Source organism: Schistocerca gregaria, chromosome X, assembly GCF_023897955.1.
Source record: "Schistocerca gregaria isolate iqSchGreg1 chromosome X, iqSchGreg1.2, whole genome shotgun sequence".
Taxonomy (NCBI): domain Eukaryota; kingdom Metazoa; phylum Arthropoda; class Insecta; order Orthoptera; family Acrididae; genus Schistocerca; species Schistocerca gregaria.
In genome coordinates, this window is record NC_064931.1 from 261,726,778 (window position 1) to 261,798,866 (window position 72,089).

Below are 72,089 nucleotides of genomic sequence, written 5' to 3' on the forward strand. Positions count from 1 at the left end.
TAGTAGTCGAGATGACAGGCAACCTATCCGAATAGCTGTAACGGATTGTGCAGCCACGTCTCGATCCCCGAGTCAACAAATGCGGACGTTTGCAAGACAACAACCATCTGCACAAACAGTTCGACGACGTTTGCAGCAGCATGGACTATCAGTTCAGAGACCATGTCTGCGGTTACCCTTGACGCTGCGTCACAGACAGGAGAGGCTGCGATGGTGTTCTCAACGACAAACCTGTGTGCACGAATGGCAAATCGTCATTTTCTCGGATGAATCCAGGTTCTGTTTACAGCATCATGATGGTCTCATCCGTGGTTGGTGACATCGCGGTAACGAACATTGGAAGCGTGTATTTGTCATCGCCATACTGGCGTATCACTCAGCGTGATGGTATGGGGTGCCATAGGTTACACGTCTCGGTCACCTCTTGTTCGCATTGACGGCACTTTGAACAGTGGACGTTACATTTAAGATGTGTTACGACCCGTGGCTCTACCCTTCATTCGATCCCTGCGAAACCCTACATTTGAGCAGGATAATGCACGACCGCGTGTTGCAGGTCCTGTACGGGCGTTTCTGGATACAGAAAATGTTCGACTGCTGCCCTGCCCAGCACATTCTCCAAATCTCTCACCAATTAAAAACGTGTGGTCAGTGGTGGCCGAGTAACTGGCTCGTCACAATACGCCAGTCACTACTCTTGAACTGTGGTATCGTGTTGAAGCTGCATGGGCAGCTGTACCTGTACACGCCATCCAAGCTCTGTTTGACTCAATGCCCAGGCGTATCAAGGTCGTTGTTACGGCCAGAGGTGGTTGTTCTGGGTACTTATTTCTCGGGATCTATGCACCCAAATTGCGTGAAAATGTAATCACATGTCAGTTCTAGTAAAATATATTAGTAGTGCAGCAATTAATCGAAGACCTTCTGCACAACAAGTCTCTTCGTTAATATAGTTGCTCTTGACAATGTCTGTATATGCAAAAGACCTCACAGTCGTGTGACTCTTTTTCGCCTTCCATCAAGCGAGTTCAGCAGCAAATATGTGTCTTCATACGAAATGAAACAGCTGAATAACGTTCTCAAATATCAACAACATCGAGATGAATATACATAGAACATTCAGCTGTTTTGTTATTCTCACTCTTCTGATGTTAACTAATGTTTAAGTCACTCAATGTAAAAATCGATTCTAGAGTTTTGAGTCTGCTTTATGTGATGATGTTTGTTTTGTGGGGCACTAAACTGCGCGGTCATCAGCACGCGTACAAAGTCCAATTCTTCATCAGATATCTGTTCTTTTCTAAGTATTAATAGATTTTTTCAAACTAACATTTATACATTTCGAAATCGATTGTATGTACGTGGTTTATGTATAATAATGTTTAGAAGTGTGGTCTCACTTGTTATGAGATACAATGCTCTGTTCCTGAAGAAGTTTCATGAAACAATGTTGCAACAAACTGTGTCTCAGAACTGCTCCTACATCGATAATCACTTGTAGGTGCTTACCTGCTTTCACTAAATTTGACATTCAGTTTTTGTATACGTAACATTATTACATAATTTATATCTAATTTTTGATAATGAAATAATTAACTGTTATTTTCTGTTCACAGGTCTCCGTCCAGATGTCTACAGCGGGTGAAAATAGTGAGTAAAACTCGTCTGTTAAACTGTACGTTAATAATGAAAATGTTTATTATTTAGTGGTCTTCCTCATCGAGAAACTTTCAGAAAATGTATAGAAGGTGTTCGATATCTTTCAACGAATAGAAAACTGAAAATCCCGACCGATTATCGAGCTATGTTTTGAATATCGCATACGCTATGTGTTCCTAAGTATTCATCTTTCACAGAAAAAGACATAAATTGATAATAGTTGGTAGGCATACCATATACCTGTGACGAATAAATATTGTTACCCATTGGAACTTAATCAGACTTAAATAATGTCGACAAATTCCGCTGGTCAGCCAGCGAAGAGTCATCCAAAGATGTCAGGCTTGTAACAACTGATGTCTAGCCTCTAGATGGTAAGTCAGGCGCTAACTTTCGAGAGAAACATTCCGAGCTCAAACTAATAACCGCCAGACAATATAACTGGTGCCTCAGACAATATTTTACTATTTCTGTAGTAGTAATTACTGTTTGGTTTGAATATGGCAGGTCCACACACAACAGTCGTGATTAACATCACATTTAGTTGCTCGTCCGTACGTAACGACTTCCGCTGTTCAACAACCTATGAAGGCATCATCAGTTAACATCACATTTAGTGTTTCGTGCCATCGTAGAATCCCCCATTGTTCAACGAACTATGAAGGCATTGTAAGCAACATGTAACGCATTCGTTCTAATGCTAAACTGCATCTGGGCAGCAACACTACTCTGAAAACTCGCTTTGCGATATTGACGGAGTTTTTTTTATGGGAAGCTTAGCCTGATATCACACACACAGGAATGCCATGGGTTCGATAGATGCTTACTCTGTTGCTTGATCTCAGTAATATAATCCACACCTTTAGTTATTTGTTGAGAAAATTACACCTTTGAGACTTTTGCCTGCTGTTACGGCGTTATTTTCAGCATTTAAGAAAGAAAACTACATGGTCCCAAACTTCTCTGAATCAAGTACACAATGCATTGTATGCATTCGTAGCTCAGTCCGCCCCTGGTAGCTGAGTGGTGGCGGCACGGTAGCTGAGCGTGTTCGATCAGAGGGCTGCTCGCCCTCTGTAATGAAAAACTGAGTAAAGGAATCGACTATCAAAGTGAATGGATGTCTTGTGACGTCCGCGCAGACCAAACGCGACGAACAATACCGAACAACATGCAAAGAAAAAGAAAAGTGGTCAGTGCTATAGAATCTCAATCCTAAGGGCCCGTGTCCGATTCCCGGCTGGGTCGGAGATTTTCTCTGCTCAGGGACTGGGTATTGTGTTGTCCTAATCATCATCATTTCATCCCCATCGCCGTGCAAGTCGCCGAAGTGGCGTCAAATCGAAAGACTTGCACCCAGCGGGAGGCCCTAGGCACACGACATTTACATTTTTACTGTTAGCTCACACGTTTTCCGTAACTGTATTGTCTAGAGGATTTTGAAAACTATTCTGTGTGTTAAAATATCAATATTTTAGAGAAAAATATATTACTTATGCAACGCACTTAAAGGCACACGAATCTTGAAATTTGCCCTCTTATCAAGAACGATTTTATTCAACTATGTCTAATCATATAGGCTCTTACTCCAAATTTTTTCCTTCTGAAGCGTCAGTCTTTCATAAAAGTCTGGATTTTAATCCTGCAGTGACATTGCGTACACCATGCTGAGACACAAAAACCGCTTCGGACTGAGTGGTGCTTTTTTTAAACTTTAGGTGAGGCATGCGGCGGATCTCTCAGCAGAATTTACCCACATATGGCGTCATACTGTGTAAGGCTGTGTAATCCACAAGTTCTTTCTTTATTGAGAGGATGGCTGACTTTCTATAATCCGAGATTGGTGGGTGTTTGGAGGTATATGTAACGAAAGCTGAATGTTTTACAGAAGATTGTGCTCTGGCTAAATTGTGAAACGTTCTCATTGCTTGGGGGAAAGTTTTACGTGGTAAAGTATACTGTGAATATTCCTACTAGGTCACAGCATCCTGGAATGTAGTGTCAGTTACAGAACTAATTCGAATAGCCGTTATTGTGGCAAGCACCAGTAAACTGTAGCACAACATTAAATGTTTTACATTGTATGGTGTTGTCGGATCACGGAAACTCGAGGAGTGGGTCTCAGACAAAAGAGAAGAAATATTTATAGATTTCGAGAAAGAACTTGAGACCGTGTCCCACTGCAGGCTGTTAACGAAGGTACAAGCACATCGAATAAGGTTACAGATATGTGAATGGCTCGAGATCTTCTTAACTAATAGAACCCAGTATGTTGTTCTCTAGGGCGAGTGTTCATCAGAGACAAGAGTATCTTCTGGAGTTCCTCAGAAAAGTGTGATAGGACCACTGCTGTTGCCGGCCAGTGTGGCCGAGCGGTTCTAGGCGCTTCAGTCTGGAAACGAGCGACCGCTACGGTCGCAAGTTTGAATCCTGCCTCGGGAATGGATGCCTGTGATGTCTTAGGTTAGTTACTTTTAAGTAGTTCTAAGTTCTAGGGGTCTGATGACCTCAGATGTTAAGTCCAATAGTGCTCAGAGCCATTTTTTGAACCATTGTTGTTCTCTATGTACAGTCGTGGAAAAAACGAGCGAGACCCCTCACCTTTTCGTTATGCTGATCCGCACTGCTTTAACGTATGCTACACAGCTTAACAGGCAAGGCGACGAAGTGCTACCAACATACTATGCACACGCGTGAAATTTAAAAAATATCCGAACTTTGTGAGACTGTTGTCAATCATGTGTAAGACTATGTTAATGCTGATTAGTATGTTAAACACAACACGTAAATATAAGATATAAGTGAAAGTAGAAACGCTAATTAGTACGAAGTGTACTAATAAAAATGAATTTCAGCTTGTTGAGAAAACATGACTGTTTTAGTAAGACAAAGTACCCCAGATCTTTACAAATTAGCAAAATATTATGCGCATTCGGCCGCGAAACGGTCTGTGTCTACGTTCAGACCAATCATACTGGATTACCGTTGCTGACCTATCGTGAAAGTGTGCAAATTTAGCAATGCGTGAAGATTCATAACGAAATTCAGTTAAAAATCATTCAGTGCCACACATAAGTAAATTCAGTTATTGACAGAAACGATAAAATTAAGAAGTAACAGGTATGACATACTACAAGTGTTTCATACTGATATACACAGGGCACCGTACAGAATAAAGATAGCAATAAAACGCACTGGGGGCTCGAGAATTTCTTAAAATTGCTTTACTGATAGTCTGCCTCCATTGAGATTAGAACCGAAAAGAAACAAGACCCCCCTTGCAGTAGCAAACACCTTTCAATACGCTAGCAGACAACCATAGCAAACAACCCTCAATTATTACCCCAGACATGAATAAGCTTGCAATTTCGCAAGGAAAGTGGCAAAATGATCTGCAGTTTCTGTTGCAGAGAACTTTCTGGACTCAAAAACATGAATTTTCTACCTATATGTCACCGCTTATATGACAATCATTCGGGATGTTTATCGAAATAACAAAATACTGTAATAAGCGAGTAAATTTAGTAGGATAATTCTGCACCACCCCAGGAAATAAACGGCTACATAGTTGCCAAACGTATTCTACAATGTGTCGAATTCTCCATTAGACTCGCCACAGCCAGAAAACGTTCATTAGCCCAAGTGGTTCCTAAGCTAGCTGGCAGTGGGAATGCTCGCAGTTCTAAAACGTGGTGGCATCAATACTAGGATCTGAATTACCACGTGTATAGGCAAATGGATTTTATTAACATTCCTGTTAACGTGATTTTGATCCAAAGCGTAGCTACGGTTAATGTGCTGATGTATCGACTGCAACTAGAACATTTCGAATAAAGAGTAAGGGGAATTATTTATGCGGTCCTCATCTTCAGTAACTCTCGTAGCTATTTTCGTTGTTAGGATTTCGTCACCTAAATCGGTAAAAATGGAACCATACTAGTCTAACAATCTTGACAGTCTATCTGTCAAAAATGGTTCAAATGGCTCTAACAACTATGCGACTATGCGACCAAACTGCTTAGGTCACCAGTCCCCTAGACCTAGAACTACTTAAACCTACCTCACTGAAGGACATCACGCCCGAGGTAAGATTCCAACCTGCAACTGAAGCAGTTGCGCGGTTCGTGACTGAAGCGCCTAGAACCGCTCGGCCACCGCACGCGGCGACACCCTTTTCACCTCATGTATAATGATAATATATGCTGTCTACTGAGGATAAAGTGTATTCGCCAGCAACTCAGATCGTTTGATAACGGAACTTTTTCGAAGCTACATTCAAATTTTGTTCCAAGTCGTCTGCAATATCCACTTATAAACGCTCTTGTAACGTCGTATGCGATATTCACTTCTGAAGACGCTGGCAGATACTGCAGTACCATAGCAAGTAGTTATGAACGTATTGTTATTGGTGCATTACACCATATTACAGTATTAATTTAACGTACCTAAGTGTTTTTCTATGGCTGAACATAATGAACAAAAAATAAATAAACGGCAAACAGCTTCCATTCCAAATCATATGTAACTCACATGTCGCTATACAACATAATTTCGTTGTTACATCTACATGACTACATCCACAGGATTTCTTTGCGATCCATACTTACGTGCCAGGCAAAGGGTTCATTGAACCACCTTCGGACTATTTCTCTAGCGTCCCACTCGTGCGGGAAAAAGGACCACTTAAATCTTTTCTTTCGAGCACTGAATTACATTGTTACTACGGTCATTTATTTCTCTGTAAGTTTCCGAGGAAATAATGTTTCAGCATGGTGTTGATGATTGAAATTGCGTAAAAAGATCTTGCGTCAACGGAACACGCTTTTGTTTTCAAGAATGTCACCCCAACTCGCTTGTCAAATCTGGGACTCTCACTCCTCTATTTCGTGATATTACAAATCATGCTACCGCTCCTTGGACGTTTTTGGCGTGCACCGTCAATCACGTCTGTCAAGAATCCCATACCGTGCAGGAATACTATAGCAGTGGACCGACAAACCTAGTGCTGGCAGTGATTTCAGTAGCCGGCAGCGGTGGTCTCGCGGTTAAGGCGCTCAGTCCAGAACCGCGCGACTGCTACGGTCGCAAGTTCGATCCTGCCTCGGCCATGGATGTGTGTGATGTCCTTAAGTTAGTTAGGTTTAAGTAGTTCTAAGTTCTAGGGGACTGATGACCACAGATGTTAAGTCCCATAGTGCTCAGAGCCATTTGATTTCAGTAGACCTGTTGCGTATTGTTAGTGTGCGACCAATAAAAGTCAGTCTTTCGTTTGCCTTCCCCCCAAAAGTATGTTGCGATCGTTCAAGTTTAAGTTTTACTGGATACTGAGATGAATTTACAGTATCTCGACTTGTGTTTTCTCATGTAATCGAAGGTTAATTATTGTTACTGGACGCAGCTTTAGTGTTTAATGTAATCCTCATTCAACAGAGTACAATCCTCGTACACCACACGTAACTGTTTCAAAGTATTGAATTGCTACTGTTAAATTGTTACTGAAGTTGCCAAGTTGCAGTGATCATCTAAACTTGCCGTTTTGAAGTAAAGGAAAATATTATAGCGAAATATGGCAACTAAGAAGATGATTATCCAAATAAACAAACAATTCCGGTTCAAGTCGTTGCAGTAGGTTTACTACACAGTAATGTAAATTAGGAACAAAGTCCATTAGTAGACCGTTATCAGGAAAACCAGCCCCCAAGTTGCAAACTGCCACTACAAGAACGAAAGTTTCCAAACATGTCAATGAGTATGAAACTTCCTGGCAGATTAAAACTGTGTGCCGGACTGAGACTCGACCTCTGGTAGAGCACTTGCCCGCGAAAGGCAAAGCTCCCGAGTTCGAATCGCGGTCCGGCACACAGTTTTAATATTCCAGGAAGTTTCATATCAGCGCACACTCCGCTGCAGAGTGAAAATCTCATTCTGGAAACATCCTCCAGGCTGTGGCTAAGCCATGTCTCCGCAACATCCTTCCTTTCAGGAGTGCTAGTTCTGCAAGGTTCGCAGGAGAGCTTCTGTAAGGTTTGGAAGGTAGGAGGCGAGGTACTGGCGGAAGTAAAGCTGTGAGGACGGGGCGTGAGTCGTGCTTGGGTAGCTCAGTTGGTAGAGCACTTCTCCGCGAAAGGCAAAGGTCCCGAGTTCGAGTCTCGGTCCGGCACACAGTTTTAATCTGCCAGGAAGTTTCATATCAGCGCACACTCCTCTGCAGAGTCAAAATCTCATTCTTGATGTCAATGAGTAGTCGAGGAAAGTGGACGTATTCTGTCCACTGAATCGCAACGCACGCCACTTACGAGTGGACCCTCCAAGTGTCATACCCCGGTCTTGCTGGAACTTCGCTCAGTGAAAGAAGGGACAAAATAAGTGAACACGTGTCTCGGCTTATCTGCAATCACTCGACCGCGTCTGAGAAAACGACGGTCAAAGTTTTCAATGCGCTGTTGCTATAGTGTAGATACCCTTTAGCGTGTAAGGATTCAATTGAAGCGGTGGCACAGCGGCTATCGTCCCGACTTCAAAACTTTGCGCTGCGAGTCAGAAAACCGGTTGTTTCTTTTTTTTCCCTCACTCTCTGAATTATCTATGAATGTTTATTCCAATTCATGTTGAAACAATGTTGGCGTTATTCATCAATTAATTTACTATGTACTGAAAGAAGTTAAAAAATAAACGAATGAGAAAATTGTGTGAAATATTTGTGAATGTCCTTGCGACATTACAGGTTGTAAGGAGGTTCACAAATATTTCACAGTATTTTCTCTTTCTTTTATTATTTTTTTAATTCATTTATTACACAGAAAGTTAACTGACGAATAACGACAACATTATTTCAACGCAAATTGGAAAATACATTCGTAGATAATTCTGATAGAGAGCGAGGAAAAAATAATAATAAAGAAACCAATATGGTCTCGAACTCGGGAATTAAAGTTCAGAAGGAACGCCCGTAGCCACTGCGCCACCGCTTAAATTGCATTCTCGGGCGCTAAAAATATCTACACTATAGCAACAGCGCGTTGCTATAGTTTCTCGGAAATGGTCGAGTGTTCGCTTAGTTTGTCCTCTCCTTCACTGAGCAACGTTTCCGGACAATCAGCGTATGGCACCTGACGAGTCCCCGTCGTTAGTCGAGTCGCTTCTTACGCCTGGCGAGAACTATGTACGCCTCAGAGTAACCTGCGCCACTTGGAAACACGAGGAGCGAGAATAAACACGTTTTCCTTCTTGTAAGGCAACCTTTTACAGCTAAAATTCACAGAGTGTTCTTCAGGTTACCTCAGATATTTCTGAAATGTTTCTTGCGTTAGGCCTGCCGTATATGCAAAACGTTAACGTTTCATTTCATGTAATATTTATTAGAATAAGACATGACAAGAGCAGACCAGTCCCTTCTGAGAAAAATTACAAATTCTAAGTTGCTCCACTATGTAATGACACTGGTACGGGCTTGAGATCTCTCGTCTATGCCATCACTTTCCGTGTTACAAATACTTGACCACTGCGCTGTGGCTGCAGTCGTGGAGGAGGCAGTCTGTTTCCTACTAGCGCTGTTTTCACAGCAGATATTAATAGCACTCCATGCAGAGGGATTTTCAAATGGCTATATAGCAAGAACTATGGATCTTCACAAGTCGACGGTAGCCAGGTGGATTAGACGAAAGGAAGAGGGTGGTAACCTGAATGGAAGGCCTCATGGCCGTCGCCGCAAAATTACAGCAGCTCAGGATCGGCAGATACGCCGTTTCAGTGAGAACGTCAACGCATGAAAAATTCAGAAGACTTTGGGTCTCAATGTTAGCAGTAAGACCGTCACTTGTCGTGTAAGGGAAGGTGGACTGAGAGCAAGAAACGCTGCTGTTTCCCACAGAGAAGCCCGCCTTGCTCTTGCTGCTGAAAATGTCGACAAACCTCTCCAGTTTTGGAGGCGAGTGATTTTCACAGTCAAAAAGTTTTCTCTACGGCATCAACCGGAAAAGTACTTATTTAACGGCCAAAAGGTGGTAGGTACAATCCAAAATATATTTACAGTTGGCGAAGGAGTGGCAGGGAGTCGGTAATGGTATGGGCATGGATATCGGCCGAAGGGTGTGGGCCCCTGTGGGAAGTGGAAGGAAGACTCGATGCGTGCAGTTACTTATCAGTTCTGGAGAACGTGGTGTTGCCTTCTGTGACAGCAAGATCTGGCAATGATCAGATCATGCTCCAACAAGATCGCGCGCCTGTTCATATGACACGTGTGGTTAAGAGGTGGTTCGACGACCACAGTAATATTACTGTTATGGAACGGACACCTAAAGGAGCTGACATGAATCCCATTGAGAATATTTGGGCAGAAATTGTCAGAGTAATACCGCAAAAGAGACAGTCACCATCGACTCGCCGACAGCTTTCTGATATGATTCATGACGCTTGGAATGAGTTACTTGAATCTCTCTAGTTATGTGGCTAGAGTTGTGGACTCGTTGCCCAACAGATTTCGAGTCGTTGTGGAAGCCGAAGTATACTAAGCAGCATCAGCAGTGGTGGTCACCTTTTCAGCCCTTAACAAATCAGCTGCAACAGATGTTTCAAGTTTTTTTATAGACATTTATTTTATATAATTTTAAGGAAACGCAGTAAGTGGAATCTGGGCAAACAAACTAATTCATAACGAGATATGTAATATTAAATTTCATAAGAGAAGAAATACTCACGTTATATATTCATGCACTCTCTAAAAAATACATGACACACGTGTATATGAAAGAAGGATAAGCAATTCAGCACAAAAGAAAAATATTAAGGATAAGCTCACCCATGAAGGCGTAATTGGAGAGTGAAGGTTGGGCTAGAAGGAGAGGTAAGGAGGCCCGAAAAAGAAGAGAAAAATCAAATACCCAATAGACTTCGAGTCGTTGTCACAGCAGATGGTGGTTGGTATATGTGATTCGGAGCAACAGTAGAAGAATAGTTTTATTTACTGATTTTTGAGGCTTTATTTTGGGACGGCTGAACAGTGCTGATTCAGGGGAACCACTATTTGACCACATGTGGCTCAACATCAGAGGTGTAAAAAATTTTGGAGGTGCCGAAGTTCTCTGGAACAGTAACGTGTTTTAGACAAGAAGATGATTTTTAGTTTATTTAATTTTAACCATTCGGAGTATGCTTTGAGATTCTAATCTATGATTTCATTTTATTACTATGTACTTTTTCTTCAGTGAAAGTGAACGGTAGTAAGTTTCAAGAGATAAAGAATAGCTGGAAGTTCTTAATTTGTAGAATAGCTTATTTAACAGTTAATATTTTTAACAAATCTGTAGTTATAGGACATATTAAGAAGAAAGTCAAAAATGGCATTGTCTCTAAAGGGTGACGATAGTAAAATAGCAAATACAAAACTGTGGGTAACAACAACTGTTGATGGTGAGGAGCCATAATCGATATGCGACTGTTCCGTAATTGTGTTTCTGAAGTTTATCGTCGATCCTAGGACTGAAACTGATACTCTGTTTTACGTAAAGAATATAAGCTTTAAAATTTACGTAGCAGCGAAGAATATTAATATACAGTATATAGATCAGGAACCTAATTCCACTGCGTTTAATTTTATTCTCACGGATGCATTTAGACAGTAAATTACAAGAGGTATAACAAAACTCGCAGAATCAATAAAAATTTGCTGTAAGAGCGAATAATAGCTTTCACTGACTTCTTCATGCCTACGTTTCCTCAGTCAGACAATTTTGGAAACTAGGACTAGCAAGGTAAAATATTTTATCACAAATTGTCAAATTATAAATCGAAGAGCAAGTTACATAAATTACGACGACAACAAACGTTTTTCAAGTAGACTGATCAGCGTAGGCATCCAACGCTTTTATTGTTTGTTACGTGCGCAGTATGTAAACTGGCAACGCCACCAACACACAATACCACTAAGCTATGAAACAACTGTAGCATAACAGAGCATCCTCGTTGTCCATGTGATGGATAAGACGACTAATTCGCAACATAAATGTCAATGTAAGCAGCAATTTCTGTTGAAATGTGCTTCCTGGACCAAATAACATACATTCCCTACGTCTTCAGTGCGAATAATATAGCAGATGTAATTTAAAGGACATAAAAATATGGAGTGGATTTACTAACATAATTAGGAACCACTCAAGAATGTAAATCGATGGTCGCATAGTTATCAAACGTATTCTATGGTGTTTCCATTGTCCATTAGACTAGCTGCAGGAAGAAAACGTTCGCTAAGCTAATGTGCTTATATAGCTAGCACTGGCGAAGATGCCACAGCATCGTCTGCTACCACTTCGTGGGAAACGAAATACCTCAAGTATAAGCCAATGTCTTGCATTCGCATATCTGTGACTATGACTTGGCGCTAAAGGGTGGTTATGAATAGTACGTATGCTTAGATTGGGAATCTAACTTCATAAATCAAAACAAGGGGAAATGAATTAGGCGTCCATCCTCTTCCGTAACATAAAATATATTTTAGTTATTCTATCTTAAATGAACTGCGCAGAAAATCATCCACCAGAAGTGAATAACTTCTTAGCAACACCAGATGATATTAAGAGCGGGTAAGCCGTGCGTTCAACGGCATCATATCGCGGACGGCGCGGCTCCTTCAGTTGCAGATTGCAATCCGACCTCGGACATGGATATGTGTGATGTCCTTAGGTTAGTTAGGTTTAAGTAGTTCTAGGTCTAGGGGACTGATGACCTAAGCAGATTGGTCTTAGAGCAATTTCTTGACCTTTCGCGTAAATTTTCTTTACATAAACGGCCGTATCTTTACATTGCGTTGACATAGAAGCTCACTTTTTTACACCACCAAGGAACCGTATACCGCAGGAAGTGAAATACATATCTGCTTATTATGTCTACCCGTACTCGAGGTAAACGGGTTTTAAGGGTTAAGTAAACAGATAGACGGCCGGCTGCTGTGGCCGAGCGGTTCTAGGCGCGTCAGTCTGCAACCTCGCTGCTGCTACGGTCGCAGGTTCAAATTCTGTCTCGGCCATGGATATGTGTGGTGCCCTTAGGTTAGTCAGGTTTAAGTAGTTTCAAGACTAGGGGACTGATGACCTCAGATGTCAAGTCCCATAGTGCTTAGGGCAATTTGAACCATTTTTGACGGATAGACAGTAAAGAAAGTCAAACTAGTAGGGTTCCATTTTTACCGATTTAGGTGATGAAATCCTAACAACGAAAAATAGCTACGACAGTTACTGAAGATGAGGGCCGGACAAATAATTCCCCCTACTCTTTATTCGAAATCTTCTAATTGCAGTCGATACATCAGCATATTAATTGTAGTTACGCTTTTAATCTAATTCACGTTTACAGGAATGCAAATAAAATACATTTGCCTATACAGATCCCAGTATTAATGCCACCGCGTTTAAAAGGTAGGAGCATTCCCACTGCCAGCTAGCTTAAGAAACAATTCGGCTAACGAACGTTTTCTGGCTGTGGCGAGTCTAATGGAGATTCGACACATTGTAGAATACGTTTGGCAGCTGTGCAGCCATTTATTTCCTGGGGTGGTGCAGAATTATCATACTAAATTTACTCGCTAATAACACTATTTTGTTATTCTGATAAACATCCCGAACGATTGTCACATAAGAGGTGACATAAAGGTAGAAAATTAATGTTTTTGAGTCCAGAAAGCTCTATGCAACAGAAACTGCAGATCATTTTGCCATTTTCACTGCGATATTGCCGGATTATTCATGTCTCGGGTAATAATAGAGGGCTGTTTGCCTGCGTTGTCTGCTAACGTAGTGAAAGATGTTTGCTGCAGCAAAGAGGGTCTGGTTTGTTTTCGGTTCTAACCTCGATGGAGGCAGGTAGATTATCAGGAAAGCAATTTTAAGAAATTCTTGCGCCCCCAATACGTTTTATTGCTACCTTTATTCTGTACTGACGCCCTGTGAAAGTCAATATGTAAGCTGACCGGTGTGAGTGTGCGGTTCTAGGCGCTTCAGTCTGGAAGTGCGTGACCGCTACTGTCGCAGGTTCGAATCCTGTCTCGGACATGGATGTCTGTGATGTCCTTAGGTTAGTTAGGTTTAACTAGTTCTAAGCTCTAAGGGGCTGATGACCTCAGATGTTAAGTCCCATAGTGCTCAGAGCCATTTGAACCATTGTCAATATGTAACTCTTGTAGAATTTCATACTTTTTACTGCCTACTTTTTCCGCTTCTGTCAGTAACTGAATTGACGTAAGTGTGGCACTGAAAGATTTTTAACTGAATTTCGTCATGAATCTTCACGCATTGCTAAATTTACACACTTTCATGGTAGGTCAGCAACGGTAATCCAGTATGACTAGTCTGAACGTTGATACAGACCGTTTCGCGGCCGAATGCGCATCATATTTTGCTAATATGTAACGATTTGGGGTACTTTGTCTCACTAAAACAGTTATGTTATCTCGATAAGCTGAAACTCATTTGTATTAGTACAGTTCATACTAATTAGCGTTTATTCATTCATTTATATCTTATATTTACGTGTTGTGCTTAACACACTAATCAGCATTAATATAGTCTTACACATGATTGAAAACACTCTGACAAAGTTCGGATAGTTTTTCAATTTCACGCCCGTGCATAGTATGTTGCCGGTCGTTGTGGCCGAACGGTTCTAGGCTCTTCAGTCCAGAACCGCGCTCCTGCTACGGCCGCAGGTTCGAATCGGGCCTCGGGCATGGATGTGTGTGGTGTCTTTAGGTTAGTTAGGTTTCAGTCTAAGGGACTGAGAACCTCAGATGTTAAGTCCCATAGCGCTCAGAGCCATTTAAATCATAGTATGTTGGTAGCACTTCGTCGCCTTGCGTGTTATGCTGTGTAACAGACTTTAAAGCTGTGCGGATCAACATAACGACTATACGTAAATGATTTGGCGGTCAGGGTGGGCAGCAGTCTGCGACAGTTTGCTGATGATACAGTGTCGAAGTTGAGTGACAGTAGGAAGATACAAGACGACTTAGACTAAATTTGCCGTTGTTGGGGACCAAAGACCTCAGCAGTGTGGTCAGCTAGCCATAAATGTGGAAAAATGTACGTTAATGCGGTTGAGTAGGAAGAACAAACCTGTAATGTTCGAATACGGTATTACAAGTGTGCAGCTTGACACAGTCACGTCGTTTAAATATCTGGACGTAACGTTGCAAAGTGATATGAGGTGGAACGAGCATGTGAAAACTGTGGTAGGGAAGGCAAATGGTCGACTTCGGTTTATTGGAAGAATTTTACGAAAGAGTGGTTCACTTGTAAAGGAGACCGCATACAGGACGCTGGTGTAGCCTGTTCTTGAGTACTGCTATAGTATTTGGGATCCGTTCGTGGTCAGATAGAACGAAGGCATCGAACCAATTCAGAGCAGGGATGCTAGATTTGTTACCTGTACATTCGAACAGAACGTAAGTGCTACGGAGATACTTCGGGAACTCAATTGGGAATCTCTGGTCAGAAGGCGGCGTTCTTTTCGGGAAAATTTAGAGAACCAGCATTTGAAGCTGACTGCCAAACGATTCTACTCTCACCAACATACATCACGCGTAAGGGCTACAAAGACAAAATACGATAAACAAGGGCTCTTACAGAGACGTACAGACAGTCGTTTTTCCCTCGCTCTATTTGTGAGTGGAAAACGAGGGGAAATAAGAAGTAGTGCTACAGGGTACCCTCCACCACTTACCTTACGGTGGCTTGCGGAGTATCTATGTAGATATAGATGTAGATAAGCATCAGAAAAATTATGGTTTAAATGCAGAGAGCTGCTGCCAGGCCGCGCACGTAGTACTTAATGTGGGCGTGTAGAATTATCGACATCCTCCATTTTCGTTGGTGTATATTATCAGCCATCACAGAAACATGTAGCTTTTCGGCACAATGTATCACGATTGCTGTTCGTTATTTGTGGTCTACAAAACCGTTAGTTGTCTGCAGTGGATGCTGTGAGTTTACATATAATGAACGTTTGGAATTGTCACAGATGACTGTTAACAGCATGTACTGAGACGAACATAACTAGTGAGAAGAAAGAACTGGAATGGTAGCTCAGTTGAAACTGTGACGTAGGACGAAAATCATGTTCTGAAACAAGTAACGCAACGACTGCGGCAGATTACTGTTATTCCAAACACAAGGTAGCTGTGAACGAGCCCACTGCGTAAGGCTTTCAAAAAGTAATATACACATTATTTTGACAGGACAACCAACTTTTATTGAACGCTGCTGTATACTTCAAGGTGCCAAAGACTCACGACACTATTTTTAAACATAGTTACCAGGCCCCTGTTAACAATTTTCTGTGAGCCATAATAATCGTTCCATTCCAAGAGGATAGATATCTAATCCTTGGTCACTGAGCTATATGAGAAGGGCTGCGCGAACATGCTAGTCAGTAGAAAATCTCTTTCCCCCGATATTCTTTCACTTTTCCGAAAAGACTGAAATAAAATGGTGGAGGATCTAGACTTCGCAACAGAATCACCCACTTCTGTGTGGCCTCGGGCAAGTTTTCACACTATGTCACTACGGACGGACGAAATATTGCGTTTGGTTCATATACTACTGGCCATTAAAATTGCTACACCACGAAGATGACGTGCTACAGTCGCGAAATTTAACCTGCAGGAAGAAGATGCTGTGATATGCAAATGATTCGGTTTTCAGAGCATTCACAGAAGCTTGGCGCCGGTGGCGACACCTACAACGTGCTGACATAAGGAAAGTTTCCAACCGATTTCTCACACACGAACAGCAGTTGACCGGCGTTGCCTCGTGATAAGTTGTTGTGATGCCTCGTGTATGGAGGAGAAATGCGTACCATTACATTTCCGACTTTGATAAAGGTCGGATTGTAGCCTACCGCGATTGCGGTTTATCGTATCGCGACATTGCTGCTCGCGTTGGTCGAGATCCAATGACTGTTAGCAGAATATCGAATCGGTGGGTTTAGGAGGGTAATACGGAACGATGTGCTGGATCCCAACGGCCTCGTATCACTAGCAGTCGAGATGACAGGCATCTTATCCGCATGGCTGTAACGGATCGTGCAGCCACGTCTCAATTCCTGAGTCAACAGATGGGGACGTTTGCAAGACAACAATCATCTGTGATACCTGAGCTTCTCCTGGCGTAAACTATGTTCAAAGTACTTACGGGCATTCAGCCAGGTTGAATTTTCGACAACTGCCGATATTTCGGCGGATGCACACTCCGCCATGGCAGTTAAGCCTTGAAAATGGCGGAGTGTGCATCCGCCGAAATATCGGCAGTTGTCGAAAATTCAACCTGGCTGAATGCCCGTAAGTACTTTGAACAATCATCTGCACAAACAGTTCAACGACATTTGCAACAGCATGTACTATCAGCTCGGAGACCCTGGCTGCAGTTACCCTTGACGGTGCATCACAGACAGGAGTGCCTGTGACGTCGTACTCAACGACGAACCTGGGTGATCGAATGGCAAAACGTCATTTTTTCGGATGAATCCCGGTTCTGTTTACAGCATCATGATGGTCGCATCCGTATTTGGCGACATCGCGGTGAACGCACATTGGAAGAGTGTATTCGTCATCGCCATACTGGCGTATCACCCGGCGTGATGGTATGGGGTGCTATTGGTCACACGTCTCGGTCACCTCTTGTTCGCACTGACGACACTTTGAACAGTGGACGTTACATTTCAGATGTGTTACGACCCGTGGCACTACCCTTCATTCGATCCCTGCGAAACCCTACATTTCAGCGGGATAATGCACGACCGCATGTTGCAGGTCCTGTTTCAGGTCCTGTACGGGCCTTTCTGGATACAGAAACTGTTCGACTGCTGCCCTGGCCAGCACATTCTTCAGATCTGTCACCAACTGAAAACGTCTGGTTAATGGTGGCCCAGCAATTGTCTCGTCACAATACGCCAGTCACTACTTTTGATGAACTGTCTTAAAGCTGCTTGGGCAGCTGTACCTGTACACGCCATCCAAGCTCTGTTTGACTCAATGCCCAGACGTATCAAGGCCGTTATTACGGCCAGAGTTGGTTGTTCTGGGTAATGATTTCTCAGGATCTATGCACCCAAATTGCGTGAAAATGTAATCACATGTCAGTTCTAGTATATATTTGTTCAATGAATACCGGTATATCATATACATTTCTTCTTGGTGTAGCAATTTTAATGGCCAGTAGTGTATATAGTCTTAGTTACATGGTGAAATGTCGAATCTGTGTGCAATTTAGACGTTTCGCCCACAACAATCTTACTGCCCCGTATTTTAACTTTAGGGTACGTTTCCTGTTGTCGCGCCATTTCACGGTGGTGCATCTATTATCTGTACCCCAGCAGTGTCTGCCGGAAACCCAGAAGATATACACTCTGTTACTGTGAGAGGACTTGTGTAACTTACTTTCTAAAACTCCCTATGTACTGTTCGGTAGTGTCTTTGTGTTTAATTGTTGAATTGTTAGCTATCTGGACGAGGTTGTGATTAAAGAAATAGGTTGGGTTAGGTTTGTCAGTACGTGACGCACGGTCTCATTTCCGCAGAAATAAATGTGTCTACTTTCAAGTGTTCGTTACACTACTTAGCGTTCAAAATTTTATCTCGAGATCTTGGGATTTTATTGTTCCGAATACTTTATAAATAACCATTTTGAATCTAAGAGGAAATCATTCGTGGTGTCATTTGCTTTCTTTGGAAACTGAAATGATATAGGGAGAATAGAAGTGGATTAGTATCACGGCGACGCAAACTAGTTTTATGGGTAAAAGCGGAGCTGGCGAATATTATCCAAAATATATATGCCGATTAACATTTCGTTCGCCCTCCCGCTTAGCCGTGCGGTCTAACGCACGGGCGGGAAGGCGTGCCGGTCCCTGGCACGAATCTGTCCGGCGGATTAGTGTCGATGTCCAATGTGCCGGCCAGTCTGTGGATAGTTTTTAAGGCGGTTTTCATAGCCTTCCGCGAATGCGGGCTGGTTCTCCTTAATGCGCCTCAGATACAAATTGTCAGCGATTGCTGCGCAAACACTTTCTCCACTTACGCATACACCATCATTACTCTACTTCGCGGGGGGTTCAAAACTGCTCTGAGCACTATGGGACTTAACTTCCGAAGTCATCAGTCCCCTAGAACTTAGAACTACTTAAACCTAACTAACCTAAGGACATCACATACATCCATGCCCGAGGCAGGATTCGAAGCTGCCACCGTGGCGGTCACGCGGTTCCCGACTGTAGCGCGTAGAACCGCTCGGCCACCCCGGCCGACAACCCGCGGGGGGGGGGGGGGGGGGGGTAGGGGTGGAGGGGATACTTAGGGCCGAACCGCACAATAACCCTGTGTTCGGTGTGGGGCGGCGATGGAGTGAGTGGACTGCTGTAGCCTGTTGTGGGGTTGTGAACCACTGAGGGATACGGCGGGGATGAAGCCTCTCCGTCGTTTCTATGTCCTCAGTTCTATACAATTCCATACAACATTTCGTTCACGGATCATGTTGTGTGTACGTCTCTTGCCGTGATGAAGCGCGTCGTACCTAGATAGCAGTAAAATAACTAGACCGTGGTTAGCGTCGTGCTTAAGTAGCAAGAGAACAGACCGTCTCGCACCTGGTCGCTTCGGCTTACAGGTTTCATAATGGTCTGGAAAGTTTCACGCCTTAATTCCTTTGGTCAAACAGCTTCACTGACGAAAGCGAATACTGGCAAAACGTTTGGCTTGGCTGCAACTTTCAGTCTTTTACCTAAAACCATAATCACACCGTTCGGATCTCTGTCATACTAATGACGGAGCGTAGAATTAAAGTTTGCTGAGGTAACGTCTCAAGTCGGTTAAACTTTGCAGTCTGTCTCACTGTGGTCACCTCACGCACTTACTCAGTTGATTGTTGAATTAGTAGGTATGAGAAGCATGTGGGGTTCAAAGAAGTAGACTGGGCTAGATTTGTCAACACGTAACCGTGCTACCGTCTATCTAATTCCACAGACATCTTCAGGTGCAGGCAACATTGTTGTTCAGCAAAGGTCAGCTTCCGACGGGTAAACTGGTTGCCTCATTAACATCGGAACCAGCCTTTTTAAAATTTTAATTATGCAAGCTGATTTCATAAAATGTAGTAACTTGGAAAATTTTAGAATTATTCCATTGTCACAGCAGCTTAAAACAAAGCTTAAATACCAAAATAACCTCTCTCGCACAGTTGAAATGATCTCGTCCCCGATGAGTTACTTCATCTTCATATTTTCGCAATGCGATGACTTATCCACAAAACTTCAGGCATGATATACTGAGCTTATAGGAAAAGACTAAAGCGTCGGCAGGAATTCGAGAAAAATGCATTGGTATTGGCTGGTTTGAAACTCGCATTATTTTCAAGATATGTTAACGAGACGTTTGTAGTGTGGCTCCATGGTGAGGGTAAATTGCAGGAATTTCTGTTTTCATCATCGTGTACATTTTCGTGTTAGACATGTTTGCCTCTTAAGAAAAGAAGTTATTTAAAGCAGGCTGCACCGTCGTTTTCGTGGTCTTTCTTTTCTTCTTCTATCACTGGATCTGTACTCATAGATTTTTCTTGGTATCTGTCTGCGATTCACACGTACTACATGGCCATGCCATTCCTTTCTGTATTGTTGAAGCTTTCTGGTATCCCTATAACATGCAGTTCTTCTCTTACGTCACTGTTCTTCTTGTGGTCTTGTAATTTGTATTCTACCAAAGGTCCTGGAAGTCCCACTTCTGCTTCTTCAGTTCACTGTAATTGTTTATTTTTTAAAGTCCATAATTCTGATTCATAGAGCAGCAAAGGTATGGTCTTAGTATTTTAAAGATTATGTACTGTACCGTTTCTATCTTGGTTTTATTCAGGAGCTTTCTCTTAGTCGCACCTACCATGTATAAGTATCTTTACAGTTTCTTTTTTTCCAGAATCATTATCTCAAGCATGAGAGATATCACAGTCACTGAATTTTGGATCCAGAACTTGTCAGTCAACGAAAATATCCTACACTGAAGAACTCAAGGGGGTAACAAACTGAAACGCTCTTGCCATCGAAGAGGTTCACACCTGCTAAACCATTTGCTGTAACGGACCTAGGCCTTACTGGACCCCTACTCATCTAGGTGTCAAGAGAAACACACAAGTCAGATATCACTCTTTTGGCATGTGCTACCAAGCGAGCACTGCATTTCGAGTAGTCTTGGTAATCAAGAGTAGGAATTTTGAATCTATCCAAATTCCATCCACGGAAAAAGTCAATTTTCAATGGATATCGAAATGGAGTGATGCCCTCCTTTTTTATGTTGTCGTTCTTCGCGAAGAAGATTTCCCCTTGGACGCGCAGATTTCCGGAAACTAACTCATACGAGCCTGTATTTACAAATAAATAGCTGACGTCACCCTTCTCAGAGCATTGGTCCACAGAGTGAATTGCGTTGCAAATGAGATCATTCTCCAATATGAGCTTCTACAAGTAAAGGAAGTTTTTGAAGGAAAGCCGACCGGGATTAGCCGAGCGGTCTAGGGCGCTGCTGTCATGGACAGTGCGGCTGATCCCAGCGGAGGTTCGAGTCCTCCCTCTGGCATGGATGTGTGTGTTTGTCCTTAGGATAATTTAGGTTAAGTAGTGTGTAAGCTTAGGGACTGACGACCTTAGCAGTTAAGTCCCGTAAGTTATCACACACATTTGAATATTTTTATAAGGAAATTTGCATTGTCTATAATAGATGCTTAACGCGCTAGGAATAAAATCTGCTGGCCGAAGTGGCCGAGCGGTTCTAGGCGCTACAGCCTGGAACTGCGCGACCGCTATGGTCAGAGGTTCGAATCCAGCCTCGGGCATGGATGTGTGTGATGTCCTTAGGTTAGTTAGGTTTAAGTAGTTCCAAGTTCTAGAGGACTGTTGCCTCAGATGTTAAGTCTCATAGTGCTCAGAACCATTGGAATAAAACCTAAGGAGGGCATAAGGCAGGAGACACGGAGGGATTAAATCCATGACTTCCTGCCATATGTGAGAAGTCTGTCGTCAAAAGTAGGTCGGATGATTTCTAAGCACGAAGTCGAAGTGATTTTTGGCCGGCACAGAAGGCAGCAGCCCTTTTAAGTTCAGTCAAAGCTGACTTGATGCTCCATAATTCATCGATTTACAGAAGACCCTGCAAGTGAGGACTTTCATAAATCGGATCACTGAAGTTACAGTAGGCTCTTACAGCCCAATAAATAGGCTGTAGCAGAGCACTGCATCGGCACCGCACGATCTATGTTGTTTGAAATTGTCGAAATCTTAGCGTTCTTTCTGACAATCTGTGGTAAAACAATCAATTAAAATTCCTTTGGAAAAGTATTTAATAAATAGAGATAGCTTTGTGTCAATCTGGACAAATTATGGAAATCGACACTGTCTTCAATAATCTCACAAAAACGTCTCTACATTGCAGCCCCTAACAATACTTCGATATCCGGGCGTGGGTCGACCGTGTAGCCACAGATTCAATTTATGCATAACTCCTTACCACCTAATAACACTCCTCGCCGCTGTGAATCTGTGGCAGCATGCGCAGTGGCAAGGTCGGTGGGTTGGAAGGGACGGAGCGAGTGCGCTAGATGCAGTCTGTCGGCTCGCTCAGAAGGCGGACGTAAGGCATATGGCCGGCATATTAGGAGAAGAAATACGTTATGTGGTAGAACTTACGAAATTTCATGGACCAGTCACAACCAGATGTTTTCAGTGAGCAAGAGAGCTGGAAAATGTGCTGGCCAGTGCATTGTTTGTATCGAGGTAGGTCTCCGCCGGAGAGGAACGTTTATTGTGATGGGGTAGGACTTCGACGGTAGCAAAATGAAGAGAAGATAATACAGTAGGAGTATATGGATTTGGAGAAAGAAATGAAAGAGGAAGACGCCTGCTAGAAATTTGCACAGAGCATAATTTAGTATTCGCTAATACGTGGTTGAAGAATCATGAGAGATCGTTGTATTCATGGAAGAGACATGGAGACACTTGAAGGTTTCAAACTGATTATATACTGGTAAGGCAGTGATTTCGGAACCAGATTTCAAACTGTAGGACATTTCTAGAGGCAGATATGGACTCTCACCATAATTCATTGCATTTGAACTGTACAATAAAACTGAAAAAATTGCGGAAAGGCAGGACATTAAAGAGACGGGACCTGCATAAGTTCACACGACCTGAGAATGTTGAGAGTTTCGGCAACGATTGACTGAAACAGGGGAAAGGAATACAGTAGAAACGAATAGTTTGCTTTTAGAAACGAAATACTGAAGACAGCAGATGATGAAGTAGGTAAAAGACAAGATTTAGTAGAAATCCTTGGATGTTATAGTAGGTATTAAATTTAACTGATGAAAGGAGAAAATGTAAAAATGGAGCAAATGAAGCGGAATGCAGACATATAAAAATGATATTCGAGAATAGTGTAAAATTGCTAAGCAGAAATGGCAAGAGAAGAAAGGGAAGTCTATAAAATTATGTATATCTATGATAATGGTAGATACAGCTAGAGAAAAGCTAAAGACACTTTTGTAGAAAAGAGAAGCCGTTGTGTAGATATTACGTCGTCAAATGGATAACCACTACTAAGCAAAGAAGGGGAAGGCCGGAAGACGGAAGGAATACGAGTATAGAGAGGGAATGTAGGAAGGTAATTAAGGTGAAGGCAATATTACTGAAAGAGAAGAAGAAAAATGTGAAAATGAGATGGGAGATAAGATATTGTGTGAAGAAACTGACATAGCACTTAAAGATCCAAGTAGAAACAAGAAACTTAACCTTGGGAGTGCCAGCCATGGGAAAACTATTCCACCTGTTGTCCTAGAGGTATGTCACAGGAAAAATACACTCAGGTTTCAAGGAGAATGTAGTAATTCCAATTCCACAGAAAACAATTGGCGATAGGGGTCAATATGGCTGAATCATCAGTTTAATAGGCCATAGTAGCAAAATGTTGACACCAGTTATTAAGAAAACAATGGGAACACTGATAGAATGGGATCTCTGGGACAACCACTTCGGGTTCCACAGGAACGTAGGAATATTGACAGTATGCTTCATCTCAGAAGATAGGTGAAAGAATGGTAAACCTAAGTTTGCAGGGATAGTAGACTTGAAGACAGTTTTAGAAAATGATGATTGGAACACACTCTTCGGAATTCTGAAGGTAGGAGGGGTGAAATACAGGAAGGGAAAAGGAAGCAATGGATGGGAGGGAGTGAGACTGGGTTTATCCTAGCCCGTAAGTTATTCAATCTGTTCAATGAACAAGCAGTAAAGGAAACAAAAGAAAAGTTACGAATAGGAATTAAAGTTCATGGAAAAGAAATAATAACTTCGAGGTTTGCCAGTGACATTGTAATTTTGTCAGAGACTACAAAGGACTAGAGTACCAGTTGAACGGAATGGACAGTATCTTGAAAGGTGGGTATAAGATGAACTTCAACAAAAACAAAACAAAGGTAATCGTATGTACTCGAATTAAATCAGACGTTGCTGAGGGAATTCGATTAGGAAGTGAGAGACTAAATGTCTGCACTATGGGACTTAACTTCTAAGGTCATCAGTCCCCTAGAACTTAGAACTACTTAAACCTATATAACCTAAGGACATCACACACATCCATGCCCAAGGCAGGACCTGCGACTGTAGCGGTCGCGCGGTTCCAGACTGTAGCGCCTAGAACCGCTCGGCGACACCGGCCGGCTGAAGCGAAATGACGAAATTATTTCTACTACATCAAAACCATTATCACCCTGTTAATTAACCACGAAAGACGTTTAATATACTCTCCTTCACAAGTAACCAAGCATGCATGTGCTGAAAATTGGAATTCCATGATTTAAAATGTTGTAACGAGATTTTCTACCCAGCACGTTATCGGATTGTTAACTAAGTAAAATCAGATGTTAGAAATCGAATTTATTTACCAGCAGCGAGCTTCATCAATATGAGACGAGGGTACAATTTGTTTTGCTTGCCCGGGAATCAAACCTGGCGCATACTGTCGCTGTTTGCCATCCATAAATAGACGTTAAGTATAAACTGCTTGCTCACTAGTAGCGAGATGCTCTCATGTTTCACTAGAAATGTTTCTGCTGGACCAGAATTGCAACCAAGATACGTTCCATTTCTAGAGATCCGAATTAGAATTCCAGTCGAGGACCAAAAATTGCAACGTCTCAATTTCAAATTAAATATGAACACTGTGAACGAAATAATCATTCCTAAATTAAATTAAATTAACTGCTTGGTGGTAGTTCATTGGCGACAGAGTTTTTGCCTTTGGCGGCTGCCTCCTTGGCTATCGAGCCATTTAAACAGACTCTGACACTGTTGGTAGTGAAGGGATATCGTGTTTAATGCGGATTCTGAACCACTGTGCGACCTAACATTCTGGACTTGGCGTTACCATAGGTGAATTAGATCTTTTTGTGGATGTTAAAAATGGGCGCCATGAGTGAGAATCTAACCTTTCCCCCTCAATTATCAAACTACGATCAACCGAGCAGAGCAACTTACAGTTGGCAACGTGCTGATTGTGTTGCTGTGTCCGACGATGCACATAGAACCTGAAAAAAATACGACTCTCTCGATTAACTGCTTAATTACCTGCTAATTTCTAATGCGAGTATTATTATAATCACATGACTGCGTGATATAAGGACCAATCTAGCCTTCAAAGCTCCGATTTGAAGCCGATATGAAATTTTTTCTTTGAGAACTTATGTTTTAGTTATAGAAACACAACTACAGCGTGTGAGGTTAGCAGATACCTCGATGTTTACTGTCATGATAGCTATTATCGTCTTCATTATGCTGCTACTATACATGTGATTGAAGGAAAGGTGTATGCTCTTTGACCATTTTTGGAACCATCAGCCCAAATATAGTAATTATGTAGTTCCATCCATGTATAGGGAATACTTTTCGGTTTTATGTCGGAAATCTCCAATTCATCGTTAATCACAGTAAAATTACATTAAGTGCTGAAACCTTTATTTGAGAGCACAAATCGTGTTGCTTTTCTTTTTATTTGCACTTAGCAACTATTCTTGTAAAATGCGAAATCTGGAGGTAGAATACCATTCAAAATGCTGGGACGTTAATGTCTGCTGTTAAATGTCAAGTGGATGCTTTACAGATGACTTGGTCACACTGTTGTGAATCATGTGGGAGTTACATTGCTGCTGATTAATATCGCCCTCATTTTTGTGTGTTGTGTTTAATAAACTACCGAAAAGACCATATGCAGTATGCACTATAGTAGTTAAAACTGATTCCACCTTATCATGATAATGGTCAAAAAAAGTCTGCCTTCGTAAGGCAAAATACCCCGCATCATTACGAATTCGCAAGACAAATTTAAAAAAAATTATTCAATGCCACACTTAAGTCAATATTATTGACAGAAGCAGAACAAAAAGGATTAACATGTGTGCAATTCTGTAAATGTTGTTACTGTACATCCACTGACTAGAGAATAGAGGTAGCGCTATAATGGTGGAGACGTTTTCATTCGATGTCTTTACTGACTGTTGATCTACCTTCGAGATTATATTTTGCAGAGGAGAGGAAAGTATGGTTGCCACCAGTATTTGAACTTACAGCAAGCGCAGTCTGCAATTTCATGTCCAAACACTTTACCTCTACGCTAACACCCATCCGCAACAAACTTTGCCTCCTTGTCGCCTCAATCCCAGATTCGTCAGCTAAACAGCGACGTAAATAGCGAAACAAGCTGCCGTTTATGATGAAACGAGCTTCCTGGAATCAAAATTATTCATTTGATACAGTCTATATCATCCTCTAAGGTAGAGTGTTCAAATGTGTGTTAAATCCTATGGGACGTAACTGCTAAGGTCATCAGTCCCTAGGCTTACACGCTACTTAACCTAAATTATCCTAATTACAAACACACACACCTATGCTCGAGGGAGGACTCGAACCTCTGCCGGGACCAGCCGCACAGTCCATGACTGCAGCGCCAAAGACCGCTCGGCTAATCCCGCGCGGCTCCAAGGGAGAATCATTCAGGATATTTAATGATAATGATAAGATATTAGTGAGTGAATTTAGAAGGAAACTTTAGCACCAGTTCAGGAAGTAATTCGAAGGCCACATTGCTGCCAAATGTATGCTGCAATGTTGTCACTTCTCCATTAGGCTGGTGATAGACAGAAGATGCCTCCAAACGCGAGAAGTCTCTTCAGGTTGTAACCAAAGGACAAGCTCGCGCAAAACGGACTTGGCAGGTCAGGCTTTGGCACTAGCGCCGGTTGCTACCACTTTGACGGGGACCTTAATTAACAAACGTAAAGGCTAATTAGCTACCTATTGCAACTTGAACATCAGATATAAATATCGGGGGAATAGTTTACGGGGCCCTCCTTTTAAGTAGCTGTTGTAGCAATTTTTGTTATTATGTCTTATAAGAACTGCAAACTAAAAAAAATTTTTCTCCAGAAGTGATCAGGTTCTGTAGTATCATTTGACGTAGTAAACATAATGAGTAAATAATATTCTTTCTGCTATTAAATACGTGAAAATAATTTTTATTACGTAGGATATCTTTGGCACTACTGCTGACACATAATAAAACAGATGAAACCATAACATGCCATTGATTACAAAACGCGAACATCAACAAAGACTACTAATAGCACATTCATATAGAACCGAATTCGAATTCCACTCCATCACCTAAATTTTTCTACGTCTCAAATTTACATCAAATATGAGCCCTGTGAACGTAATGCCCATTGGCTCATTAAATGAAAAAAAAATTGTGCATGTTTACCCGAACAGAATTTCTGTCTTCTGCGACTACCGCCTTTATTGTGGCGCAATTCAAACAGGCTCTGACGCTGTTGTTGGCGAAGGGATATGGTGTTTATGCTAATTCTGAACTATGGTGAGGCATAATATTCGTCACTCGGCGTTACCAGAGATGCAGTAGATCCGTTAGTGAGTGTACAAAATTAACGATCTATGTGAAAATCGAACCCACATCACGCGAGTATCAAACTAGGATCCACAACTATACCATAACAGTAATTTCGTGTGCAATGGATACATACCGACTGTAGAATTTAAGAATTTAAAGCTCTGTATCAATTCCGGTTCAGGTAGTGCAACATCATATACCAGCAGTGTGCTGGTGATGCCAACTGCATTGTTCTTTTCACTTGATTCGGTAATCACTGAAATAAAATCACGTAACCTCCCAACACGAGAGGTTTCATTTCACTGGGAGATTTGTATTCTTATTGATCAGCTCTTTTCCTTCCTGCCAGCGAAATGTGGCAAAATGTGGATAGTAATAGATCCACAGCCCGCTATTTTAATGTTGTTGTGGGTGAAGGACTTTGTTACCTCTTAAAACGTCTTAAGCAACAACGTTCTTTGATTTCCCAAAAATGAAATGCTCATTGTCGAGGAAGGAAGAGTTTTCAATCAAAGTCCCCGAAGTCTGACGGCAACTGAGTATGTACTTATCCTAAGAGGCATCACAAGTTGTGTTCGTATAGCTGTAGAAATCAGTAGTTGAAGCACAGTATAGCACCTGTAGGTATGGTACTGCTAGAAATACAGAAGTATTATATACTGAAGGCTTAGTTCCTCTTGAAACAGATGCGTGTTTATAGTACGGGAGCTACTGGAGATTAAATGTTCTTGATTTCCTCCACAGAGCATTCGAAGGCGTATACACATAATACTACAAATAATGCAAACGATAAAAGTTGCATTGTCCGTCTAATGTAGTAACTCGCTGTTTACATCAAATTATAAAAAAAAAATCGTAATGGCAGGATTCGTACCTCATTCTAAGACTTTTCAAACCTAGCGCTTGAGCCACTACGCTAACCCGACACTGGCTGAATGTATTGTTACAGACGTGTATGGAGTGCTTTAGGGAGAGCACCGTGACCTGAATCACTATATGAACCTAAATGTTGCTTTAAATCTCTGCAAACGATTTCTTTATTACTATATATATGAAGATTAGAGACAAAATAATTGTCGGTTCAAATACTGGTGGCGACCATACTTTTTCCTCCTCTGTAAAATAGAATCTCGAAGGCAGATCAACAATCAGTAAAGACATCGAATGAAAATCTCTCCGCCATTATATCGCTACCGCTATTCTCTAGTCCGTGGATGTATAGACACGACATTTACAGAATTGCACACATGTTAATCCCTTTTTTTCTGCTTCTGTCAATAATATTGACGTAAGTGTGGCACTGAATGATTTTTTAACTTTCTCTTGCTAATTCATAATGATTTGGGGTATTTTGCCTTAAGAAGGCAGGCTTTTGTGTACCATTATCATGATAAGGTGGAATCAGTTTTTATTACTATATTGCATATGGTCTTTTCGGTAGTTTATTAAACACAACACACAAAAATGAGGGCAATATTAATCAGCAGCAATGTAACACCCATATGATTCACAACAGTCTTACCAAGTCATCTGTAAAGCATACACTTGAAATTTAACAGCAGACATTAATATCCCTGCACTTTGAATAGTGTTTTACCTCCAGATTTCGCATTTAGAAGCATCGTTAGTATTTGGACAACCTGCATAAAACCCCGAAGTACCGTTACCCAAGATGGCGGCGATGACGTCATTGAAGATGACGGAGATGACATCATCCAAAATGGCGGCTGTGACGTCATCCAAGATGACGGAATTTGGCGGTGAGCTTGAATTTTGGCGGGAAAGTGCCACGCCCCTACCCCCCCCCCCCCCCCTCAGATAAAAAAGCTGGAAGTTCTACTTCCAACAGGATAATGCACCACGCCCCGGTTATCTCTACTAAGCAAAGAAAATCGCGGCAAGATAGCGCACGTGGGCTGCCACCACTAACCTAAGTCACCCGACCGGCACTTCCTCCTATGAACTTCAACTGGCTCAAATGGCTCTGAGCACTATGGGACTTAACATCTGAGGTCATCAGTGCCATAGAATTTAGAACTACATAAACCTAACCAACCTAAGGACATCACATACATCCATACCCAAGGTGGGATTCGAACCTGCGAATGCAGCGGTCATGCTGTTCCAGACTGAAGCGCCTAGAACTGCTCGGCCACTGCGGCCGGCTCTCCCATGAACTGGCGTCAAATTTGAAAATATAGGCGATTTTGGCGCGAAGTTTTAATTTTTGCAGGAAGAAGGTCAATTGGGCTACCTCCACTAACCTAAAACCCCTCCCCCAGAAAAATGGCGCAAAGTTCAAATTCGAACAGGATAAAGCATCACATCTCCACAATGCAAAGAAAATTGCAGGAAGATAGGTTACTTGAGCTGCCTGGACTAACGTAAGTCACCCGGCCGCCACATCTACATATGAACTGGTACCAAGATTGAATTTTGGAAGGAAATAAAGGTCAATTCGCCTATCTCTTCTAAGCTATGAAAATGGTGGGAAAGAAAGGACACTTGTACTAACCTCGGTCACCTGACTGCCACCTCCTCCTAAGGATTTGTGGGAAACGGACTTGGACATAAGTCTCTATTTAATCATTTTCATACACTACTGCCATCCAGTGTGTTCACCACGAGTTCCAGACTCCAGATGACTTAGTACACATCACTCTAATCTGTTACCTAATCCAAGATGTTGGCAAACAGTGTGCTTGCCAAGAGGTCTGAACTCAAACTGACTTAGTACACAGTAGCGGCGCAAAAGGGCGCAACCGTGATATCAGGTGATGATGCAAGTACTGTTGTCTGAGATGGAGGCATACAATGTGTTCACCAGGAGACCTAGTACATATTGACACCACCAGAGTGCACTACTGTGGATTTGGAATGAGTTTTCGGGAATAAAATGCCCAGCTGGACTTGGAAGGAAGTAGTTAAAGTCTCCACCACGATCCTCAACCAACCACCACATCCCATTACCAACCCGTGTTGTTGGGCTAACGTTCACTAACGTGTACTAAAGTGTACTAAAGTGCACAGCACATGACGTCATCCAAGATGGTGGGCCGAAATGGCAGGAAAACGACTCTGCTTATGATGGATATAAGTTTTTATTTTGAAAGCATTGTCTCTACTAGGAGATCTAGACACCAACTGACTTAGTACAAACTACTGTCACCAGATGATACTGTCATCCCTCGTGTGACCTAATCCCAGATTGTGGTCTGCAGGGGGAAAATGGCTTGAAAAAGACTCAGGCTGCGCTGGGCTGCTGGGGACAGTAAGGATGGAGTGCACTCTATTTATTTTCGAACATCTTATTTAGGAATGGAGTATATTTATCACACTGAGACAAAACACTCGTCCTGATGTGCTTGGGATGACAATGCACAGTCTGCAGACACGCAAACAACTCCTAAATTTCCGAAAAAATTTCAGTACAGACATGCAGCAAAGTGATGTGCAGACATGCCCAGTACTCGTGCACTGTCCAAATAGGGCATGGCGCAGCCAACAGGCCCGCTCGCAAAATAATGCAATCAACATACGCAAGCACCACCCCATCCACACCCTCTCCACTAGAACGCGAAGTGACGCGGTCGTCAGCTGTCAAACCATGCACAGATGCATGCACACATGAGGTGGGGACATTCCTTTCGTACTTGACACCAGAGAAATTCCTATCCAAATACGTAATCACCTAAGTATTTGTAGTGCATCCTTTCTCCAGACCATATCAGAGATTCCACGATATACCCAGTGAGTTATAGGCAATGACTGATTGAGAAGGAACACAAACAGTAGTAGTAGATGATGTGCCGATTCACGTCGTAAGAAGAAAAATGTACACTAGCTTCTCAGATCTCTAGCGTTACATTATCCGCTAGAAATGGTCTGAATGATTTGGAATCAGGTCTCTCCATTCGAGCACATACCTGCATTGAATCCAATTGACAATTCCTTTAGTGATTACAACCACCACTCAATCATATTTCTTGCACTCTCATATCTCGCAACGAGTCACCTTCCTCGAACCTGTCTGCTAAAGTAAAATTACAACCTGGTTTTAGCCAGTATCTACACATGCTGCAGCTGCACCCATTTCTACAGCTTCGCGCATGTGTTTATTCCATTTCAAGTCAGAATTGAGCAGAAGTCAGAGAAGACCATACCCACCACCTTCTGCAACCCGTGTAGAAACAGAGCGACATGAGATAGTGCCAGAGGAGCATGTTTTGATCATTCGATGTCTATGCGTGCAATGCGATACGTCTCCAAACTACACACAAGCACGACAGATCAGCGCCTATTCAAGTCAATCTGCCCAACATGCTATCATCCGTATTCTCTAATCTCAAGCAGAGAAAAATTAAGAACTGTAAAAGTCCAGCCGATTTAGAAGTCACGTATTCACCGATGCTGACGCAAATACGCAAAGTTGCGGCGGGGCTCCAACGCGGGGAAAGATATTTCGCAATGCTTCCCCAGAATACCGCAGCGTGCAGGCATCCAAGCCTTCCTAACTGTTTACCAAGTCTCTCATCGAATTTACACCTCAAACTGCTACTGCCGCCTATTAAATATACAGGTACCGCATAGGCCACTTTAAACTTTGACACCTCTACTCTGGGAGAATGATCGTATCCCACAGAGTATACTAAGTCGCAAGAGATGCTTCCTCTGGTCCTAGTTCAAACAGTCTTTCCTAACACGCTTTTGTACAGTGCCCCGACTTCGAGGTCAGTGTCAGGTTCTAAACTGACATTAAGAAGTTCTGATCCACGGCCTTTCGCAGGAAACTAGACCTTGCATGTTGCAAGTCAATTTGTTACGGCTGATAGCATAACACTCCACACATGGGTTGATTTTAAATAAAAGACAATTACAAGATAAGCCAAGTGGAAGAGTTTTGCTCCGTTGGCGTAGGTCTCCAAACTACAGTCCGAAGGTGATTTACGAGCTCTACATTTAGACATGTCTCTCACACTGACGGAATAGCTGATAACTCTGCGTTCCATTTCGACTGATACCTCATATTGCACTCATGTACGCGATCAGTGTTTCGGTGCTATCCACCCCAGAAGTTGCTGTCCATCCACCAAAACTTTTTCTCCAAATCAAACTAGCGATGTCAGTCAATCATTATGTGGTAGCCAGTGCACGGATGGGATGGAAAAAGACAACATCGATGTGCTCTAATAATAAGCATCACAGATGATAGCGCGAACAACTTTACAGTAACTTCAACACTGGCCAGCAATGTGATAGGATGTTTCCCCAATATCAGTATCATAGCTAAACCACCCCCTTCTCCACTGTGCGAGTATCAGTGAAAACATGGATAGATGACTGTGCAGTACATCCATTCAGTGTTAATTCTCGATCACATAAATCATCAAAGTATACCAAACAGCGCTCTACATATTTCTATCACCTCGAGCATAGTTTTTAATTTACGATCTATCTCTCTGCGTATGGGAGTCACAGAGTATTCTCGCTGTCTTAGGGTAAAATTAGGGAGTGAAATACCCTCCTCACATCGTCACTTACCAACCCACCATGCAACACCGTTAGCCAATTAATCTGCAATCGGTCAGAAAAAGACAGCTGCACTCAACCTCTCGTGAATGAATCGAGTTTCTGAAACCTCACCAATCTCGGGATGCATCCATGTCGAGTGGCTTAGCACTCTTATCGATGTATAGTAACAGAATTCAATGTGCCGTGATGTAAAAGCAGACATTTAAGAAGAACAAGAGACGAATAATTTTTATAGGCGATGGAGCTCCTGACGAATGGAGTTCGTCGCATTTTTACATAAATCAACCAAGTTATCAACTCTAAATTAGTGTTCTAGTGTATAGGATCGGTACCTGGAAAGTATTGGTAAGAGAGAACTTAAACACACGCACTCCTAAGGCTACAACGTTCTGCACTTTAAACGGACCTATAATGTTACATCACCTGCTTTTCCGACCTATCAGGCGTATGGAATGTAGCATTGTTAATATTCTTTTGTGGGAAATATATTTGAAGCGCGTGACATACATACTCCTTCCCGCTTTCTCTACGAAAAACCATGTTATATGACGGTAAAAAACTTGCTCTGCGTGGTACGAGCACACTATAGCTTTCCGGGGATGTATAGTGTCCACTGTTAACATCCAAGCACCGTTCATAAATTATACGATGACTGCATCAGACCTATATAAAATGATCGTTAGTAGCGGAGGATACATCCTACAAGGAAACAAATAAACGAATAGCAGCAGCGTCCGACATGTGAATATTACAAGTCATTCCATCACTAACTCTGTAAGCAGCACATCTGTCGGGCAAATGTGTACACGGGGATTGCAACGCCTCACAAGCTTCTATGGCTAACTTAGTTATGACGCTGAAGTCTAGATTTTACACCCAAGATGCGATAGGGGGGATCGCATAAATCAAAGCCCGTTTAGAGGAATGTGTCAAGTTACATCACACATGAGATGGAAGTCCTCTGATGACCGACAGGTTTACCGTTAACGATCGCAAGTAGACACTGCTTTAAACCGCATACAGAACACGTGGCTGTATACGAGTAGAACGCAGGCTGTGTCACGCGACTGACGCATCCAGACAGAACACTGGAAAAAAATTGACCTACAGCAACTACTCCTACTCTAGAATGAATCAGCCAACCATTAAATCGTACCTCGGTACAGCTCTATCTCAATCGATCACCCCGTCCACTCTCTGTTATACTTTAACGCAGATGCAAGTAAGTTTAGAGGTGAATGGTGATCTCTCCTCCTGAAAAGCATCAAATACAGTAGTCAACTGGCGTGTATCACTGGTACCTCAATAGACATACAGCGTAGTAATGCCTTGACGGAAAAAAAACTGACTACTTCCGTGATTCCCTTCGTTTTGATATCGACGTTTTCCCTGATTCGTCCTGTTGCCGCATACTTGTTCCCATGTATAAACTGTTTGGCGCGAACTGGAAGATACGCTAGTACTTCCTCAATTTCACATAATTTCGGTGTATATTCTTTCAATTTATACGTATTCTCTCATCATTTTTCGCAATTCTATTAATTTTAGGTCAGATCTATCCATGCGATCACGGCATGTTCTAAAATTGCCTGTAAATGTAGCACAGCTACCAATACCTAGCCCAAATTCATTGATCGGGAGACATAATACAGCACTGTACTCGACTGTATCCAGTCACCTCCACATTCAGAAAGCGTTTGCTCTGTTTTCTGTATGTCTGTGTATATACACGCCTAACGGCCTGCTTCCAGGACCCGAGTTAGTGCTCGAATGTGGATTCGCCGAGTGTTATATCCGGATCGGTGCTGAGATGCGGATCCACAATATGCAGCGCATGGGATAGGGTTTTAAGGTGGATGCGCCGCGCACTATTTCCGGAGCAGTGTTAAGATGCGGATCCACAATACGGCGCGCGTAGGATAGGTTTTGGAGGTGAATCAGTCACACGCAATGCACGAAGCGGTGTTGGGATGCAGATCCACGACATATCACATCCGAGTTAGCGTTCAAATGTGGATCTGCCGCGCACTATATTTGCGCACCTATCTTCGGAGACGGATCCACCACACGCCACATCTGCGATAGGGTTCGCGGGTGGACCAACCACGCATCATGTCCGGACACGTATTCTATGTTCGAAGTTTGGTCCACCAGCGGAGTGGAGTTAGACGCAACAACACAATAAGGACGTTGCCAACTGTGAGCTGCAGTGATCTGCTGGGTTTTCTTTATCTTTCATTTTGGATTGGATTCAACCCACAGGTGATGGGATTTTGCGCTACAGAAGAAATATTTCTTTTTTATCTCAAAGAAGTGATGCACTTTGTCTTCTTACTTGGAAGTGAAGATAATTTATTTTCTTTTTATTTCTTTATTTTATGACTTCAGAGGGAGTTGTGATTTTGTATTCTAAACGAGCAGTTTGTTCTCCATGAACGGAAATGGACCTCTTTCTGTTTAAAGAAGAACTTTCCCAAGATTTTAGTTACTGGTCACCTGTGGCTTCTTTTAGAATTTGGATATTTCATTTTGAAGATTTACATTTGAAGAGGTACAGTGTTTTCTCTTTCCACGGAAAGGATGGATGCTTTGCCTTTGCAGAACATGCTAAAATCGTCCAAATCATTTAATAACAAGATCCTAGAGAGAAGACGTCAGTGACAAGAGTCTGCCACAAACGATATTATAGCTTTGAAGCTCGCCGCTCAAGGCATTATTTGGTGAGAGCAAGGAGGGCTATAAGGGGAGATGGGAGGCCCTAAAACAAATTATAAAATTTAAAAAAATCGTTGTTTGATAATTGTGGGATATCGGTTCGATTCTCACTCATTGCGTCATTTTTAACATTCACGGAAAGATCTAATTAACCTATGGCAATGCAAAGTCCAGAATATTAGGTAGCACGGTGGTTCAGAATACGCATTAAACACAATACATCTTCACTACCAACAGCGTCAAAGCCGGTTTCAATGGCGCTATGACAAACGCGGGAGCCGCCTAAGGCACAAACTCTGTCGTCAGTAAACTAGCACTAAACAGTTAATTTAATTTAATTTAGGAATGGTTATTTCGTTCATAATGTTCATATTTAATTTGAACTTGAGACGATGCAACTTTTGGTCCTCCACTGGAATTCGAATTCGGATCTCTAGGAATGGAACGTATCTTGGTTGCAATCCTGGTTCAGCACAAACATATTCTTAATTACATTTTACGCCCTAGCATGTGCACACTGACTCACCACCGAAAAATAATTTGCATATTTAATGTCTGTTCATGAATAGTCAACAATAACGATAGATTCCGTCATTTCTAGTGAAACATGCGAGCATCTCTTTAATGGTGAGCAAGCAGTTGATACTTAACGTTTATTTATGGATGGCAAACAGCGACAGTATGCGCCAGGTTCGATTCCCAGGCAAGCAAAACAAATTGTACCCTCATCTCATATTGATTCATCTCGCTGCTGGTAAATAAATTCGATTTCTAACATCTGATTTTACTTAGTTAACAATCCGATAACGTGCTGGGTAGAAAATCCCGTCACATCATTTTAAAGTATGGAATTCCCATTTTCAGCACATGCATACGTGGGTAGTTGTGAAGGAGAGTATATTAAACGTCTTTCGTGGTTAGTTAACAGGGTGGTAATGGTTTTGATGTAGTAGAAATAATTTCGTCATTTCGTTTCAAGTTCATATTTGTTAACTAATACTGGTGAAAACCTTTATATTTCACGTCTCTTTACGGCTAGTCATGATTGATGATCGTTGCCTTGACCAAATCACGGGCACGTGTGAAAGTGTGTTTTAGTTAGTAGTGGCTATATCTGCTGGGTTTCTGGCCAGGTCCAGAAAAAAAATTTCGTCATGTCATTTATACGTAGTTCAAACATGTGGGCAAATAATTCTTCATGAATAATTAGTACAGTGACGTTTCTGATTACACTCCATTAATATTTCGGTTTCTATAGAGCGTTTACCGCTGTTTATCGCGTATTCTTTAACTAGTTCCTTTAAGGACCAGTTTATGCAAAAACCAATCGTCACTGGAACATTTAGCAGGTGCGGAAAAACCTTATACAGAGGAAAAATTCTTCGAACTGTCGTAGACCTTTATTAGTCCATACATTGTCTCAGAATATCTTGTTCGTGCAAACATTTACTTTGTTGAAGGACTGTTACATAGCTCATGTGCCGTAGATAGTTGTTTCAGATTGCAATGAGATGGTAACGCTTTTGAAAATCATTGTAACCTGTACAAACGGTAGGGACTTACTCATCTCTAATTACGTGTTTTTCTAGTTTTTGCAGTATCATGGTGTGATGTTACATCACACTGATTGCCTTAAAGGACAGTGTTGTCTAATGGCCTCTCATACTATCCATTTTGTATAGTAAAACGACTGTACCGCAAAGCGATTAGAGGACCCGCTAGACAACTACGTTATGTTTATAGCATGCAAATCAGGCTGATCACAATTCAAGTCGTTCTGATACTTTTGCGCATGATAGTACATGCCACTTTGCCAAGGAAAAACAAACTCCTTGTAGAGGCGAACATTCCCCAGACCCTAAAGCTGCCCTCTCCTGCACGGACCTTTCCGACGACTGTAGTATGTTGTTCGCTTTCCGACATGGCACGCCTGATGGAGCATAAAATGTGATTCACTCGAAGAGGCCACCTCTCGCCACTAACTGGACGTGCAGTTGTGGTATTGGCGTGCAAATTCCAGCCTTGGTCGCTCAAGAACAGCTTTCAGCAAGGGTACGTGAAACAGCTGCCTGGTGCGGAGGCCCACACGCAGCAAAGTTTGCTGAACGCTTGTTGAGGAACAATGTTGGTAGCCCCTTGGTTCATACGGGCGTTCAGTAGCTCAACAGTAGCACGTCTGTTCGCCCATACACATCTCCGCAACCGACGTTCACCCCTGTCATGTACAGCCCGTGGTGTACCGCAGTTGCCTCGGAGCGTGTTTGCCATGCACGATATACTGTAGCCACGGCGGCACACGAACCATTTACAAACTTAGCCGCTTCGGAAATGCTTGCACCCTTGGCCCAAATGCCAATGACGATGCCTTTTTGTATCAGGTGAATCGTTCTGTTTTCTCAGTCAGACAGCGACTGCATTGTTTTCCGCGTTCCCCCGACACGCTTTATATACCCTCCGTTGCTAGTGTTGCCACCTTCCGTTCGTGATTGGTTATTGCACGTTGATGTCGATCATACGCGGTGGTCTCATTAATGTGTATGAACTATGTATTCGGAAAGTATATCGTGTTATTGACACCTGCTTTATGAGACTGTACTGAAAGTACTGAAATGCCAAATATCTGCATATCCAAGCATGTGGTACACTTCTTCTCAGTTGTATATTTGTTGCATGCCGCCTTAAAGTAGCTGCAGTTTTAATATCTCCGTGATCCTCTATGCTCCTCTCTCTTATGACAATCGTCTTTTGAATTACATGATGATGATTAGCTTTATTACATTACAACAGCATGTTACCATCTGCTACTTTCTTCTATAAAGTTATATTTCTATTAGTCGATTCTCATTCATTATGAGCAGAATCGAAACCTCCTAACTTGATGTGGGAGTCAAAGGATATGAAAGGGAGGCAGTAGTTGAGAAATTTGTTAATATCAAATACAAATTTTGATGTTAAGAAACCTTTTCTGAATATACGAGGAATTTTAAGGCTTAACTATATGTAGTAGGTACAGTTAGATGTAGCAGCTAGGTAAAGATGAAGAGATATTCAACAGTAAACTAGCCCTAACCTTTTGTCTTGGGTGGAAACATTTTACGATACATATGCTTCGTTCTCATTTAGTGGCTCTTCATTTTAATTTTAGCTCTGCTCTTTGCGTTGACTACATCTTCAACTATTTTCAGTTATAGCATCGTCAATATATATATAGTTTTTGGAAGTTACTCGATTAATTACGATACTGTAATAACTTCCATCATTTGGAGTACGTTAAACTCCTGTCGGCTACCTCGATGTTTTCACCGTCACTTGCTCTAAGACTTTCCGTGCTCAGAGCCATTTGACCCATTTTTTCTTATTCTTTAGTCTCTTCTTTTCTTGCAGTACTCTATCATCGGTTCACAATGTTTAGTCTTCCTGTCTTCTGAGCTCTTCAGACTAGGTTACTCACTCTCCCACTTTGGAATCCTTCCAAATTTAATACTTTTTTCCATAAATACTTCTCTGTCGGTTGTGTCTTTAGCTTTCATATTATATTTTATAAAACCTTTTGTAGTTTGTGGCGCCTCTGTCGTAGTACGTCCTATCTTTGACTCTGACATCTTTGGACTATCTTTGTTATATGCTCTATCGACGCGCACTTTTGTCCAGCCATGTTAGTTCTCGCATGCTTCAATGTCTAATAAATGCATTTACGATATCTAAAGTGTGTTTTTACCGAACTGCGATACGTGATAACCATAACTTCATAGATCCACCTTCTTCTTGACATCTTTTCCCACAAATATTTGAAGATCTTTTCGGTTAATCTACAATTTCGCGTTCGATATAAATGTCTAAGAAATATCAGTCTACTTTTATTGTTGTGTCTAATATGTTTACTATGTTCAGATAATTTTCATCATTGCTATGTAATTTTCAATCATACAAAGTTTCTCGTGAGCCTAATATTTCCCTAATGATTCGCCTTTCCAGCTTTTATAATTTATCTAAATTCTAGTTTAATGCTGTACATTCGCTTGCATATGTACGTTCTGGCTTTACTACTGTATTGCAATGCCACAGTTTTGCATTTTTGGACCTGCATTTTCTGTCGTAAAATTCTTTAATTCAATATGTCTTTCCCATTTCATCTATCCATTCCTCTACACCAGCTTTTTTCAAAGCATTTTCTAGGATTATCTCTCCAAGATAGCTAAATTTTTTAATCTTTACAATTTGCCTAATATCTGGTTGAAGAAATTTAGCTACTCTTTTAAAAGCTTAATTCACTTACAGTAGACATCGCACTTTCAGAAAGTATTGAAAAGTTGTCTACTAATGCGAGACAGTTATTTGTAATATTTTTAATCAAAATATCCACGGGTGTACTGCCGGTCTATAGTGTCCAACGGGCACAATATTTCGGCGATCAAACATGTCGCCATCATCAGGTGAACTGACGGACTGAGCTCCTGTGAACGTGCCGGCACGGAGATCCGTACGCTATGGCTGCTCAGGGGGAACTGGGTTCGGTCGCGGCGGCGGCCGATTTAAATACCCTCCGCCCGCGGCTCGCTCCCTCAGCCGTCCGCGCCCCGCGCCACGGTTTCGCGGTGGAACAGATTGCGACGGCGTCTGAGATGACGTCGGTGTGATGGCTCTGTCCGCCGTGGTCGTCACAACTATGCGTTTGCTCGATTTACTCTTGATTAACCCAATCGCTGGTTCCCAAGCCTTGCTAAGATTATAGCCACAGTCACGGTTTATGAGGTCGTCATTGGTGCGAATTTCGATGGCCTCTCTAACAACGCTGTCCCAGTATCTCGACGTCTGTACCAGAATCCTCGTGCGGTCATACTCCATAGCGTGATTTTCCGACAAACAATGTTCAGCGACCGCCGACTTGCTCGGATACATTAGTCGAGTGTGCCTCTGGTGTTCACGGCATCGATCCTCGACAGTACGCATCGTCCGACCAATATACGACTTGCCACATTGACACGGAATCTGGTACACGCCAGCCTTCCTCAAACCGAGGTCATCTTTGGCGCTCCCCACCAGTGCACGGGTTTTATTCGGAGGACAAAACACAGTTCTGAGACGGTGTTTCTTCAGAATGCGGGCGATTTTCCCCGAGAGTGCGCCTGTGTATGGAATAAATGCAGTGCCTACCTCCTCCCTCGCGACTTCATCCATATCAACAGGTTGTGCTGCAGTGGTTGGGCGGAGAGCACGTTGGATCTGCCACTCTGAGTACCCATTTTTTCGAAACACAGATCTCAGATGTTCCAATTCCTGGGGTAGACTCTCTGTGTCAGAGATAGTGCGCGCCCTATGTACTAGAGTTTTAAGTACCCGATTCCTCTGTGAAGGGTGGTGGCAGCTGTCTGCGTGCAAATACAGATCAGTGTGTGTTGTCTTTCGATACACCCCATGACCTAGGGTGCCGTCAGCCCTTCTCCTGACCAAGACGTCAAGGAAAGGTAATTTACCCTCCTTTTCATTCTCCATAGTGAATTTGATGTTGGGGTGTATGGAGTTTAGATGTGTAAGGAAGTCAAGGAGTTTATCCATACCATGTGGCCAGATGACGAACGTGTCGTCCACGTAACGGAAAAAGCAAGTAGGTTTCCATTCGGATGACGACAGGGCTTCCTCCTCGAAGTTCTCCATGTACAAATTCGCCACCACCGGTGAGAGTGGGCTACCCATGGCGACTCCCTCCGTTTGTTAGTAGTATTCTCCATTAAAAAGAAAATACGTGGAAGTCAAGACATGCCTAAAAAGTTCAGTGGTATTCTCGTCAAACCTCTGACCAATCAACTCTAGCGACTCTCGCAAGGGTACCCTCGTAAGCAAGGAAACGACGTCAAAACTCACCATGATATCTGACCAATCCAGCCTGAAGCTATCAAGGCGTTTAACAAAATCCACGGAATTACGGATGTGATGAGGGCATTTACCCACATAAGGACTTAATATTCCCGTCAGGTATTTGGCCAACAAATATGTAGGTGCCCTGATGTTGCTGACAATGGGGCGTAATGGTACCCCCTCTTTGTGAACCTTCGGGAGTCCATATAGTCTAGGCGGTACCGGACCTTGGGGTAACAATTTCTTAGCGTCACCCTCCGGTAAATCTGCGTCCTTGAGAAGAACCCTCGTCTTGTTCTCCACCTTCTTTGTAGGGTCAACGCTGATCTTCCGGTAGAAATCGTCATTTAGCAGGCTCTGCATCTTATCAGTGTAGTCCTTACGGGAGACAACAACTGTAGCATTGCCTTTGTCAGCCGGTAAGACAACAATTTCAGAGCGTTCCCTCAGATCACGAATGGCCGCCCTCTCTTTACTGCTGATATTTGACTTCATCGGCTTGGATTTCGTCAACGCACGACAAGTTTCACGACGTATTTCCTCGGCTGATTCTGGCGGAAGTCGAGCTGCAACCTGTTCAACAGCACTAACAATTTCTGCGACCGGAGTGAACTTGGGGGTGGGAGCGAAGTTGAGACCTTTCTGCAAAACCGAGACCGCATCATCACTCAACACCATGCCACTCAAATTGATGACAGTCTTGCACGGAACCTGCAGAGATGGTTTGTCAAGGAGACGTGAGAACTTAGCTGTTTGACGTCCCGCAGCCTTCTTAGGGGCGGAATCAGCTGACACCCAGGTGACACCATCAATCCAATCCCAAGAAAAAGAAGTGAACTTAGTAGCCAGTTGCAAATGTAACTTGAGTAATTCCTGTGAGATAAACTCAAGGCTCCGGCGGGTGAATTGCACTCTCTCACGTACCAATGCGAGGCTGGCTCGTTTCTTTATTCTCTTAGCTGCTGCAGAATCGATGTGATGCATAACCTTAGCAAAATTTGGAACAACATTCTCGGAACGACATCTCTTTGGAAAGGCAAGAGTACTTAGCAAACGACATCTACGGTGGCGCAACTTTTCAAATTTCTTCATGCTGCGATACATCTCCTCCCCGTAAAGGTGTATGATGTGATTCTTGAGTTTCTCCCAGCGTATTTGATAATCAAAATATCCACGGGTGTACTGCCGGTCTATAGTGTCCAACGGGCACAATATTTCGGCGATCAAACATGTCGCCATCATCAGGTGAACTGACGGACTGAGCTCCTGTGAACGTGCCGGCACGGAGATCCGTACGCTATGGCTGCTCAGGGGGAACTGGGTTCGGTCGCGGCGGCGGCCGATTTAAATACCCTCCGCCCGCGGCGCGCTCCCTCCGCCGTCCGCGCCCCGCGCCACGGTTTCGCGGTGGAACAGGTAAATTACCTTTCCTTGACGTCTTGGTCAGGAGAAGGGCTGACGGCACCCTAGGTCATGGGGTGTATCGAAAGACAACACATACTGATCTGTATTTGCACGCAGACAGCTGCCACCACCCTTCACAGAGGAATCGGGTACTTAAAACTCTAGTACATAGGGCGCGCACTATCTCTGACACAGAGAGTCTACCCCAGGAATTGGAACATCTGAGATCTGTGTTTCGAAAAAATGGGTACTCAGAGTGGCAGATCCAACGTGCTCTCCGCCCAACCACTGCAGCACAACCTGTTGATATGGATGAAGTCGCGAGGGAGGAGGTAGGCACTGCATTTATTCCATACACAGGCGCACTCTCGGGGAAAATCGCCCGCATTCTGAAGAAACACCGTCTCAGAACTGTGTTTTGTCCTCCGAATAAAACTCGTGCACTGGTGGGGAGCGCCAAAGATGACCTCGGTTTGAGGAAGGCTGGCGTGTACCAGATTCCGTGTCAATGTGGCAAGTCGTATATTGGTCAGACGATGCGTACTGTCGAGGATCGATGCCGTGAACACCAGAGGCACACTCGACTAATGTATCCGAGCAAGTCGGCGGTCGCTGAACATTGTTTGTCGGAAAATCACGCTATGGAGTATGACCGCACGAGGATTCTGGTACAGACGTCGAGATACTGGGACAGCGTTGTTAGAGAGGCCATCGAAATTCGCACCAATGACGACCTCATAAACCGTGACTGTGGCTATAATCTTAGCAAGGCTTGGGAACCAGCGATTGGGTTAATCAAGAGTAAATCGAGCAAACGCATAGTTGTGACGACCACGGCGGACAGAGCCATCACACCGACGTCATCTCAGACGCCGTCGCAATCTGTTCCACCGCGAAACCGTGGCGCGGGGCGCGGACGGCGGAGGGAGCGAGCCGCGGGCGGAGGGTATTTAAATCGGCCGCCGCCGCGACCGAACCCAGTTCCCCCTGAGCAGCCATAGCGTACGGATCTCCGTGCCGGCACGTTCACAGGAGCTCAGTCCGTCAGTTCACCTGATGATGGCGACATGTTTGATCGCCGAAATATTGTGCCCGTTGGACACTATAGACCGGCAGTACACCCGTGGATATTTTGATTATCAAATACGCCGGGAGAAACTCAAGAATCATGTAATATTATTGTTTTCTCTTCACAAACTTTTTGGTGAAATCTTATAGTCATTCAGTTTTTCATTCCCAATTCGAATAGTTTTTCTTTTCGAGAACACAGTTAAGAAGAACTGGGGACAGACCATAACCTTTGTTTATTTCAAAAGGCTGAGATATCTCTCCCACAAATTTTCTTTACATACTGTGTCTTTTAAGCGTTTCAAGAAATTTATTTGCTAATTAAGACCATACACCAAATTCTTGGATTATCTTATTTGCAGTTTGTCTGACAAAGGAACCCTTTCTGAAATTGAGAAGCATTACTCCAATATCCCCCCCCCCTCCCCCCCATGAACCAAGATCCTTGCCGCTGGTGGGGAGGCTTGCGTGCCTCAGCGATACAGATAGCCGTACCGTAGGTGCAACCACAACAGAGGGGTATCTGTTGAGAGGCCAGACAAACGTGTGGTTCCTGAAGAGGGGGAGCAGCCTTTTTATTAGTTGCAGGGGCAACAGTCTGGATGATTGACTGATCTGGCCTTGTAACAAAAACCAAAACAGCCTTGCTGTGCTGGTACTGCGAACGGCTGAAAGCAAGGGGAAACAACAGCCGTAATTTTTCCCGAGGGCATGCAGCTTTACTGTATGATTAAATGATGATGGCATCCTCTTGGGTAAAATATTCCGGAGGTAAAATAGTCCCCACTCGGATCTCAGGGCGGGGACTACTCAAGAGGATGTCGTTATCAGGAGAAAGAAAACTGGCGTTCTGCGGGTCAGAGCGTGGAATGTCAGATCCCTTAATCGGGGAGGTAGGTTAGAAAATTTAAAAAGGGAAATGGATAGGTTAAAGTTGGATATAGTGGGAATCAGTGAAGTTCGGTGGCAGGAGGAACAAGACTTCTCGTCAGGTGACTACAGGGTTATAAACACAAAATCAAATAGGGGTAATGCAGGAGTAGGTTTAATAATGAATAGGAAAATAGGAATGCGGGTAAGCTACTACAAACAACATAGTGAACGCATTATTGTGGCCAAGATAGATACGAAGCCCACACCTACTACAGTAGTACAAGTTTATATGCTTGCCAAGTTAAATAAATAAATAAATAAAAAATAACTAGCTCTGAAGATGACGAAGAAATTGAAGAAATGTATGATCAAATAAAAGAAATTATTCAGATAGTGAAGGGTGACGAAAATTTAATATTCAAGGGTGACTGGAATTCGGTAGTAGGAAAAGGGAGAGAAGGAAACGTAGTAGGTGAATATGGACTGGGGCAAAGAAATGAAAGAGGAAGCCGCCTGGTAGAGTTTTGCACAGAGCACAACTTAATCATAGGTAACACTTGGTTCAAGAATCATAAAAGAAGGCTGTATACATGGAAGAACCCTGGAGATACTAAAAGGTATAAGATATATCATATGATGGTAGGACAGAGATTTAGGAACCAGGTTTTAAATTGTAAGACATTTCCAGGGGCAGATGTGGAGTCTGACCACAATCTGTTGGTTAGGACCTGTAGATTAAAACTGAAGAAACTGCAAAAAGGTGGGAATTTAAGGAGATGGGACCTGGATAAACTAAAAGAACCAAAGGTTGTACGGAGTTTGGAGGAGAGCATAAGGGAGCAATTGACAGGTATGGGGAAAAGAAATACAATAGAAGAAGAATGGGTAGCTTTGAGGGATGAAATAGTGAAGGCAGCAGAGGATCAAGTAGGTAAAAAGACGAGGGCTAGTAGAAATCCTTGGGTAACAGAAGAAATATTGAATTTAATTGATGAAAGGAGAAAATATACAAATGCAGTAGATGAAGCAGGCAAAAAGGAATACAAACGTCTCAAAAATGACATCGACAGGAAGTGCAAAATGGCTAAGCAGGGATGGCTAGAGGACAAATGTAAGGATGTAGAGGCTTATCTCACTAGGGGTAAGATAGATACTGCCTTCAGGAAAATTAAAGAGACCTTTGGAGATACGAGAACCACTTGTATGAACATCAAGAGCTCAGATGGAAACCCAGTTCTAACCAAAGAAGGGAAAGTAGAAAGGTGGAAGAAGTATATACAGGGTCTATACAAGGGCGATGTACTTGAGGACAATATTATGGAAATGGAAGAGGATGTAGATGAAGATGAAATGGGAGATACGATACTGCGTGAAGAGTTTGACAGAGCACTGAAAGACCTGAGTCGAAACAAAGCCCCCAGAGTAGAGAACATTCCATTGGAACTACTGACGGCCTTGGGAGAGCCAGTCCTGACAAAACTCTACCATCTGGTTAGCAAGATGTATGAGACAGGCGAAATACCCTCAGACTTCAAGAAGAATATAATAATTCCAATCCCAAAGAAAGCAGGTGTTGATAGATGTGAAAATTACCGAACTATCAGTTTAATAAGTCACAGCTGCAAAATACTAACGCGAGTTCTTTACAGACGAATGGAAAAACTACTAGAAGCCGACCTTGGGGAAGATCAGTTTGGATTCCGTAGAAATGTTGGCACACGTGAGGCAATACTGACCCTACGACTTATCTTAGAAGCTAGATTAACGAAGGGCAAACCTACGTTTCTAGCATTTGTAGACTTAGAGAAAGCTTTTGACAATATTGACTGGAATACTCTCTTTAAAATTCTGAAGGTGGCAGGGGTAAAATACAGGGAGCGAAAGGCTATTTGCAATTTGTACAGAAACCAGATGGCAGTTATAAGAGTCGAGGGACATGAAAGGGAAGCAGTGGTGGGGAAGGGAGTGAGACAGGGCTGTAGTCTATCCCCGATGTTATTCAATCTGTATATTGAGCAAGCAGTGAAGGAAACAAAAGAAAAATTCGGAGTAGGTATTAAAGTCCATGGAGAAGAAATAAAAACTTTGAGGTTCGCCGATGACATCGTAATTCTGTCAGAGACAGCAAAGGACTTGGAAGAGCAGTTGAACGGAATGGATAGTGTCTTGAAAGGAGGATATAAGATGACCATCAACAAAAGCAAAACGAGGATAATGGAATGTAGTCGAATTAAGTCGGGTGATGCTGAGGGAATTAGATTAGGAAGTGAGACACTTAAAGTAGTAAAGGAGTTTTGCTATTTGGGGTGCAAAATAACTGATGGTGATCGAAGTAGAGAGGATATAAAATGTAGACTGGCAATGGCAAGAAAAGCATTTCTGAAGAAGAGAAGTTTGTTAACTTCGAGTATAGATTTAAGGGTCAGGAAGTCATTTCTGAAAGTATTTGTATGGAGTGTAGCCATGTATGGAAGTGAAAAAATGGACGATAAATAGTTTGGACAAGAAGAGAGTAGAAGCTTTCGAAATGTGGTGGTACAGAAGAATGCTGAAGATTAGATGGGTAGATCACATAACTAATGAGGAAGTACTGAATCGGATTGGGGAGAATAGAAGTTTGTGGCACAACTTGACCAGAAGAAGGGATCGGCTGGTAGGACATGTTCTGAGGCATCAAAGGATCACCAATTTAGTATTGGAGGGCAGCGTGGAGGGTAAAAATCGTAGAGGGAGACCAAGAGATGACTACACTAAGCAGATTCAGAAGGATGTAGGTTGCAGTAGGTACTGGGAGATGAAGAAGCTTGCACAGGATAGAGTAGCATGGAGAGCTGCATCAAACCAGTTTCAGGACTGAAGACCACAACAACAACAATTCCAATATCTTTTGAACTCGGTAATTTGTGGCAAATGACTGCCTTCAGAATAAATACTTCTTCAGGACTTGATCTTCCTTTCCTAAAAGTATGTTGACATTCACAAAAATATTTTTTATTTTTTATTGTTCACATAATATAAAATACTTAGAGTAATGAAGATCTGATTAAGTCACTGATTCCAATTTTTAATCGGTAAACGGATTTACTGAACATGAAATACATTCTTCTTTTGACAGCTGTCGTTGATCACAATAACAATTTCGAGAAGTGTTGAACACTTTAGTAAAAGTGGAGAAAGCAACTAGGATATTGCATGAAGATTACGTACGGGAACCGGTAGATTGACTGCCGCGAGTAATGAGTATAGCGGGCAAGGGCACTACAAATGTAGTGTGTGCACAGTAAGTTGGAAATGTGAGTCTTGCGGTGAGAGCGAGCCAGAGATGAGTTCCAGAAGTCGAACTATCATCTGTGTCCTCGCTGGCTCAGATGGATAGAGCGGCTACCATGCAAGCAGGAGATCCCGTGTTCGAGACACTGTCGGGGCACACATTTTCAACTCTCCCCGTTCATATTAATCAACGCCTGTAAGCAGCTAAAGGTCTGGATTTCATTGCAATTTCACCTAGAATACTTGTCTTCCTTCTAACCTTCGTTACGTACAACTGTTTAAATTCTTGATAACAGATTAGCGATAGTAAATTTAGTCGAAGAGTAATCGGTCTCTGCACTAGCCATGATTACTTTGAAAATGAATAAACCTCCCTGAATTTAGGACTGGTATACACTTAAAGAATACCATTATCTTTCTAAATAATTAATTTTCTTGTTAGTACAATAGTAGAGATCAAACTGCAGCCCCACAATTAATTTATCCTGAAATACGAGTTTTTACAACAGATGACGTCAACGTAGAGATGTGCAACATCAATTTCAACATTGCAGATTTGCAATAAACACTAGTGTTGAAATGAAATATTTACTCACAATGTATTTAGTTACGGCACTCTCATTCACTCCGCTTGTGGAGTACAGCAAATAAAATTAATGGAATCATCATCGTAGTTAAGAAGGGATGTCAACTAAGAGCAATGCCGTCAACAGGAATAATATTACTAAGTGCAACAAGCTACCTATATTAAAACTCGTTGTTAAGAAGGGATGTCAACGAGAGCAATGTCGTCAACAGCAATAACATTACTAACTGCAACAAGCTACCTAGAGTAATCTTGCTTGACAAAGCAATCGGAGGACATTATCAATGTATACACGTTAACGCCTCTAAGATGCAGTCAGTAGTAGTTACAACAGTACATACACGTAAACATATCTGAGTTCCACTCTTTGGAAGTGTACAAGATGTAACATTAGATATTGTATCAGAGTCGGATAACGGTTATTATGAAGGTAGTGCCGCAAAAAAAGTTATCACTTCGTTCTAGAATTGAGTGTATTATGTTAACACAATATGAAGAACTGATGGAGCTGAAATGCCCTTTGAACAGACAGAACTACTAACCACACAAAACATCCAATTTTCTCGAAGTAATAAAATACTTTTTCTACCAGCTGGTAGCTCTAACCACATTGGATAAGACTGTGATTGTAATGACCTTTCCAAAATGGCGTTTCGAACCTTGTCGAGACGTAGTGAACTACCGCAGTAAAACACAATTTGCTTGTCATCTACCACATTATTGCAACGGAATTTGTCAGACAATTTTGTATATCGACCAATGAAAACTTGGGTGGCTAGCATCCACGTTACCCACTCACATGGAACGATGCAGCACCAGTTATAACTGTATATTAGCAGTACAATCCCAAACGCCTGCTACGATCTTGAATAATTACATTACGTTAGTCTGTCTCATTATTTTCCTTGGGACCTCGCTAATAGGTTTTCGACCACTATTTCCACCTTCATTTCCACTCCTGATGCCTCACATATCTGAAAATCCTTAGGCTGGACTCAAATCTTACAAAATACACACACGTTTCATCTCATGATAACACTTATTTCTCCCCCCTTCGCCATACACACAAGTAAGTTACAGTTATGGATGTTTGAGCGAAAGAAAATATTTTCTGATCGCTGCACTCCAACGCAATGCCAGTGAAATTATTATCTCTGACAGCTCATAATTTAATGAACTCTTTTGCACCTCTCGCCACAGCTGAATCAACTCAAGCGTATGTTTTTGATGACCGTTGGGATTTCCATACTTTAATATTAACGATTTTTTACTCTTGTGGCTTGGCTGGAAACAGAAGACGTGAATATAGAGCTAGTGCTAGAGGCGGACCACAATACAAACAGGGCTCAAGCGACGCAGGGAGACTATACACGGTGTATTAAGAAGTATGTTACAAGGCGTCATGATTGTTAGATGGGTACCGTTTGAACATATTCTTCTAATAAACATACCTTAGAAAACAGTTTTCGTGATAGCGCCTCTGAAACTCGGAGGAGGACGTAGGCAGTGTTGACCACACAAGCTATGCGAGGCGCAATGAGACAGTGTAAATTGCATTCCAATAGCTACTTGAATGATACGTTTGTCAACGTATGGATCGTACGTGGAGGTCTAACAGCCTATCCTCCCCGTTACGAGGACGTGACAGCACTGGAGATTCATTCCTGGGGCTGCAAAAAGCCCTGGGGTATGAGACACCCGTAGACTGTCCACGAGCCATCGTTGCATGGATACAAGTACGAGATCAAGTCATCCGTAATATTACGGGAATTTTTCCTGGTTTTCAGCAAAAGACATCAGACATGTAACATATCTTTTCATATATCCTGTATACAGAGAGAGAGTTGTCATATGAAAAGTCGCAGCACGAGATTGACTTTCAGCTGGGATGCAATGTTTCATTAGTGGGAATATTTCGCATCGAATGCGAGCAATGTTTTCCACTGCGGAATATGGTTTTCAAGATTTGTCGAAACTATTGCAATGTATTTGACTTATTTAGGATTTGTTATGTGCACTGTACGTGTTTGCGCTTTGGTCAGGCATCACCTCGTATACATTTTATGCCTGTGAGCCTAAGGATGAGCTTTTATCTGACAATGAAAGCTCTCTCTTCGAAGTTAAATGGTAAAGTATTCGTCATGAAAACATCACAGTTTTGACGTCAACATAGTAACATGCGTACTTGTTGTTCTTAAAGTTTCCCATGAAAGGTATTCAGCCTGAATCTGAGTATGATTCTGCAAAAACGTCGTATGATTACTGTTTGTAATGCTTTTACACACTCGTTAACCGCCAGAGACAGACAATTTCGTACGATTTTATCTTATATGGCAAAATGCGTATCCAATTTTTAATTTCTTGCACTTGACAAAAGTAACAAATCTTACAACATATTTGTGGTCTATGTTCTTGTTAGTATAGTGATGTATCTCGTTATAGAGGGTATATCTCCCTGGTACAGTACAAAATATCACACAATCTAATTGTGAACTGCCCTTGACAACAGGTAGTCAGCGTAATTAAAGTATGACAGTATATCATTAAACTATTTCCAAATTTAAGATCAAGAGATATCGCCACTATATTTGTGTGTCGACGGCTGTTATTATTGCAGTGCAATGATAAACATTTTTTTCTGTTCCTCCTCAACAGATCGGTCATTGAATATAACTAAGTTACGTTTAGGACTGTTTGTGGACCTGACTTTCACTGCCTTGTAACCATAGAACATGTCGACCGTCATACTCATCATCTTCTGGCGTTGTCAGTGGCTGTGTCTTCAATCTTGAACTGGGCAGTCTTCCTTGTGCATTGTGTATTCACGTTGTCAGCATGCTTCAGCGGGCGGTATCAAACACAGACCCATTGTCGCTTTGTGGTTGTTTCATCAGGTGACGTTATGGCAGTACTAATGGACGGCATATTTACTGGATGATCCTCTATTTCTCGTGGTTGGACTGACGTATAGCTCGCGGATGTCTTATGTGCCCTCGACGGCGTTGTCCGAGACATTTCCTTGGTCATTCCCACTTCACACTTGCTACATGCGGATATCAGTCTCTGTAAGACGGGAGTCTTATACTAGCCTTTCCTGAGGCCTTTCATTGCCTTGTTGAAGTAGTTTCCGTGTTTGTAGATCTCTGCCACTTCACACCGTGAACGGTTGTGGGAATTCCTTTCCACAGAGAGAACTTGACTTTCGGTGAATTTTATATGTTTTTTCGTATTACGTAAAGCGTGCTCAGCCACGATCAATATCTCGTCACTCCCACCCTACAGTTTTCGTTTATGTTTACTGTTCGTTATATTAACGGGTCGTCTCGTCATTTAGATATATATATTTTTGTCTAGCGTACGGATTTGGCAAACCACTGATGTTATAAGTGGGCCTCGTTTGCCTTAGCCGATCTGAGGCACTAAATCATTTTCTTAATAGGTCTGTGTACTACCTTTAATCTCCATATTCGGAGTATCCCAAGATTCTATCCGTTACATCGCTAATGTATGGCAGGAAGGACGAACAGTGAATTTCCTCTTTAAATATCGTATTTCGTGGGGTATTGTGCTTTGTAGCACATTTGATGTCCTTCGTGGAATATTCGTAACAAATGTAGTATCTAGCGTCCGACGTGCCGCAGCTCGTATATCCTTCTGGCTTAGATGATGATACTTATTCAGGTAACAAGTGGAGAGCCACTCCAGTAATGAGCATAGAAAAATCCTGCCCGACTGCATATTACCGCCGCCCGCGACGTCAACTTCACACCGTCACGAGCAGTGGACAGTAATCTACTGCGAATACCAGCCACTCGTTCTGGCGAAACGCCAAATAATCAGTCGACACCGAAGAACGCGGAATAATAAACTACACGAAAGATCAGAAAATTGGCCTCAAAAGGCTCCATGAATACACAATAGACCTTAGAGAGCCTACAATGCTTTCTTAAATCAAGCTAAGCTTGCATTATAAGGCTTTCAGAGATAACCGTTATGAATAAGGACACGTAGAAGAAGGAACAAAGTTTCAACGTTATAGTTAATCCTTTGTGTTTGACCACATCACCAGAGACCAAATACACGTAAATTAGTGATACTTCGAAAAATTAGAGATCGCAAAACACGGGTTTAAGTGCCTCAGTACGAGGCCAGTATCATTATTGTGGCCCAAAGTACTTGACACCTATAGAGCTAAAAGTACATCAATATAGTTGGCGTATAGATTTTGCAGTCGTGTTCTTGATTCTTAAAGGGTGGGAAAAGAAGTACAAACACAGATCTGTCATCTATATCGCTCTTTCGAAAGCTGCCATACTTAATTATCACGTTTGATATGAGGATAACAGAATATTTCAAAACTTGAGAGAAGATATTGTCTCACGTTCAGGAACTGCACGCCGCCGTCTTTTTACCTGTTGCCGACTAACTTCTAACGACTAAGATTTAACCAACCGATCTGAATTTAAATGTGTTTCCGTGCATGATGACATAATTTTGATTTAGCCATACAGTCATCAAAGGGACATAGATGATGTTGTTCTATTGTAAATGAATTGAAATAACCGGCAGCTGTTTCCAAGTAGGAGACCAGATGTGTACCACTGTGGACTCGTAAGTGTCTAGCCAAGAAATTTTATAGACAAATCCTTTTAATACTCCTGATCGCAATTGTATAACATTCGGTGATTACTAGTTTTGGTTGAATATACAGTCATATTCAGATCTGAAATCACAACAGAAAATTACACTTAAAGGGGAGAACGTTAAAGAATTACCTAAAATTACAAAAAGTATAAACGAGTCCAGTACGTACGAGTTATCAGAAAGCGCGCAGTGTCTGATCCTGAGATTGGGTATAGACACATTGCCATCAGCATAGCATTAGCTCATATATAAAACTGACCACAGTGAAATAATGGGATGTACCATTACGAAGAAACGTTATGTAAACAAAACCTAAAAAATAAACAGTGAAATCATTAAGAAACCCGACACAAAAGGCAAGCAGCCCAGCTTAATTACTTGAGGAAAAAACCTTTTTTACAGAAACATGTTAGTACAAGGTATTCCGTATACGGTCTCAGTAACTTGCCAGCAACATGTACTGTGTGGTCATTTCAGAGCAATAAGCAGATTAACAGGCAATATGGGCTCATGCTCGCAGGAAAGCGAACTGCCGATGGATGCCACTCGTGCAGACATAATTGAACGAAAGAGTACTATGAATAGAGAAACACAATAACTGAGGAAAATGTAAAAGAAGTAATAAAATAATGAACTTTATACCTTAAAAGCACAAATTATTTTTCCAAATATACATGCAATGAGAAGGCAAATGAAATGGATAGAAATAATTTAATCATGTCCAGTATGTGTAATTACACGACAAAGCAAAGAAAGACGGGGCACTGGTTATATACCCTACTGGCCATTAAAATTGTTACACCATGAATATGACGTGCTACAGACGCGAAATTTAACCGACAGGAAGAAGATGCTGTGATATACAAATCATTAGCTTTTCAGAGCATTCACAAAAGGTATGCGCCGGTGGCGACACCTACGACGTGCTGAGATGAGGAAAATTTCCACCCGACTTCTCATACACAGACGGCAGTTGACCGGCGTTGCCTGGTGAAACGTTGTCGTGGTGCCTCGTGTAAGGATGATAAATGCGTATCATCACGTTTCCGACTTTGATAAAGGTCGGATTGTAGCCTATCGCGATTGCGGTTTATCGTATCGCAACATCGCTACTCGCGTTGGTCGAGATCCAATGACTGTTAGCAGAATATGGAATCGGAGGGTTCAGGAGGGTAACACGAAACTCCGTGCTGGATCCCAACGGCCTCGTATCACTAGCAGTCGAGATGACAGGCATCTTCTCCGCATGGCTGTAACGGATCGTGCAGCCACGTCTCGATCCCTGAGTCCACAAATGCGGACGTTTGCAAGACAACAACCATCTGCACGAACAGTTCGACGACGTTAGCAGCAGTATGGACTATAAGCTCCGAGACCATGGCTGCGGTTACCCTTGACGCTGCATCACAGACAGGAGCGCCTGCGAATGGCAAAACGTCGTTTTTTCGGATTAATCCAGGTTATGTTTACAGCATCATGTTGGTCGCATCCGTGTTTGTTGAAATCCTGGTGAACGCCATACTGGCGTACCACCCGTCGTGATGGTATGGGATGCCATTGGTTACACGTCTCGGTCACCTCTTGTTCGCATTGACGGCACTTTGAACTTTGGACGTTACATTTCAGATGTGTTACAACCCGTGGCTGTACCCTTCATTCCATCCCTGCGAAATCCTACAGTGCAGCAAGATAATGCACGATCGCATATTGCAGGTCCTGTACGGGCCTTTCTGGGTACAGAAAATGTTCGACTGATGCCCTGGCTGGCACATTCTCCAGATCTCTCACCATTTGAAAACATGTGTTCAATGGTGGCCGAGCAACTGCTCGTCACAATACGCCAGTCACTACTCTTGATGAACTGTGGTACCGTGTTGAAGCTGCATGGGCAGCTGTACCTGTACACGCCACGCATCAAGGCCGTTATTACGGCCAGAGGTGGTTGTTCTGGGCACTGATTTCTCAGGACCTATGCACCCAAATTGCGTGAAAATGTATAGTATAATATATTTGTGCAGTAAATACCCGTTTATCATCAGCATTTCTTCTTGGTGTAGTAATTTTAATGGTCAGCAGTGTAGTAATTATTTACAAGAATAGAACAAGTGTTGATGTGAAAGAATAATGCGTCATAACTCGAGTCACTGTGGATCATTGGAAGTAAAGCAGGTATCTACGCTCAGCGGCAATTAGACATTACGAAATGAATGCAACAAAAATTTTTGCAAACAAGAGGGAAAGAAAATCATGTAATAATTACATAATTGAATTAAATATATACAACATGTCGTTGACTAGTTGCTGATGTATTAGACTGTATACAGAATGATATGTACTAATGTGTTTCTGTAAGAAAAGTTTGTTCCTCATGTACCTACCATGGATCGATAGCTGTATGTGTCACGTTTTCATTGCTTTGTCGTTTTATTTTTCAGGTGTTGCTGACATAAAGTTTTATAGTAATGGTACATGCCATTATTTTATTGTGGTCCTTCTTATATATGAGCTACTGATATGTTGATGACAATGACAATAGATATGTATTAGAATTGTTTGTATTTTTAGTGACTGAAATTAATTCTTTATATATCTTCAACATTAAGCGCAATATTCTGTTCCCATTTCAGATCTAAAGATGGATGCAAAGTAAGCCGAAATTAATACTCACTAAATCTTATACTACAGCGATCTGGAATGTTAAAGGATTTTGTCATACATTTTTTTGATTGATTTAACTTGTCTCCTTCCTGACTGTGTCAGGAAATACCATCTGCAATAAATGGCCTGTCAACCGATCCCCTCTTTTAGTGTAGTTATACCATAAATTCCTTTGCATCAGAATTCGGTTCTGCAACTCCACATTAGTTAATCGATCCACTCATCCTATCTTCAGCATTCCTCTGTAGCACCACATTTCAAAAGCTTATATTCTCGTCTTATTTGAACTGCTTATCGTCCATATTTCACCTACATACGAGGATACACTCAAGATAAATACTTTCATAAAAGAGTTTTTCACATTTAAACGTAACACATGTATTCCATGTGAAGAAATTTTTCTTTTTCAGAAACTCTGTCCTTGCTATTGACAGGCTACATCTTGTAACTACGTAGGCCATCGTCAGTTGCCCTACTGCCACTAGTAACAAATCTCATACACTACCCTTAGTAGTGACTTATTTCCTAATGTATTTACCTCAGCATTACTTGATTAATTCGACAACATTTCAATACTGTTCCTTGCTTAACTTTTGCTGACGTTCATCTTATAACCGATTCCTTGACACTGTCTATTCCACTAAACTGTTTTTCGAAGTTTGAATTACTTCTCCTTGACTTTAAATTGCCTTTCCAAAGCTCTCCTTGGTTTTTTTGTCACAAATTGCTCACTGTACGGGTAGGATAACAATTCCACTGTGTTCTCAACAACTGCTTCCCTTTCATGAATAGTCTTATAACTGGAATGCGGTAGCTGTAGAAGCTGTAGTTAATCTTTTGCTTCTCGAATATTATCCATGCTACCTTAAGTACTTCAAGGAGTGTATTCAGTTCAAAGTAGGTACATAGCTTACTAAAGATAAATATGATAACCAGTATTTACCCTGTGCGATTTTGTAAAAACACCGAGGACCTAAATACGGATGGCCAACTGCCCTAGTTACTGATGCGAGTCCTGTATTCTACTTTTGCGCCAGCACGCTCTGTACGCTGCACTAATAATGTTGGTCTGCAGGAGTCATAAGTGTTTGTCGTCCATGTTTCTCTTCCATAGGAGGATACATTCCAGACAAATACATTCAGAAAAGGCTACTTCGCATTTAAACATAACGTATGTACTGGAAGTCAAGAAATTACCCTTTCTCAGAAACACTTTTTGTGCTATTGGCGGTGTACATTTTATACCTGCATAGGACAAAATTACTAGTAACAAAAATATTGTTTGCTACTTTTAGTAGTAACTTATTTCCTAATATAATTCCTTCAGAATTACTTGATTTGATTTTACTACAAGCGAATACCCTTCCTTGTTCAGGTTTTGTTGGTGTTCATCTTATAACCTCTTCTCACGACACTGTCTAGTTTGTTCAACTGTTCTTTCAAGTTTCATTTTCAATATTAACTGCCTTTCCGAATTTCTCCTCTATTTCCTTCACATCTTGCTCACTGTACTGACAGAATGATAGCCCCAATCCCTTATGAACTACTGCTTTCCTTTCATGAATACTCTCATTCCACAAGTTGGTTGCTATAGAAACAGTTGATAATCATGCTTTTCTCTTATGTTATCCATTCTATCTTCAGAATTTCGTGTGGCGTATTCAGCATAAATATAAATACCAGCATCTGCATTGTACGATTTAGTAAAATCACGGAGGACCTAAACCTGGCTGGTCAGATGGTGTTTTGAACTTCCGTAGTTCTGGTGTCAGCCCAGTGTTCTTCTTGTGCACCATCTAATCTTCAGCATTCTCCTGTAGCACCACACTTCGAAACCTTCTATTCTCTTCTTGTCTAAACTATTTATCGTCCACGTTTCACTTCCATACATGGCTACACTCCATACAAATACTTTCAGAAACGACTTCCTGACATTTAAATCTATACTCGACGTTAACAAATTTTTCTTCTTCAGTAACGCTTTCCTTATCATTGCCAGTCCACATTTTATATCCTCTAAGTGTGTAGTTTATTAAATATGAATCTTGTTTTATTTGTATCGTATGCATATAACAGAGGAAGCCTCCGCTTATTGCAGTGCTATGAAGTGTCTTTGGATCCTTGCCGTTGGTCTCCATTGACGGTCGTGGACTGCAAATTCCCTACGTTTACCATCATAGGTTATGGTACTTTGCTTTTCTCTTGGAACACTTTTATGTTTTCTCGATAACATGTATATCGCATGCTAGTGTGAACTTGAAGAAGGTTGGTACCCTCTTCTCAGTTCATACACTTTAGTACTTCTGAACTTTTCGACGATCAATGGACTAGTTGATTATTCTTCTTGAATGTAACCTGTAACATCAGTTTTACTTTTCTTCCCTCGTAATGACTGGCAGGAAACTTGCTTTAGAATGAACTCCATTATTCTACGCTGAAAATGGGGATGGTCTGTATTTTTTTAAGGCAAAACTACCATTGCAAATCTTATTTCATGACGACCACTACAGTACTATAGTAACCTAGTCTTTGCCAGAAAGAGGAAAATGGATCAAACGATGAGGCTGATGACTATCTGCCATTGTTCCTCTTTACTGACAATAAGCATTTATTCCTCCAATCTCAGAACAAACTTATTCGAGCACACTACAGCATCAGCCCAATTGGATAATATATTAAGCAGAGGGCGGTGTACGTGAGGTCGGGTCTTACTACATGATTTTTAATGAGTGGTAACTGTTTACGAGAAGCCGAACAGAAGTGTGACATAGATTTTTTACACAGTGGATGGTGATCTGCAAATATCGTAGGTGCCTTGACACACAGACTCTTCATTGTACGATATCGACGTTTGAAAGTGTTTGGGGACAGTAAATGTTGTTGTTATGGTTGTTGTCGTGATCAGTTCGATGACTGCGGCGATGCAGCCATCCATGTGAGCCTGTCCTGTACAACCCTATTCATCTCTGCGTAATTACAGCAACCTACAACCAGCTAAACCTGGAAACCGAGAACATGCTACGTTATCCCTTTATAATTTTAGCCCTTACAACCCACCACTTCCATCAGTTCCAAAACTGACGACCGCTTGGTGCGTCAGTGAGAGTCGTGTCATAATGACATGATTTAATTCAACTACATTCCAAGTTGCTTGTTTAACTATTATGTAAGCAAATCTTTTAATCTCTTCTCACATCACTAACCATTCCGCTTAACAGTCCCTCCAAGATTGAATGTTTTCACTTTGCATTATATTTGGCTTTCGAAATTCTCCTAGGTTTTCTTCATAGCTTGGTGACTGTAGAGATAGGATAACAGTCCTTGTCTTTTCTTAACTCCTGCTTTCCATTCCTGAATACTCTTGTAAATTTTGTACCTACAGTCTACTTGCAGCAGAAACAGTAGTTAATCATTCACTTGCAGTATATGATCCATTCTACGTTCAGAATCAGTGTATTCAGTTCAGTGCAAGTACATAATTTAATTAACATAAATACGAATATAAATAGCAGCAGTGATATATAGCGACTTAGAGAAACAACAGAGGAACTAAACATGGATGGATAAACTGCTATACTTCCTTATGCGAGACCAGTGCTCTACTTGTGAACCACCGGGCTCAGTGTGACACATTCATAATGGTGGTCTGCAGGAGTCATAAGTGAGCACACACATTGTTTTAAGAAAATGTAGGTGCCCACGTACGACGCCCTGCAGGCCATAACTAACGCCGTTCCAGTCTCTCTTCTGCAGACTACTGTGCCACTCCATCGTCCACTAGTTGCTAGAAAATCGTTGTGGGTAAATGTGTGATTTATTAAATAAAAATTTTACTTTGTTCTTCTACTTGCGTAATACAAATACAGTAGAGCAGGAACCTACTTGTTATAGTGCTATGCATTGTCTTCGACGGCTTGTAAGTCTAGTGCAATGTTCTTCATTGATGCTCAGGCAATGTAAAACGACCTTTATTGTTACAGACGGGTCAGTTTCTCACGTCTTATGATATTATATTTTTATCTCGGAGTATCTCTATGTGTTATAAATGAAAAATGTACTCAAAGCAAGCAGAAACTTGGAGAAAGTTCAAACTCTTGCCTCAATTCACATATTTTAGTACTTACGGCATTTTCCACAGTCAATGGGTAAATATTATTTGTCTTGAAAATGTACTGAAAGATTAGTTTTTACTTTATTTTATTTTATTTTTACTGATCAGCACGAATTTTCTTTTACGATGGACACCACAGTATTTTACACTAGAAATGATCCTTGCTGCATTCGGAATTTCAAGCATTGTGCTCAGTTCACTATAAGTGCATAATTTAATCAACATAAATATAAATACCAGCGTAATTAAACTTTCCCTGACATACACGAATCTTAACTTTATCTACGATAGTGATATAAACTGAAGGAAATAATCAAAATCTTTGCCACAGCCGATACTTCAAACGCGGTTTTATGGTTAGTAAGCGCATGTGCTAGCTCTCACAACACTGTAGCAGTACAGGTGACATACGGTCGTTCAATTCCCTCCATGACACAAACTTCAGTTCACGCTATCAGATTATATCCCCTTCTTGAATAGTCAATATTGCCATAGTGGCAGTGCTACTCCAATACCAGAAAGCCTAGCCGAAACAGGCGGTTTAAGGAGGGGAAAATAGGCTGAACTAAGGTTTGCTTCAGGGAGAGTAGTGGAGTAGCGTAGTCAGTAAGGGTGTGATTCACGTTCTGGTGTAAGGACTAGCGCATTTGTCTAATAAGCAGGAGACACTGGTTCAAGATGTCGAAATACCGCAAAATGTAATTCATTTCTTTAGCATCTATCATTGTTGTTGTTAAATACCACCATTGGAATTGCGAAACTTAGGGAAATCCCAGAGGACCTAAACATGGATGGCAAGATGGCGTTCTGAATTGCTGTATGTGCTGATGCTAGTCAAGTGTTCTGCTTGTGTGCAAACACACTCATTGTGACAGACGGATAATGATGGGCCACGCTGGTCGTAAGTGCACATACAGATTGCCGTAAGAAAATGTAAATTTTCACTCATGATGCCTTGCACTCCATAAATAACAACGTTCTACACGCTTCTGTGGCCCATTGTGCCACACGATCATCCGTCAATTGTAATACGATGTCTGTGGTTATGTGTGTAATTAAATAAATATTAATTTACTCTGTTATACTAATGTTTAGTGCAGTGATATTCCATGTTTGTGGAATCATATATACACTCCTAGAAATGGAAAAAAGAACACACTGACACCGGTGTGTCAGACCCACCATACTTGCTCCGGACACTGCGAGAGGGCTGTACAAGCAATGATCACACGCACGGCACAGCGGACACACCAGGAACCGCGGTGTTGGCCGTCGAATGGCGCTAGCTGCGCAGCATTTGTGCACCGCCGCCGTCAGTGTCAGCCAGTTTGCCGTGGCATACGGAGCTCCATCGCAGTCTTTAACACTGGTAGCATGCCGCGACAGCGTGGACGTGAACCGTATGTGCAGTTGACGGACTTTGAGCGAGGGCGTATAGTGGGCATGCGGGAGGCTGGGTGGACGTACCGTCGAATAGCTCAACACGTGGGGCGTGAGGTCTCCACAGTACATCGATGTTGTCGCCAGTAGTCGGCGGAAGGTGCACGTGCCCGTCGACCTGGGACCGGACCGCAGCGACGCACGGATGCACGCCAAGACAGTAGGATCCTACGCAGTGCCGTAGGGGACTGCACCGCCACTTCCCAGCAATTTAGGGACACTGTTGCTCCTGGGGTATCGGCGAGGACCATTCGCAACCGTCTCCATGAAGCTGGGCTACGGTCCCGCACACCGTTAGGCCGTCTTCCGCTCACGCCCCAACATCGTTCAGCCCGCCTCCAGTGGTGTCGCGACAGGCGTGAATGGAGGGACGAATGGAGACGTGTCGTCTTCAGCGATGAGAGTCGCTTCTGCCTTGGTGCCAATGGCGCAATCAGGACTGCATACGACCGAAGCACACAGGGCCAACACCCGGCATCATAGTGTGGGGAGCGATCTCCTACACTGGCCGTACACCTCTGGTGATCGTCGAGGGGACACTGAATAGTGCACGGTACATCCAAACCGTAATCGAACCCATCGTTCTACCATTCCTAGACCGGCAAGGGAACTTGCTGTTCCAACAGGACAATGCACGTCCACATGTATCCCGTGCCACCCAACGTGCTCTAGAAGGTGTAAGTCAACTACCCTGGCCAGCAAGATCTCCGGATCTGTCCCGCATTGAGAATGTTTGGGACTGGATGAAGCGTCGTCTCACGCGGTCTGCACGTCCAGCGCGAACGCTGGTCTAACTGAGGCGCCAGGTGGAAATGGCATGGCAAGCCGTTCCACAGGACTACATCCAGCATCTCTACGATCGTCTGCATGGGAGAATAGCAGCCTGCATTGCTGCGAAAGGTGGATATACACTGTACTAGTGCCGACATTGTGCACGCTCTGTTGCCTGTGTCTATGTGCCTGTGGTTCTGTCAGTGTGATCATGTGATGTATCTGACCCCAGGAATGTGTCAATAAAGTTTCCCCTTCCTGGGACAATGAATTCACGGTGTTCTTATTTCAATTTCCAGGAGTGTAGTTTTCTCCACTGACGGTCTATTACTGCTAAGAACTGAATTATATTATTGTTGACGACTCATGTTCGCACCTCTTTTTTATCTTGGAATAGTTATACATTTACTCGATATCTGTAAATGGCATGCCTTTATAAAATTGCACAACATTCATAAATTTTTCCATTTTGTCAGCGCATGTACTGCATATCTTCTGGCATTTTTTATAAAGTTATTCCTCTTGAAAAGATGTCGCAACGTAACTTGTTCTTTTTCTTAATGGCTGCCAAGAATGTTCATATAGAATGTACTCCATCGTATTCTACACTAGAAACCGGTTTCAGGCACTGTCTCTGGCTGAGCCAGATGCAGCTGCCTGCCCTGTTTCAGAGGATCATTCTCAGCCTTCAAGGTCCGGGCAATCGCAGAGGGTGGGCTTATTGGTAGTTGGGAGCTCCAATGTTAGGCGCGTAATGGGGCCCCTTAGGGATATGGCGGCTAAGGAGGGGAAGAAATCCAGTGTGCACTCCGTGTGCATTCCGGGAAGAGTCATTCCTGATGTGGAAAGGGTCCTTCCGGATGCCATGAAGAGCACAGGGTGCAGCCAGCTGCAGGTGGTGGCACATGTCGGCACTAATGACGTGTGTCGCTTTGGATCTGAGGAAATTCTCTCTGGATTCCAGCGGCTATCTGATTTGGTGAAGGCTGCCGGTCTTGCTTACGAGATGAAGGCAGAGCTCACCATCTGCAGCATCGTTGACAGAACCGACTGCGGACCTTTGGTGCAGAGCCGGGTGGCTGCAGAAATTTTTACGAAGTCTCAGACGGTGTTTAGGAAAGATAGATTAGGCAGAATTGGTGGTGGAGTGTTGGTGTCTGTCAGTAGTGGTTTATCTTGTAGTGAAGTCGAAGTAGATACTCCGTGCGAATTGGTGTGGGTGGAGGTTATACTTAACAGCCGAATTAAGTTAATAATTGGCTCCTTCTACCGTCCCCCAGACTCCGATGATACAGTTGCGGAACAGTTCAGAGAAAGTTTGAGTCTCGTAACAAATAAATACCCCACTCATACGGTTATAGTTGGTGGGGACTTCAACCTACCCTCGGTATGTTGGCAAAAATACTTGTTCAAAACCGGTGGTAGGCAGAAAACGTCTTCCGAGATTGTCCTAAATGCATTCTCCGAAAATTATTTAGAGCAGTTAGTCCACAAACCCACGCGAATTGTAAATGGTTGCGAAAACACACTTGACCTCTTGGCCACAAACAATCCAGAGCTGATAGAGAGCATCATGACTGATACCGGGATTAGTGATCACAAGGTCATTGTAGCTAGGCTCAATACCATTTCTTCCAAATCCATCAGAAACAAACGCAAAATAATTTTATTTAAAAAAGCGGATAAAGTGCCACTAGAAGCCTTCCTAAAAGACAATTTCCATTCCTTCCGAACTGACTATGCGAATGTAGACGAGATGTGGCTCAAATTGAAAGATATAGTAGCAACAGCAATTGAGATATTCATACCTCATAAATTGGTAAGAGATGGAACGGATCCCCCGTGGTACACAAAAAAGGTCCGAACGCTGTTGCAGAGGCAACGGAAAAAGCATGCGAAGTTCAGAAGAACGCGAAATCCTGAAGATGGGCTAAAATTTACAGACGCGCGAAATTTGGCACGTACTTCGATGCGAGATGCCTTTAATAGGTTCCACAACGAAACATTGTCTCGAAATTTGGTAGAAAATCCGAAGAAATTCTGGTCGTATGTAAAGTACACAAGCGGCAAGACGCAGTCAATACCTTCGCTGCGCAGTGCCGATGGTACTGTTATCGACGACTGTGCCGCTAAAGCGGAGTTATTGAACGCAGTTTTCCGAAATTCCTTCACCAGGGAAGACGAATGGAATATTCCAGAATTTGAAACACGAACATCTGCTAGCATGAGTTTCTTAGAAGTAGATACCTTAGGGGTTGCGAAGCAACTCAAATCGCTTGATACGGGCAAGTCTTCAGGTCCAGATTGTATACCGATTAGGTTCCTTTCAGATTACGCTGATACTATAGCTCCCTACTTAGCACTCATATACAACCGCTCGCTCACCGATAGATCTGTACCTACAGATTGGAAAATTGCACAGGTCGCACCAGTGTTCAAGAAGGGTAGTAGAAGTAATCCATTTAACTACAGACCTATATCATTGACGTCGGTTTGTAGTAGGGTTTTGGAGCATATACTGTATTCAAACATTATGAATCACCTCGAAGGGAACGATCTATTGACACGTAATCAGCATGGCTTCAGAAAACATCGCTCTTGTGCAACGCAGCTAGCTCTTTATTCGCACGAAGTAATGGCCGCTATCGACAGGGGATCTCAAGTTGATTCCGTATTTCTAGATTTCCGGAAAGCTTTTGACACCGTTCCTCACAAGCGACTTCTAATCAAGCTGCGGAGCTATGGGGTATCGTCTCAGTTGTGCCACTGGATTCGTGATTTCCTGTCAGGAAGGTCGCAGTTCGTAGTAATAGACGGCAAATCATCGAGTAAAACTGAAGTGATATCAGGTGTTCCCCAGGGAAGCGTCCTGGGACCTCTACTGTTCCTGATCTATATAAATGACCTGGGTGACAATCTGAGCAGTTCTCTTACACTGTTCACAGATGATGCTGTAATTTACCGTCTAGTAAGGTCATCCGAAGACCAGTATCAGCTGCAAAGCGATTTAGAAAAGATTGCTGTATGGTGTGTCAGGTGGCAGTTGACGCTAAATAACGAAAAGTGTGAGATGATCCACATGAGTTCTAAAAGAAATCCGTTGGAATTCGATTACTCGATAAATAGTACAATTCTCAAGGCTGTCAATTCAACTAAGTACCTGGGTGTTAAAATTACGAACAACTTCAGTTGGAAGGACCACATAGATAATATTGTCGGGAAGGCGAGCCAAAGGTTGCGTTTCATTGGCAGGACACTTAGAAGATGCAACAAGTCCACTAAAGAGACAGCTTACACTACACTCGTTCGTCCTCTGTTAGAATATTGCTGCGCGGTGTGGGATCCTTACCAGGTGGGATTGACGGAGGACATCGAGAGGGTGCAAAGAAGGGCAGCTCGTTTTGTATTATCGCGTTATAGGGGAGAGAGTGTGGCAGATATGATACACGAGTTGGGATGGAAGTCATTACAGCATAGACGTTTTTCGTCGCGGCGAGAGCTTTTTACGAAATTTCAGTCACCAACTTTCTCTTCCGAATGCGAAAATATTTTGTTGAGCCCAACCTACATAGGTAGGAATGATCATCAAAATAAAATAAGAGAAATCAGAGCTCGAACAGAAAGGTTTAGGTGTTCGTTTTTCCCGCTCGCTGTTCGGGAGTGGAATAGTAGAGAGATAGTATGACTGTGGTTCGATGAACCCTCTGCCAAGCACTTAAATGTGAATTGCAGAGTAGTCATGTAGATGTAGATGTAGATGTAGAAATAGAGATGTCATAAATATCCTACGACATTTTTACTACCATTTGAAATTATCACTAATTGACGATGTTGTAATTGAGGCAACCTATACTCAGCTACTTCCATGGTAACCACTGCAATGCTCTAGTAGCCCATTTCGAGCAGCGACTGTCAAATGAGGTAGGCGAAAAATTTGGGCATTTTCGAGCAATGCTGGTTCATTACTGAACGTAAAATTTATTCCTCCCACATGAATTCCAAATTATTTCAGCAAATTATGGCATCAAATTGATTTTAGTATATAGGTAACGGACGGTGGTAAACGCAACTTCGTTCTTTATTAAATGAGTTTTAGTTAGTGGTAGCAGTGTCCGAGGAAGAGAACAGAAATGTGACATGGCTTTGTTTCATTGTGAACGATGGTCTGCAGAGATTATAGTATACTAGACAAAGTGCATTAGGAAAGTTTAAATGCTTTTAACGACTTACAGTTTATGAACATATCCAATACCTATTCTGTACGCAATTCCGCCACCCTCTCGTGTCTATCCAGTGGAAAATGATGTTGTTGTGATCTTGAGTCCGAAGTTGTGTTGGTGAAACTTTCCATTCTTCTCTGTAATGTGCAAGCCCCTTCCTCTCTGCATAATTAGTGCAACATACAACTATTCGGACATGAGAAATGTAGATTAGCTTTGGTACCACCCTGTATTTTTAACCCTTCTCCCCGACTTCCAAATCTTACGAAGCGACGTTGATTTGATTGGTCAATACAATTACTGTCAACCGACCTTCTCTTTTAGTCCTAGTTGAACTATAAATTTCCTTTTATCACAGTTCGAGTCTGTCCATATTCATTAGATATTCGATATAATCATTAATCTCGTCTTATTTGAACTGTTTATCATCCACGTTTCCCGTCCGTACGAGGCTGCACTGCAGACAGATACTTTCAGTAAACAATACTTCTCATTTAGAAATAACAAATAAATTCAATGTTATGAAATCACTCTGTTTCAGAAAACCTATTCCTGCTACTATTTATAGCAACTTAGTCCGTCGTCACATACATTATTGCCCATAGCAACAAATCTCAGCTATTCATTTCCTAACCCAACGCTTCAGCATTTCCTGAGTTAATGTGACTTCCTTCCATTGTTTAACTTTCGTTCAAGTCCATCTCATAACCTCTTCTCACGACAATATCCAATCTGTTCAACGGTTCTTCCAAGATTCAAAAACCTTTATCTTGAACTTTTTAGCCTTTCCGATATTCTCCTTCGCTTCCTTCACAGCTTGCTCACTCCGCAGATGGGAGAACACATCTTCTCTCTTCTCAACGACTCCTTCACCTGCATGAATATTCTTAAAGCTTTTCTAACTGCTGTGTGAATGTTTAGCAAATCATACACTTGTCGTGTATCATCCGCTCTATATCCAGAATTTGAAGAAGTCTATTGAGTTGAATATAACTAGATAATTTAATAAACATAAATGTTAATATAAATACCAGAATTTGGTGTGAGTAATTTGGGGAACCAAAGAGGGACTAAACAGATTGTTTACGATCTAAATAGATCGTGTTTTGAACTGCAGTCTTTCCTAATGCCAGTCCATTGTTTTACTTGTGCGTCTTCAAGCTCAGTGTCTTACATTAATAAGAGTGGTCTGCAGGAGTCGTAATTGGCCGTACGCATTGCTTTAAGAACATGTGTATGGCCATTTATGACACCTTGCCGGCCATAACGAACGACGTTCCCAAATGTCTTCTGTGGCTCATTGTGCTACTCCATCATCCTATAGCTTTAAGAAAATCGTTGTGGGTAAGTGTTTGATTTATTAAAAATGAATTTTACCTTATCCTTCTACTTGTATCATATGCATATAACAGAGCAATAACCTGCTTATCCTAGTGCTATGCAATGTCTTTAAAGTCTTGTACGATGTTCTTCATTGATGGTCAGTCATTACAAAACAACAACTTTTACCGTTGCTGACGAATTAGATTCGCACGTCTTATGATATTCTATATTTATCTCGGAGTACCTTAATGTTTTCTCGATGAAATATATATTACAAGCAAGTACAAACTTCTTTACCTTGAACCTTTTAGCCTTTCCGAAATTCTCCTTCGCTTCCTTCACAGCTTACTCACTCTGCTGATAGGAGAACACTTCTTCTCGATCCTCAACTACTCCTTCACCCGCATGAATACTCTTAAAGCTCTTCTCACTCCCGTGTGAATACAACAGAATGTTTAGCATATCATACACTTATCGTGTATGATCCGCTCTATATCCAAAATTTGAAGAAGTCGAATGAGCTCTATGTAACTAGACAATTTAATGAACATAAATGTTAATATAAATACCAGCATTTGGAGAAAGTGGTTTGGGGGAACCACAGAGGAACTAAACCGAGTGTTTAGAATCTAAATAGATCGTGTTTCGAACTGCAGTATTTGCTGATGCGAGTCCATTGTTTTAGTTGTGCGGCTTGAAGCCCAGTGTGTTACATTAATAAGAGTGGTCTGCAGGAGTCGCAAGTGGCCATACGCACTGGTTTAAGAACATGTGTATGCTCATTTATGACGCCTTGTCGGCCATAACGAATGACGTTCCCGATTGTCAGCTGTGGCTCATTGTTTTACTCCGTCATCCCATAGCTTTAAGAAAATCGTTGTGGGCAAGTGTTTCAGTTATTAAAAACGAATTTTACTTTCTCCTCCTACTTGTATCATATGCATATAATAGAACGATAGCCTGCTTATTGTAATGCTAAGCAATGTCTTCAGAGTGTTATACGGTGTTCTTCATTGATGGTCAGTCATTACAAAACAACTTTAACCTTTGCTGACGGATTACGTCCACACGTCTTGTGATATTCTATATTTATCTCGGAGTACCCTAATGTTTTGTCGATGAAATATATATTGCAAGCAAGTAGCTATTTGGAGAGGTTCTAACACTTACCTCAGTTCATGTGTTTTAGTACTTCTGGAATTTTCCACAGTAAGTGGAGTAAAACATTATTTTTCTTGAAAATACATACTATAGTCTGTTTATATATATTATATACTGACTGGAAAGCCACTGGATGGCCACCATCATATTATATACTTGAAATGGGAACTACTGAACCTTTCCTCCTAAAATTTTTACTATTTGAATTTTCACTAATAATGTGATAAGCAGGTGAAAGGACTTACTCAAATCTAGTTTCCTTATGACCACTATAGTACGACTGTAGCACACTGTTTAGCACTCAGAGACATATACGTGAGGCGTAAGCGCTGTGTCGTTGCTGGTTCATTAGCATTAATTCCTCCAACCTGAATCCCAATTTATTCTAGAGCTTACTACGTTACTTCAGTTTAATTATTTAGGAAGTAGAGGGTGGTGTGTGTGACTTTGCGTCTTACTACATGATTTTTAATAAGTGGCAGCTGTTTCCGAGAAGCAAATGAAAATTTCATACACTGCTTTAGGAAAGTGATTTTAAATGGCTACGAAACGGACGATGATTTGATGTCTCAATAAGGGTTCTGTCAAAATATCTTTTCTTTTAGTCAAGTTGTACCATAAATTTATTTTCACTACAGTCTGATGCTCTACATATCCATTAAAATTCTTGTCTCCTAACCATTTAATCTGCATCATTCATATGCAATGCCACTTTCGAAAGGTTATATTCTCTTTTTATTTTTACTCCTTACTGTCATCGTTTCACTTCCATATGGGGCTACAATCCAGATCAAAAGTGTCAGAAAATATTAATTCCGATTTAAGCATACGTATTGGATGTCAAAAATATTATTCTTTTTCAGGAATCCATGTGTTGCTACTACGAACCTACATTTAATATCTAATAGGCCATCATCAGTTGCTTTACTGCGCCTAGTAAAAAATCTATTTTACTACTTTTAATAGTGTGTAATTTCCTATTCTATTTCCCTGAGGATTATTTGATTTATGTCGACTATATACCAAGCTCGTAGTTTAACTTCTGTTCACGAACGTCTTGTAATGTCTTATCACGACTGTAGCCACTGCGTTCATTTATCTTCCAAGTTTGAATTACTTCACCTTCAATTTAAATTGCCTTTTCGAAATTCCTCTTCTTGTCTTTCATACCTTGTCCACTGCAGAGATAGGACTACCCTAATACTCCCTTCTGACGTACTGCTCTCGCTTCATGATTTAGCTTATAAATTTTATGACTGCCATCGGACTGCAGCGGAAACTGTATATAATCATTCACTTGTTGTGAATGATGCTACTCTCAAAATTTGAAGAAGTTTATTCAGTTCATTGTAAGTACAAAACGATGCTACTGTACTTCCAGTGTTCTAATTTTTCGCCGCAACTCTGTGTGCTACAATAATAATGGTGATCTGTAGAGTTTGTAATTACGCATACACATTGCGTCAAGAAATGTAGCTGCCCACCTATGATGCCTTACAGGCCATAAATTCAAAAGTGGGTAAGTGTGTAATTTATTAAATACCAATTTCACTTTAGTGTAATACTGCTTAGTGCTGCGATATGCAATGTCTCCAGAGTCCTACGTAGTTTTCTTCATTGTCGGTCAGTCATTGCAGAGCACAAAAGACTTTCGTTATAGACGAGTCAGATTCGTATCTTTTACTGTACCTTATTTTTATTCTGGATTAGTTTTATGATTACTCTATAAAAATAAATTCTATGCTTGTATGTACTTGGAGAGCATTCATAAATTTTTATCATATCACATTCTACGTTATTCTGCTGTTTTCAATGAGAATAGCTTAATACATCTGTTGTTACTTTTTCTTAATGGCTGCCAATAATGCTCTTACAGAATGTTCTTCATAATATTCTACACTACAAGTAAATATTATTCTGATGGTAGTTTTTGTGGTCTTTCGTTCGAGAGATCGGTCGATGCAGCTATCCATGCCAGTGTGTCTTGTACAAGCAACTTCATCTACGCATAATTACCACAACCAACAACCGGTTAACCTGCAAACCGTAAACATGCTCCGTTATCCCTGTAAAATTTTACCCCATGCCCCAGCCACTTCTAATAATTCCGAATCTGACAATCGCTTGATTCCTCAGTAAGTGTCGTATCAACTGTTTCCTTCTTTTCGTGTAGTTGTACCGTAAATTCCTCTTCATTACCGTTCGATTCTTTACCAGTTATTAGATATCCGATGGACCCACCTGACCTTCAGCATCATATTCCCAACTTTATTTTATCTCTTTCTGTGAATTGTTTGTCGTCTGTGTTTCATCTCCATATGAGGTTACACTCCAGATAAACACTTTCAGAAAGTACAACGTGTGATTTAATAATAAGAGATCTATTTGATATTCTGAAACTAATGTGTTTAAGAAACCCTTTTCTTGCTACATTTTGTATCTACATAGGAACTAGTAATAAAACCGATTTGCTGTTTTTACTAGTGTCTCATTTTCTTTTCTAATTCCCTCATCATTACTTGATTTAATTCGATTACATTCCAAGATGCTTGTTTAACTGTTATGGATGTTCATCTTTAAATCTCTTCTCACATCACCAACCTTTCCGTTCAACTGTTCTTCCACGTTTGAATTTTTTCAACTTGTATTATATTTGTGTTTGCGAAAATCGCCTTGGTTTCCTTCATAGATTGGTCACTGTAGAGGTAGGATAACAGTTCTTCTCAGTTCTTAACTCTTGATTTTCTATCATGAATACTCTTGTAAATTTTATAATTGCGGTCCAATTGCAGCAGAAACAGTAGTTAATCATTCACTTGTCGT